The 72,089-nt window shown below is 35.6% G+C and overlaps 1 long non-coding RNA gene and 1 pseudogene across 3 annotated transcripts; one reads left to right on the forward strand and one right to left on the reverse strand.

Annotated features, from left to right (window-relative positions):
• The first annotated feature begins 4,247 nt into the window (after window positions 1–4,247).
• Window positions 4,248–25,157, forward strand: LOC144256282 (transport and Golgi organization protein 1 homolog; annotated as a pseudogene). Its single transcript, XR_013344054.1, has 24 exons — window positions 4,248–4,480; window positions 5,576–5,707; window positions 7,904–7,925; window positions 8,851–8,939; window positions 9,180–9,257; window positions 9,345–9,455; window positions 10,680–10,751; window positions 10,931–11,035; window positions 11,679–11,801; window positions 11,900–12,005; window positions 13,030–13,085; window positions 13,174–13,264; window positions 13,436–13,574; window positions 18,305–18,406; window positions 19,271–19,331; window positions 19,448–19,483; window positions 19,560–19,627; window positions 19,740–19,840; window positions 20,022–20,159; window positions 20,975–21,039; window positions 21,143–21,219; window positions 21,345–21,416; window positions 22,819–22,981; window positions 23,981–25,157. The product of XR_013344054.1 is annotated as a transport and Golgi organization protein 1 homolog (transcript).
• A 1,770-nt stretch (window positions 25,158–26,927) lies between these two features.
• Window positions 26,928–42,735, reverse strand: LOC144256284 (uncharacterized). 2 transcript variants are annotated; one of them, XR_013344059.1, is made up of 4 exons: window positions 42,647–42,735; window positions 30,916–30,985; window positions 28,815–28,932; window positions 26,928–28,680 (listed from the first exon to the last, which is right to left on the reverse strand). It is a non-coding gene; the product is annotated as an uncharacterized LOC144256284 (long non-coding RNA). The 2 variants fall into 2 exon arrangements; XR_013344058.1 differs by having other exon boundaries at window positions 26,928–28,932.
• Window positions 42,736–72,089: the final 29,354 nt, after the last annotated feature.

Genomic DNA, 72,089 nt, shown 5'->3' on the forward strand with positions numbered 1-72,089 from the left:
TTGCCTCACACATGATAGGCAAGTGCTCTACCACTGAATATCAACCCCAGTCCCTCAGCATTGATTATTGATGTAGAAAAACAACAACAAACTAGGAATAGAAGGGAGCTTAAAACATCCTCTGAAAAAATGCAGCTAACCTCATACTTAATGGTTGATAATTGAATACTTTTCCCCAAGATCAGAAACCAAACAGAGATGTCCACTCTCATTACATCTATTCAGCATTGTACTGGGGTACAGTAAGGAAATAACTAGTGTACTAAGGCAAGAAAAAGAAATAAAATGCACTCAGATTGGAAAGGAAGAAATAAAATTCTCTTTATTTTCAGATAACATGAATATATATATAGATACAATCTGGTATGATCTAGAAAAAAGCTATTGTAAGGTTGACAGATAAAATTTACATCTAAAAGCAATTATATTTTCTATACATTAACAATGAATAATTAGAAATTGAAATTTTAAAGATTTCCATGTACAATAGAATAAAAATATGAAGTATTTAAACATAAACGTGGCAAAAACTAAAACGTATATATTAAAAACTATAAAATATTGCTGATAGAAATTAAAGAGAACCTAAATGGAGAGATATACCTAATTTATGAGTCAGAAGACTAAGGTGTCCATTCATCCCAGTTTAATCACCAGAGTCAACATTATTCCAATCAAAATCCCTGCAGAGTTTTGTAGAAAATGACAAGCTGATTGCAACAGACCTAGAATACGTGGCTTCAAGACTTAATCTTAGGCCTGGGGATGTAGCTCAGTGGTAGAGCACTTGCCTAGCATATGCAAGGTCCTGTGTTCAATCCCTAGTACCATACGAAGAGGAAAAAAAGAAAAACAAATATTCTAAAGCTACAGTAATCAGGATTGCAGACAAAACATTGGAACAGAGCCAAGAATTCAGAGATAGATACACAATATATATGGCAACAGTCATTGACAAAGATGGAAAGACAAGTAGAGAATGGAAAGTTTTTTCAGCAAATGGTACTGAAATTACTGTATATTTATATGGAAAATATTGATCCATCCTTGCATTAGACACCTGAATTAACTCACAGACTTAAATATTAAACTCAAAACTACAAAACTTCTAGGAAAAAAATAAGAGAAAAATTTTTGTTGAACTTAGGTTCGGCAAAGATTTCTTAAAATTGACAACAAAAGCACTAAAAAGGATTTGATAATGTGGGATTCATCAAACTAAAACCTCTGTAATTCAAAATACACTTTGAAGTGAATGAAATAGAAAAAACACAAGCTGGGAGGAAATTAATGTAAAGCATTTATCAAGACTTGCATCAAGAATACATGAAGAACTCTTAGAACTCATTAGAAAAATATAGTCCTGTAAAATAACACTTCATCAAAGAAGATAAAAAGATAGTAAATACATTAAAAATGCTTGACATAATTATCAGGGAAATGAAATTTTGAAGCATAAGAGTTACCACTACACACTTATTAAATATCTAATATTAAAGACAATTGTGCTGAGTGGTTGGAGAAGAGATGGAGGAACTGGATGGGTACACAGCTGGTGGGGATATAAAGTGGTAGAATCACCTTCTTAAAAAGGTAAACATACACCAGTCATATCCAACCATTCTTTTCCAAAGAAAAGATAAGTTATATAGCAATAGGAGGAATTTTATATCAGTGTTCTTGGCTATTTTATTTGTAAAAGCCCCAAACTGGAAAAAAAATCCAAATGTCTATCAATAGATGATAGACAAATTGTGGTACCTACATATAATGAAATGCTATTCAGCAATAAAAATAGATGATAGATAAACTGATGTAGATGAATCTCAAATTATGCTGAATGAGAGAAGCCATAGAAAATACAATATATTATCCCATACACATAAAACTTGAGGAATACAAAGCAATCTATTAAGATAGACATTTTGCTGGAGGAATGGGAAAGTGGGGGACAAGAAGGAAGGGTGACAAAGGGCAGAATTACCTAGAGAATGAGAATATTTTTGGAATAAAGGATGTGTATATTATCTTGATTATAATGGTGATTTCATAATTTCATGTTAAAATTTATCAAATTGCACACTTTAAATACATGTAATTTATTGCATGTCAATTTTACCTCAAAGCTATAAGAAATAATATATTCATCTTTTTTTCACTTTCTAAGACACAAATAGTATTCTATAAATATTTTTCTCTACTTCATTTTTAAAAAATGTATTCTGGAAACCAGCTCTTAGCAGTATTTAAAATTATTTTCTTTCTTCTTTGGTTTATTCAACAACTTTCATTGATGAAGGTTGTTTCAGCCTTTTGTGACCATCTTGTATTATTATAGTTAATGCTTGAATAACATAGTTTTGTAAATACAAGTTTTAAACATTTGTTGTTGTATTCCCAGTATCTTTAGAAGTTAGGGCTGGGGGACTATAGCTCAGCAGTAGAGCACTTGCCCTAGATACCCTTCCCCAGCACTGAAAAAGTTTTTTAAAAAAGTGGGATTGTTGAGTTAATAGGTAAATATATAAGCAGTTTTGGGAGATGTTGCAAAATCTCATTCATAAGGGTTGTATCATTTTGTATACTTATCAGCAGTGTCTGAGAATTTGTATTCCCCCACAATCTCTCACCTACTGAGTATGTTGTCAAACGTTTGGATCTTGCCAATGCAAGTGAGAAATGGTATCTTGGTGTGGTTTAATTTGTATTTTGTTCATTATGAGCTAAGCAGAGCATGTTTCCATATGTTATAGCTATTTGCATTTCTTTTCCTGAGATCTGTTTATTTCTTCAGCCCATTTTTGTATAGGTTTGCTGGCCATTTTATTTATAATGTTCTCTATATTTCAGGAACATGATTCTTTAGACAATAATATGTTGCAAATATTTTTTCTCAGGTTGTCATTGTAAAACTGCGTGTGTGTGTGTGTAGCAGGTTTAGATACAGCCAGGAAAGATTTTTTCAATGAGGCAGGTTTTGCCCACTCATAATGTAAGGGTCCGGCGAAACGTCGGAGTAAGAGACCACAAGAGACTATCTTATGCAACAGCAGAAGGGTGGGTTTATTTGGAAACCAGCATGCTGGGGCCCGAGCTCTCTATAGCAAAGAGAGAGAGAGTCCTGAGAACAGCTTGAGCAGAGCTTATATACTTTCCCTAGAGAGGGCAGGGAGAGAAGTTACATTTTGTAGTTTGGAAGTTGGAGACAGCTCTTTCTGGGAACAAGATTAGCAGACAGTCCATAGTTGGGGACAGCACATTCTGGGAACAAGATTAGCAAACAGTTCTTAAGATTTCAACAGTGTTTTGTTAAGCATATAGAGAAATGGAGTGACAAGTACCTATTTTATTAACCTTTCAATAATACATAGAAAATTTCACCCAATATTTTCTATTACTTGTTTATTTTCTAGTTTTACATTCATGTTTCTTATCCATTTGTAGTTAAGTAGAGAAAAATCCAATTTTATAATTTTCCATGTGGTAACACTACTTATTAGAAAGTCTATTTTCCCCAAACTAACTTTTATTGTACCCCAAATGTCCAGTTGGTTCTGTTTCTGGATTCTCTATTCTGTCCCATAATCTCTATGTATTCCTGGGCTTGGATGAGGGTACATGAATTAATTATATAGTCTGCCCTCCCTGTACCCTTCATTGCTCTTCTCTTTCAGTGCTTTCCTGCTTATTCTTGTTCTTTTGAATTGACTATATTCAACTTGACGACAGATTTTTAAAGATCCACAGATGTTTATTCCCTCCCCAAGTTAAACGTCCCCAGTTTCTTCAATTTTCAGCATGTGCTTTTCGGGGGCTTTAGTCCTTTAGAAGGGAGCAGGAGAAGCTTCTCCTCTTCTGTCTGCACTTTTGGGGCAGGTACCCGGTGTCTCAACACGTTGACAAAAGGGTTTTGCTCTGGGAGGGGCTGGGAGGCCTGACTTTCTCCTTTTTCCCAGTCTCTGCCTATAATCCCCTTCTGCTAGTTCCCTGGCTTCCTCCAGGGAACTAAATCTAAATCGCCGGTCCTCTCCCAGTTCCGGAGACAGGTGAGCCTCTTTCCTTCTGGAGTCCTTTCATTTGGACTCTTCCGCTCAGCTCTCCTTGCGCTGTCCCCCGCAGGGCTTCGCAGTTGGTTCTTTCCGCTCACGGCCCGCCCCTAGGCATCCTCCATCTGCTCACTGCAGTCTGCCCAGGGGCTTCATCTGATGACCTGTTTTACCTGTGTTCAGCGGAAAGCGCCTGCGGTGTAGGAAGGCAAAGTTCACTCCCAGTACCCGCCCCCTGTGCTGGGTCCTACCAAAGTAGGAAATGGTGAAAGAGAGGGTCCTGTGCTGTTCTGCAGGGAAGCTTCGCTTCCGCTCAGCTGTCCCTACACCATGGGCTCAGTACCTGCCACTGTGCTTCCCCTGGGGACCCGGAGCTCCTGGGACCCCTGCCGGTGCTCTACGCAGCCCTCATAGCCAAGCTACTGGAGATGACGGTCCCATTCCCAGGGAGGGACCCCAGCTCTGGCAGGCGGGTGGCTGAGTTCTGGCAGAGTGGGTGCACTGACTGTTGCGGCGATGGAGAAATGGAGTGTGTCAGGCCCAAGGCAGGCAGGACGTGACTGTATTGTTAAGCGAGGCCGGTGAGAGTGGACTTGAGCTTTCCCCACTTGCACTTTTTTTTTTTTTAAATGGAATAGAGGTGACAACCTCGGGGTATGTTCCGAAATGCAGCCAACAATCCAAACAGCTAACGTTACTACAGGTCTTTTCCCTATGGAGACTGCTGGGGAATTGGGCCCAAATGACAGTTATCTCCTATTACGTGTAGAGGGCGGTGAAAACAGGGAAGAGTAGGCAGGTGTTTACTGCACTGCCTTTGAGCAACCATTTAAAATTAGGCTTTGATTTTTATAGAAGGATGTTAAAATCAGAGAAGTTTATCTAAGCCAGTTTTCAAGAGTTGTCTGAAATTACATGTCACTTATCTGTTTATGTAAGAGTGGAATGGAAGTAAGATTTAAAATCTTATACATATATCATCATTGTTTTTATTTGTTGCCATAAAATTAATTAGTTCTTTCATATATTTAAGTTTTTGTCTTAAATGAATTTTTTATATTATAAAAACCAGGTTATCTAAGAGAAAAGAATGATCCAGAGGGATTCTAGCCAGGTGTTAGACAATGTGATGATATAGGGCCTGTTACAAACTGGAAATGTATGCTCAATTTAAAGTATTTAGATTTGGTCTGGGGTTGTGGTTCAGTGGTAGAGCGCTTGCCTAGCATACATGAGGCACTGGGTTCAATCCTCAGCACCATATAAAAACAAAACAATGTGTCCACCCTAAAACTAAAGATACATAAATAAATATTTTTTAAAAAGTATTTAGATTCATTATACTTGAAAACACTGCAAGCAAACAAAAAATATGAGACTGCCAGTATCCTCTCTCTTGAAGAAGCTATTGGAAAATATTGAGGAGGTGGATTTCTGATGAGGAGGTTGGTTTAGAATTGCCATGATTCTTTGTGACTGTTTTGTTATAAATTTAAGGTTTCCCATTTCTTCTAATTTGTCTGTTTCAGCTGTTTACTACATTGCCTGATGATACTCAACCTGGAACTGATTTTTATGGACTACCATGGAAGCCTGTAGTTTTCACTGTTTTCTTTGGGATTGTATCCTTTGTCATTTTCTTTTGGAGAACTGCTCTTGCTGTGAGTAAATTAACTTACTTATACCTTAGCACATAAGCACAAGGATTATTTTATATAGTCACTGCCCCCCCCTTTTTTTCTTTTTCAGTTGCTAAAACACAAATTAGTGGTTTAAGTCAAACTAACCTTATAAAATAATTTAGTATGGGTGCAGTTGGTAGAACTGGTAATTCTTACAGCCATCCTGACCAGTAGTTTCATATGTATCAGAAGTCTTAAAAGTGGGATAAAAGATGGGATAGGTTAGATAAATATCCTTTTATGTAGCATATATGTCTAGTAATCTATCTTAAAGAAATAACTATGCTTTGAAGATTTTGGTAATGTTTTTCAATGGAACAGTGTATTAGATTGAAGACTTAGCACAACATAATTCATTTAGGGGTTATTGTATGTTCGATTAATGGAATAGTAGGCAGATTTATTTATTTCAAAGCTTTGAGGTACAGAAAATGCTCACAATTAAATGTGAAGTGGGAAAAAAAAAGCAGAAACTAAGATTTAAATGTTGATGAACTGTATGTTAATATAAACACATATAAACAGGGGGAAATGCTGCAAAGAAATACAGTAAAATGAAAAAAAGGAGATGAGATAATTTTTCCAGTCTTTTATATAAATTTTTCCCAGATTTTATGATTTGATCATATGTTCAGAAAATACCTTTTTATTTGGAAGTATAGATTATGTGTTGTCCAAAAATCCATTAAATGTTTTGTTCATTAAGTTTTTTTTTCCTGAGCAGAATTAGTCTATCTCTGTGTATGTGTGTACATATATGTATAAGAGCGCTTATACTGTACTGTAGGTCATTCTGTTTCATAGTTATTTAACATAATTGAAAGAAAATTATTTTAGGTAAATGGACTTTGCATATGAAAAGCCTAACAGTTAAAGAGGCCAAAAGCATTGGATACAAATCTTTTCAAATCTGAGTGTTCTTTTTCTGATTTCTTAATTATTTCAGACATATCATTGTTAAGATAAGTTTCCTCTCCTTGTACAATTGAGTGTAAAATCTCTTAAAAAGTATTCCCTAGAAGAATCGTTTGCCTGGATTCCTGTGAGGAATTTTCTAATCTCATTGAACTTTTTCTCAGCTAAAAGGAAAAAGGAAATAGAAGGATAAAGAGAAGGGAAAAACATGAAAACGTTTTATATTTCTCTCTCTTGTTTCTTTCATTTCAAGAACCCCGGTACTTGTTTCTCTTTTCACTAGGTTATGTGGGATCTGGTTCCTAGCTTGTTGCTCCTCAGTTTCAGCATTTGACTTTGGAACTTTAGTCCCTACCTTAGATGACTGCTTTTATGCTACTTCCCATTTTCCTCTGTTGTCATTTTGAGTAAAAGGTTAGCAAGGCTATGACATTAAAGAAATGTTCATTTCTTTCTGTGTTGGAGTTTTCTGAATGCAATTTCCTATTATGAAGATCCCATGGATGATCCATGGATACATCTGAGTATCCCATCACCATTTATAACATTTGAAAGTAGTATGCTAAGTTACAAAGAAATTTAGTGATGTTTAAAAAAAAATTCTGCTTAGGTTTTATTATCAGGCAGTTTATTGCTGTCTTTGGGAAATGATTGTTTTTGTCCTTTCCAGAATATGTTAATTGTCATTTCCCTTGTTGCTTGTGCATTTTCTTCTAGCAGTCTTCCCTTTCAGATTTCTTGCTATATATTTAGTGGTTTGCAGAAATAAGATGATGTAGCCTCTTAGTTTCTAAATTCAGCCAATAGCCAAATTTAAATTGGAGTTCTAAGATGTTTTCTGGTGAATGAAAGTGGCATATCTTAGTACAAAGATTATGCCTTTAATATTGTTTCCTCAGATTCCTTTTGAATAGTCATTGTTTCTAGACTTTATCCTGGTTATTTAGAATTGTCAAGTAAATGATTTTGAGTACACACACACACACACACACACACACACACATACACACACACATCTTTACTGTGAAATAAGGTACATATCTTAGTGTTTTTATGTCAGAGGCTATTTATGAAATATCACTACCAATTAAATTTAAAAGGCTTGTTAACCTTTACTTATTTTTAATCCTATAAATTATTATCCTGAACCAGAATGTTATTAAATTCTCACTTGGTTATGATTCTGACTGTTGTTTTAGGAATGCTGTTTCTATTGAGCAGATGTTTGACATCAAATTTAATCTTTTTTCTCTCTTCTAGGTAAAAGATAGAGTATATCAAGGTAAATTTTTAGGTTTCTTAAACTTGTAATAACCCTTTGTATTGGTGTTTGATGTGTGTTTTATGTATGTTAGAAGTAGATACAGTGACTTTTTAAATGTCTATTATCTTTTTTACCTCCTGAAAATTTTACTATTCCTAGGTTGCTAGCATGGATAATAGAGTAGATGATGATGGTTCCAACTCTGAGATAGGAGATAAAGAGGAGGAACAAATTGTGGATAGGGAGATGATGATAAGTTTTAATTTGGGGCAGATTAACTTTGAATATTGATGTAATGCAGATGTATTACATTTGAAGAGTATTTCTATGCTAATGATTTAATCATGCATTAAGTAATTGAGTAGATAATTTAAAGAATGGTAATGTGAATCAGTATGTTTTCATTTCTGTTTTTCTTTGCAAAGAATTAAATGATTCCATTTTCTGAAAAGAAAGTGTTTTGAGAAGGCAGGAATATCAAACTACAACACTTTACTGTATTTCCCATCTGTGAAATAAGCTTAAATTGAAATATCATTTTGGATGGGAGGGGTACCTGGAATTGAACTCTGGGGCACTCTACTGAGCCACATCCCCAAACCCCTATATTTAGAGACCAAGTCTCACTTAGTTGCTTAGTGTCTCGCTCTTGCTGAGTCTGGCTTTGAACTTGGGATCCTTCTAGCTCAGCCTCCTGAGCCACTGGGATTACAAGTGTGCACCACTGTGCCCAGCAAAATATCATTGTTCTTATATTTTTCTTAAATTTTAATAATTTTTATACTCTTATTGCTAATAAGCATAGATTGCTTTTTAAAAGCATAATAGTTATGCTAAGAAGTATTTCCTCATAGTACCATATAACATGTCTTTGCTTTTAGTAGATTGAGTAATTGAATTTCATTTAGTGATTGTAATAATCTTGTGTATTTCCCCCTTTTAGTCAATGAACAGCAAATTTCCAAAAAGGTGAACAATTTCATGAAAGAAAATGAAGAACTAATGCAGAAATTGTCAAATTATGAACAGAAGGTATAATTATTTTTTTGTTTCTTTCTCCCTTGGTTCTAGCTTGAATCATTTCTACCTGTTTTAATTTAAAAATCATATTTTAAAATTTTTGTTTCATTATTTCCTACAAATCATCCAAATTCTAAGCAGTCATATGTATTAAGTACTGCTTTCTTCTGGAAAGGGTCACTTGTCTGGAAGTAACTTGTATAGTAGCACTATAATTTGTGTATCTTAATTCTGAATGCTTTATTTACATAGATGAAGGAATCAAAGAAACAGGTCCAAGAGACCTTGAAACAAAATATGATTCTTTCTGATGAAGCAACTAAATATAAGGTAAAAATCCCTTCTTTGGGGGGAATTACATTCTAAACTCAAAAGTAAATGTAATGAGTGAGTAATCTTGACACCTTTTTTTTCCAGGATAAAATGAAGCTTCTTGAAAAAGCTAAAGAACTTCTGGATGAGAGAGCTAAAAGTCTTCATGTTATGTTAGAATCTGAGAGAGAACAGAAAGCGAAGAATCAGGACTTGGTAAGAGTTTTGCTGCTAAGTGTTACTGCAATTTGGCTTTTGAAATATTTTGTAAAATTGGTTAAGTTGAACTTAGTCCAGCTGTTAACTAAAGTAAGATTAGGAGTCAAGGAAGTTGAACCCACTTCTACCCATTTTGTGGAACTTTTAAGTACTGATACAACAAATTATTTTTATGGGCCTAGGAAATATTTTTATTCTCAACCTTGGATAATTTTCATATTGCTTTGCTCTGCCCTTGGAAACATGCAGAACAACTAAAAAACTATTGTCCAGTTGAACAGTATCTGTTTACTTTTTACTTGAAAGAGTAATGAATTAATCAATTTTCTGTACTTAAAAAAATTTTACTTACATATTTCATTTTCAATTTCTATAAGTTTCTGTAATTACGTAAAGTTGCAAAAGATAGTAGAGAGTGTGTTCTGAAATATCCTACCCCCAAGTAAGCTTGATCACCTAGCTGAGGTAGTATTTATCAGATTTCTCCACTGTAAAAATTCTTTCCAATCCTTTTCATATTGTGTTCTTTGGAAGTTACCATGCACAGCCCACAGTTAAAGTATGAAGAGTTACAAGCTCAGGATGCAGCTCATGGTAGAGCACTTGCCTAGCATGCATGAGGCCCAGGATTCAATCCCAGGCATTGCAAACAAAGATTGCAGAGTTATGTCCACTTCCTTAAGGAGCGAGTATCTTTATAAATTTTTTGGAATTCTTCTGTATGTGAGATTAGTCTATTCTTCCTTAAATTTTATCATTTTTTACTTCAGATAAGAAAATTTTAAAAATGATCTTGGGAACTTTTTTTCTCTATCACTAGAAAAAAAATTACTAATTTGAACTGGTTTACTTGAAACAGTAATTAATTAGTTAATTTTCTATGCCTTAAAACATTTTATTTACTTATTGCATTATGATTTTCTATACTTTGACCTTTTTTTCTGGTTATCTCATAAACAGTAAGGTTGTGGATGCCATGAAATATTTATGACTTCATTTTCCCTCATCTCTTTCAGTTCTTGATTTTTTGCTTAGTCCAAAGCTGGATCCCCTGCATTTACCTGAAATGTAATGGGATGGCTTGACAAAAATTTTGTTGTGTTTATCTTTTTTAGTATATATATGTGTGTGTGTGTGTGTGTACACACACACACATATATATATATCAGTATTTCTACTGAAATCCTAATGCATATTTTGTGTTCTGTTTTCACCTGGCAGATAATGGAAAATAAGAAATCTATAGAGAAGCTTAAAGATGTCATTTCAGTGAATACTTCTGAACTTTCAGAGGTAAAGCTGCCAACTCTTGCTAACAGATATTAATACTACATCTTAGTTTTGTGGCGGACCAAAAATTTGAGGTGTGCTAAAATGTGCAAAAAATGAGAACTATATGATGTCTGGTTTGGGAAAGTATAACTTTGTTTTTTCTTTGGAATTAATTCACTAACTGTAGTGTTTTGCATTAGCTTCAAATTGTCCTTAATGAAGCTAAGCTTCGTGAAGAGAAGGTGAAGTTGGAATGCTGTCAGCTTCAGAAAGAAAATACCATGCTTAAGAAGAAGAAAGAGCAGGTAAAGAAAATTTGATGTCATACGTAATGTAAACTAGAGAAGTGAATATCATTATCTTGAATCTTTCTTGGATCTGTTTCTGAGGTAAGGAATATTCATGTAGGACCTTTTCTAGATATGCAAAGTTTAAACAATGCTCCCCAAATTGAGTGCATATATATGGTCTCCATCTGTTTTGGATTTTTGGATTATTGCTTTTCTTATCAAATGTCAATCAGTTATTAACTTGCATAGCCTCAAAGAAACTTTTTAAACCAGAAAATTAAGTATTTTATGATCCTCTTTTGAGTAGTTACTGATTCACTGGCCAAGGGAAGATTACATGATAAGGAATCTAAATTTAGGAGACAGTCATATGTGCCCAGCCATTCCTGCTGGAGGTAAATTATTTGAATTGGCAGCAATTTTCTGGGGAATGCAATAAACAGGGTCAACTTCCTGATAGCTCTGATGTTCTTACTGCAGCTGTGAGAGTTGGGGCCACTCTGCCCTTTTCCTTAACCAAGGTCTCAACCCTCTCGATTGAGGCAGGCCACCGAGGAGTATGGCTCTCTATTTCTTTGTCTAAGCCTTGTAGTCCTGATATATCCAGTGCAGAAACCCCTCCCTAACCCATAGGAATTCATGTGTTTTGACTTCTCAGTTGCAGCAGGAAGTCAAAGACTGGAGCACATCACACGCTGAGCTCAGTGAACAAATGAAATCATTTGAGAAGTCCCAGAAAGATTTACAAATAGCTCTCAGTCACAAAGATGATACTATTAATGTAAGTTTATATTCCAAATACATGTTTCATCTCATGAATTCTCCTGAAATCTTCTGAATTAAAATCGAGAGTCTTCCAACCTTTTGCTTCTTTTCTAGGCTTTGACTAATTACATCACACAGTTGAATCGGTTACAATGTGAATCTGAATCTGAGGATCAAAGTAGAGATGGGTCAGATGAATTAACCAATGGAGAGGTAGCAGGTAAGATCAGTCTCAGGGAGGTTGAATCCTTTTTTGCTTTCCTGTCTTTAATTAAGTATACAGATGCCACTTTTCAGCTGGCTGAATTTCTTCTTAAGCTTCAGGGTTGTAGACACATATCACTGGATCTATAGATATGTCTGTTGCATTGGCAGAGGTGGGTTGCTGGGGTATAATGTAGCAATAGGCATGTGAAGAACACTGACTTTTTCTATCCCATTGAAAACTAGTAAGTACACTGCAGCTACAATAGTCACATCCTATACCTCTAAGTATTGAACATTGTACAGTAAGAGAAATTTATTTCTTATGCAGATGATACTTGATTTTGATACTCATCATCTCTATGGCTCTGTGGTTTTAAGGTCCACAGTCAGTCTTAAGAGTCCGGAGGTAGTTGGAACCATAAACTAAGGCTGTGAGAACAGAGGCTAGAGACTATCAGAAAGCTAGAGAGGGAGTGTAACAGTGTTTACTGATGAGGAAAATATTTCCAGATGTTTTCTCCCAAGTTGGATATTGCTTACATAGCAAGTATTTCAAACCACACCTGGTAGTAGATTCAGGGAGAAAATAGAGGATTGAATCTTTCTAAACAAGACACTTACTTGCCCAGGTGAAGATAGATCTGAGAGAGAAGAAAAGCTTTTATCTTACAAGAATAGCATAGATAACATTTTAGTTTTGCAAACTAGAAATTCACCTTTTTTTTTTTTTTTTAAGACAGACACAGTACTTTTATTTATTTTTATGCTGAGGATCAAACTCAGTGCCTCACACATGCTAGGTGAGCACTCTACCACTGAGCCACAACCCCAGTCTGAAATTCACCTCTCTCTCTTTTTTTTTTTTTTTAAATCTAAGCTTGCAATTCTCTTAAAAGTCATTAGTCTAATCAGTTTAATTATTTAATTGATTTTTTTTCTTCTGGTGTTTGAACACAATCATTCTTTAGTTTGGGGAAGTTAGGAGAATATAGAGTTAAAAGTAAGGAAAGAAAAAGCTAAAGTCTTTTGTTTTTTAGGTGATCGGAACGAGAAGATCAAAGATCAAATTAAGCAGATGATGGATGTCTCTCGGGTATAGTTCTTTGTAAGAGTCCCATAGTGCCTGTGAATTCTTCCTGTGCCTCACTTTTAAGAATACCTCTCTTTTCTGCAATTTTTAGACACAAACTACAATATCAGTAGTTGAAGAGGATCTAAAACTTTTACAACTTAAGCTAAGAGCCTCGATGTCCACAAAATGTAATCTAGAAGGTGGGTTCTTCTTGAGAAGAAATTGCCATGTTGGAAAGACTTAAAATTTTATTGGAAAGATAAAGAATGGCTTCTTGCTTTCATGCTTCTTACTTTTCTTGGCACTACTCCCTCAAACAAGTTCTTAAGTCCTTGTACACATATAGAGATAAGCTGTTTTATCCTTTACAGACCAAGTAAAGAAATTAGAAAGTGACTGCAATTCACTACGGTCTTCTAAAGTTGGACTGGAAGAGGAATGCAAAACTCTTAGGCAGAAAGTGGAAATTTTAAATGAACTCTACCAGCAAAATGAGATGGCATTACAAAAGTAAGATTTTCATTGTTTGTTATTGTTATCACTGTGTGAACTAACAGATAATTTTATCTTTTCTTAAGATTATTTACAATTTCTTCTAGTTGTAATAAGTAGAGATTTGTCTTTTTTCCTTGGTATTTTGTTTCCTATAAGTTGCATTTTTCTTTCCATCGTCAGTCTTAAGAGTCCTGAGGTAGTTGGAACCATAAACTAAGGCTGTGAGGACATCGTAATCAATTGTCAAATTCATATGAAGGCAGGAAGTGGTAAACTGGTATTAACAGTCACTGATGTGGAGATACCTCTCAAAGATCTAGACCCTTTCTATGATCCCACTATTTATTTTAATTACCTTTCATTGTGATCAGTTATGTAATTCTAATGTTTTGAACTTGTATCTCTAACTCTGGACCTTTAAAAATACTGAGTGATTTGGAATGACATGTTTTAGTAGAATAAAAACTTCAAAAAGGAATAATATTTACTTATTGATGGTACAAGTTTTGGACTTGAATATCTCAGATGTTCACACTAAAAATTGAACTGTGGCAAGGACCTTAGGAGTTATGATTACAGAAGTACTTGTTTGTAGTATATATTTATATATTAATCTTCTCAGTGTGGAGCTATTTTTTGAAAGTTCATTTGAAGTTTTTAATCCACAAAAATACTTGAATTCTCTAAAAATAGGTTTTTTGTGTCAGATTTTATTTGTTTGCACCTGATTTTACTCTTCGGCATATATATAATATATATATAAAATCTTGTTAAAGCAAAGACAGACCTTCTTACAGACCTAACTATTTTTAGGTATTTTGACTTCTGTTGCCTAATTAATGCATTAAATATTGAAACCTTTCCATTAACTTTTCTAAAATTCTGTGATCTCCAAGCGACCTTTTTAGAATCTCAAATTTTTGTTCAGGCCAGTTCTAAATGCTGGCCTGTTTCAAAGAAACATTTCTCATTTTATCACTTTTTTTTTTAAAAGAACACTTGTTTTCTCTGTCCCTACTAGTAATATGAATGACCTAAATGGCAATTAATTTTCTTTGTAATGCAGTTAAATTGTAGCACTATTTTCCTCAACTCCTCCAAAATTCATTCAGTCATCATCTGTGGTTTGTACTCTTTTTACTCATCCCCAGGTACTATGTTAGTTCATGCCTGTGTCATCTTTTCTGTTTCTAACCTAGGTCATCTGTCTTCATTCTCCATTATTTATATTTTTATATAATTTATTTCAAATTCTTAGTAATTTTCTCTATAGCCGCTTGAGTGGACTTTCTAAAATATAAGTCTGTCCATGTCAATATGTGCCTGTGGTTTATGAAGAATTTGCTTTCTATTTGATGACCTGTTCTTTTTTTCTTCCTTGTATCTTTTTAATAGTTTAAATATTTTTAATTAGTTTCCTCATCCCCTGTATAAGCTTGATGTAATCATAAATTATAATGGAATTATAATTATATAATTATAATTTTATTCATCCTCTCATAATTTAAAGGCCATGGTGTATATTCTGGATTTAATAAAAACCTGACATAGATTAATAGGTTTATTACTTTTTTTTATGGGCTTTAAGTAGCTCCTGAATCAGATAACTGTTGTGGCATCGTATGTTAGTACTTCATATACTGTGAACTCCACAAGACATTCATTCAATTTATACACATATTTAAAGTTTCTGTAGTTCTGCATTCTACACTGTTGGTTTCTTATTTGAAATTATTTTCATTCTATTTGAACATTGTCCTTTAATGATAGATTTGATTAGTGTATCAAAGTAGTACAAGGATAAACAGAGAATAGTATTTTATCCACTAAATATTGCTACCTTTATAATCTGTATTAGGTTGACATGAACTTCATGATTAGAGTTAAAACCAGTTTCCATTTTTAAAGGATCTTTCTTTTGGCTACTGAATTTTGACTGTTACTAAGTTTTAGCAATTTAAAAATATCCAATTAATTACCATCTGTTTTAATTTTTTTCTTTAAGGAGTCCATTATCATTGTTGTTTGGTCTTATCCCTCCCCTAGTTCCTGTAGTCATTTCTCTGTTTTTTTAACAGTTGTATTGGGAAGTGCCTACGTGTAGTTTTCCCCACCCCACCCACTTTTTCCTCTTGCAGTTATGTTGCTTGGGACCATTAAACATTTCTTGAATTGTCGAGTCTTTTTCTAAATGTTGATTTTACTTCATTCTCTCTTCTGATTATAATAATGCATATTAGAATTTGATTTCCCCTGCCTCCTACATTCTGGATTTACTTCTTCTGGATATTTTCTTCTGACCTGTCTTAAAAGTGGTAGGATTTATTTTACTTCCCAAATCTGTTGCTAAAATCATTCATTGAGTTTAGGATTTTAAAAAGTTCAGGGTTTAAAATATTATTTTAGTTGTAGATGGACATAATATTTTATTTTTTATAGGATTTTTTTAAGAGAGAGAAAGAGAGAATTTTAATATTTATTTTTCAGTTTTTGGCGGACACATCTTTGTTTGTATGTGGTGCTGAGGATTGAACCCGGGCTGCACGCATGCCAGACGAGCGCCTTACTGCTTGAGCCACATCCCCAGCCCGACACAATATTTTATTTATTTTATGCAGTGTTGAGGACTGATCCCAGTGCCCCACACATGTGGGGCACGTGCTTCACCACTGAGCCACAACCCCAGTCCTATTTCAGTACTACAGCTCAAACCCAGGACCTTGAGCCATGTGCTCTACTATTGAGCTACCTCCCCAGACTCCTTGCTCTTTCTCATAAGGGACTAGTGTCTTACTGCTTTCCAAGCTATCTTTAATCTCGTCATTCTGCCTCTGCCTCCTGAGTATCTTCGACTGTAGGTAGGTCACCACACCCAACTATTTCTTGGTTTTATAGTTTCTAATCCTTTGACAAAATTCATAATCTTTTTTTTTCCTCTTTTGTGGTGCTGGGGTTTGAACTCAGAGCCTTGTGCATGCAAGGCAGCACTCTACCAACTAAACTATATTCCCAGACCTGAAATTCATAATCTTGACTTTACTTTTTATAAAGCACAGTGATTTTAAAACATGTGCGGATAACCCCATTAGGTGATTTCCTTTTCTGTGGGATTTTTTCTCACAGAATTTTGTCTTATGGAGTGCCTGGTCAGTTTTGATTGGCTAACATTGTTGTGATAATTATAGGTGAAATTTGAGGACTAAGATGAAGTTATCTTCTTATAGAAAAGTGTTGAGGTTACTTGAGTAAGATTGTCACTTTAAACCTAGTCAGCAATTAAGATAATTCAAAAATGACTTGTCTTTTCAATGTTTCAGTATTGTTCCTTTTGGATTTTTTGCCTGTTCATCACTTAAGTGTGCAGTACTTTCTAATCTAAACTCAAAGGCTAGGGCTTTTATTAAGGGTCCCTTTATTTGTAGCCCCAAACACTTCTTTTTTCCTCTAAGCCCAGGAATTTCATGAAGGCTTAGTTCAGACGCATTATATCTTTGTGTTATCTTCAATATGTGGGTAAACCTAGGAGAAAAGTACCTTAAAGTGCCAGCCTTACTTGTAATTCTGAGGTTCCTTTTTCTAATGGATCTTGGCCACATACATATATCTTCACTGCCTTTTTAGCTTGGATCCTTTCAAACACAATTTTATATTCTTATAAAGATGTTTTGATTGTTCTTAGTGCTCTCAGACTAACTCTTTGGTAATTGGAAACAAAATTCTCTCTGCCCTTTAAGATTCACTTTTCTCCATATTCCTTCTTAAGCCAGTGGGGAAAATTATTATATTCCTTTAGGCGTCATTTATACCTGAAACAGTGAGCTCTTTTATTCTTTAGCATCTTAGAGGGTAACTAGTATATTATAGCCACTCATAAAATACTTGCTGAAGAATTAAATGAGAAGCCATATAAGAATATATAATCCCCTTTTTCTATTTGGTATCAATAATCCTTTTTTACTATAGTTCTTTTGATTTATGGAAAATTAAGTTTCAAGTTAATTATCATTTGAATTGGAACTATGGCTAAAGTAGTACAAGGATAGCAGAAAATAGTATTTTTTTAAATCATTAAATGTGGCTACCTTTGTCTCAGTAGATGAACATCTTGAGTTTCATGATCAGAGTTAAAACTTGTCAGTAGATAGTACTCTGATCATGAGTCAGTTTGGCTTCTTTTTCTGGTTGACAGACATTATCAAAACTCAGATTTGTCTTTTTGTTTAATTGCAATTCTTTTGAAATAGATATCTAAAGTGTGAAAATGTTCTGTGGTTAATTGCATAGCTAAAAAACATATTCTAGAAGATTTCTTCTTTGACTGACTATATCTTTATTATGGTACCAGTCTTGGATTGAGAAAAGAGTTCCTCCATGACAAAGATATACTTAGTGTCCTACCCATGGCAGAAACGAGAAAAGAATTATCCCCTGCTTTATCCTAATATATTTAATTATGTTAGGGTGATCAGTCCTGATCTTCCACATTGAAGTAAAGTGAGTTTTTATTATCTTACACACAGGATACTTCCCCTTGGGGCACATGTTGTTTTCACATTTATTTTATTTACTGGTAAGTGGAGAATTAAGAGGACAAGTTAGAAAATGTAAGTGATTTGCCAGAGTTTGATTTACGAAATTGCAGGTTTGAATTTCTATTTTATGTGCCTAAGCATTTTATAGAATTGTGGGAAGTGATAGATATTCACAGAGAGAAACTTTTGATTTGATAACTGGCTTTATTTTAGAAAACTGAGCCAAGAAGAATATGAGAGACTAGAAAAAGAGCAGCAGCTGTCAGCTACAGATGAAAAGGTGGTTTCCGCTGTACAGGAAGTTAAAAATTACAAGTGAGTTCAGTTTCTAAAGGAGGGTGTCAATGTCTAATGAACTAGTGTTAGCTTTCTTTTTTAATCTTTTTTTTACATTATGTAGATAGAAGAAAATAGCATGGAAGTATAAATAACGAGAGGATATGAATACATTCAATTCACACAGGAGAAAAAATAAATTTCAACTTTACAAATGAAAAATGTTAACAAAAATTTACATATACCCAATGGGCAAGACCATAGGGAACTTGGTCAATGCAAACAGTTCTGGGGGTTTTGTATGTTGTAGTAATTCTTTAAGAAATCAGTTTGCTGTGTGATGTATCAAGACCCACAAAAGTGTGGCATTTGATAGACCTTAGAAATTTTCTATGGATATAATTTGAAAAAAACAAAAAAGTTTTAAGGAGGAAGATATTTCTAGCAGAATTACTTGAGAACACACTCATGAACAGTTAAGGAAATTATAATTTATCATTCAGAATCTCTAGCAATTAAATGATAAAGAAGTTATTAGTATTAGGTATTTATTTATTTATTTATTTATTTTTGGTGCTTTACTACTAAGCTACATCCTTAGACCTTTTTTTTTTTTTTTTTTTTTTTTTACTTTGAGACAGGGTCTCAGTTGCATGGGTTCCCACTTAATTGCTGAGACTGACCTAGAACTTGTGATCCTCCTGTCTCAGCTTCCCAATCATTGGGATTACTGGCATGTGGCATTGCACCTGGCCTGTAGTATTAGTTTTGATCACACTGGATTCATATAACTATAGAAATGTCTTTTCTTATGTATGATAAAGTCTTTAAAAGTATAGCTGATGGAATAAAGGGAAAATGGTCAGAATGTTTCAAATGTTATTCAATTGTTGTAATTCTTAGGCGGAGAATTGTAGAGATGGAAGAAGAACTACAGAAAACCAAGCGCTCATTTAAAAACCAGGTAGTAATTAATACTGTCCTGTAGTTGCAGAATTCTTTGATATCTAATACAGACAATTATAGGCTATTATAATGAGTCCCTAAAAACATATTTTTTTAATGTGTTGTCTTTTTCAGATTGCTATGCATGAGAAGAAAGCTCATGATAATTGGGTAAGATTTTTTCCCCCTTTTCTTTATTTTGTGCATAGCCTACCGCAACTGAATTTGAATATTTTCTCTTTAATAGCTCAAAGCTCGTTCTGCAGAAAGAGCTATAGCTGAAGAGAAAAGGGAAGCTGCTAATTTGAGACAGAAGTATGTGATTTTGGTATCTTACTATATGTTTTATAGTGTTATGCTAGATAATTATCTATGAAGGAATAGATTGCTGTTTCATAATTCAGCCCATTCTTTCTCAATATTCAAGATTATTGGAAATGACCCAAAAGATGGCAGTGCGGCAAGATGAACCCATGATTGTAAAACCTATGCCGGGAAGACCAAATTTACAAAATCCTCCTCGGAGAGGTAGGGGGCACTTTGTAAAAGGAGCTATTTTATTTCTTGGTGCAGAATGTATGTTAATTACTTTTTATTTCTGTGTGTAATGGTTATGAAATAATCTGAATGATTTGCTAAAGTGGGAAGTGAGGGTTGGTGTCAGGGAGAAGGCTGCCTTAAAGTAGTAACACGGCATTGTTGTCTTTAGGTCCACTGAGCCATAATGGCTCTTTTGGTCCATCCCCCGTGAGTGGTGGAGAATGTTCCCCTCCACTGACAGCAGAGCCAGCTGGGAGACCTCCTTCTGCTACTCTTAATCAAAAAGATATGCCTAGAAACGGATTTGGTTAGCATTCACATGTTGCTTTATAGTAAACTGCTTCAAGGTTTTGTGTTTTTTTTCCCTTTTGAATATTTTAATGAAAACATAGAATTTGGGCCTGTACAATATATAGAAGATAATTTCTTACTTTATCTTAGTGAATGTTTTCTGTAAAATCTGTTCTAGAATAGAAAACCTTTTTTTTTTTTTTTTCCTGGAGGTCCCTGTATTGTTTTTTTCTTTTAAATTTTACACTGTGAAGTGTAAACCTTTATCTTTAAATTAAATCTCTATGGCGTTCCTTTCCCAAATATTATAAAAGTAGCCTTAAACTTTATGTAGCATACATGTTTCCAACATGAAAATACTGAGTCTTATTTCCAATTCTAAATAGGACTGTAGTCTTGGTAAGATTGGAAGTCAGGTTACACAGACTAAAGAAAAGCCAGCCTACACATACTTCAAGTTTACTTCATGCTTAAATTTTAGGACCAGTACTTATTAATCTGCTGTTCTATCAACCCAAGGCAGTTCTTTATTTTACTTAAGTCTCTTCATAAATTGTGATTTACGTATTAGGCAACCCATTTTTTTTTAAAAAAAAATTTTTAATTGTAGATGGACATGATATCTTTATCTATTTTTAAAATGTGTGCTGAGAATCAAACCCAGTGCCTCACACATGCTAGGCAAACACTCTACAACTGAGCTATGACCCCAACCCCTGGGCAACTCATTTTTCATGTTGCTTTCTAGTTATTGTTGAACCCTGACCTGTCCACCAGTGGTTTATTTCTTCTGAAAAATACATATAAGGGCTCTGATCTTTCTTTCCCAAGGGTCAATGGATGGACTTTTACCTCATACTGGTCTTCTGAGGCATCTGGGAAACCCGTTGCCTCTGGTAAAGGGACCAAGTAGTTTCAAAGAATCTGTAATTGTGGATGGAGGATTTTTATTCTTTTCATGTGAGAATAAGTCTGAATCCATTCTTTGATCTCTAACAGACCCAGGATGTGGTCCAGCTCACATGAACAGCAGTTCCAGAAGTTCTTCTCCAGCTAAGGTGACGAATGAGGGCAAGGTAAGTTCTGTAGTTACTGTGAATCATGTGGTCATGCAGGAACATGTAGCTTTGCTACAGTACTTGCTCTTTGCTTTATCCTTCTTTGTGTTCTATTTGTACTATCCCATTTGTTTTTTAAAAAGCAAACTGTTCCCCAAGAACCTGAGACCCCCTCAGTCTCCACCATTACTTCTTTGACTGAGCATCCAGTTGGAGTAAGTACTTAGAGGTTGAGAACTGAATTGGGTTTTATTCTGTGCATTTCTGGGAAGGATATTCAGAGCATAACACTGATCTTATGTGCTTTAAACTGCATGCAATATTGAGCTTACTTTTCTCCTTAACTTGGGAATGTTGCTTAAGTGTGCACAACTATAATGAACTACAGAATGTGAAAAGTTATCACTCTAACTTTATATGGTGTTTTGTGTTGAATGTTCTAAGGCAAAGTAAATTCATTATAAATTATATAATTCATCATTTTTATTTTTGTTTGGAAGAATGTTATTTAAGAATTCCTCTTTGTGCAAACCCTATTTTGAGTGATTTGAATTAGATTGGTATCAGATTTTCTGAAAGTGAAATACTGTTTCAGTGAAACAATGATCATCTGAAATGACCTCTTTAGTCAGTCCCAAGAAATGGTCTCATTTGTTCACATAAGTGTATTCTCTTGTAACTGTGTTGCTATTTTATCTGTTAGGTCTTCTGCAGCTCTATAATATAAATTTTTAATTGTTTAGTTTCAAACCTACTACTCATAGGAAATGATAAATCAATATCTCAAATGGTGTACAGTAAATGAAAGTAAATATTAAAGCCTTGTCTTCCTAATTTGTGTATATAGCACTGTGATGGAAAATACTTCTCAAGTTCTAGTGTATATATATTCCAGGAATATACATCTCTGGAGAAATCTAAGGACAGCTAAGATAAGACCCCAAACCCCTTTGTAGTAGAAGATTTAAAAGAGAGCAAAGACCCACTGTTAGAGAGGAGTAGAGGTGGGAAAAGCATGGCTTGGAGGCAAACCTGGGATTGAGTTCCTTTAATATGCAGTGTGGCCTTCAACAAATTATGATATTCCATTTGCTTTTGTTCCCTCTTTTTTAAAACAAGACAGTCTACTTAAAGATCTCAGAGGTTGAATAATATATGAAAGACTTACTGAAGATACTCTGAATAGTAGCTATTATTACATGGGTAGAGAATGGATTTTTCATTTTATTCTGTTCATTCTTAATATGGAAGTAATGAGCTATTGTGATGAAAGGGAAGTGATGGGGAGGGGGGACTCCCTTTGAAATAGATTGTAGTGAATACAGCATGACATACTGGTCAGAAATCACCTCTGTTAATAACCTCTGCCAGTCCTCTTGCCTTTCCCTTTCCTGTGCAGATATAATCAGTAACAAACTGCTCCGTCTTGTGGCATCCTTCCAACTTCTGTAAGCTGTCAGTGGGAATACACAGGAGGGGTGGGTAGAGTTTTGTTGCACTGATGGTGTTCTCTGAACAGGTGCTTGTTTTGGGTTTTAGCTTTTATCGGTGTTGGTACTTTGTCTTAATACATAGGAATTTTAAAACTTTTAACTGCTTTCAAATCTTAAATTGCAGGTTCATATGGCTATGAAAGGGCCCCCTCCTTTCTCAGGGATACCCTTCATGGGCCCCCCTATGGGACCCCCGATGGGATGGCCTCCACCACCTCCCATTTGGTATGGACCGCCACTTCAGCTCCGTGGGCCTTTTGGGCCTCGGCCAATTCCTCCACCATTTGGTATGATGATCTGAACAGTAGTGATTGACTTATAAATCACATTCATCTTTCATTTCTATTGCTTGCTAAAACAGTTGGTTGCTATCTCAGGTCTTAACAATGAAAGGATAAAGCTGAGTACATTTTAACTTTTCCTCCAGTTTTCTGGGACATATGGGACACTACATAATCTTATACTGAGATAGGCAATAGCTATCTCTCATAGACAAGGATAAGGGGCTATCTACAGAAAAGCCAGAAATATTACTTCTGCAGATGTTTGTTGAAAATCTGTTGATATGCACTGCAATAGATGGAAAGGTGGATGAGACACATGCCATAACTTAAAATTTTGTCACAGATATGAAAATCCTATAACATAAAGTTTGTAATCACCCATAATGGAAGCATAAGCAGTAGGTTATAGAATATAGAAAAGGAAAAGTCAAACCCTCCTTACCTTGAGAAAAGTCAGAGGGAAGTGTTAAAGAGGAGGATTTAACAGTGACCTAATAAATGTTGCTGATTTAATTAGGTGGCTGTGGAAGGCCTTTTCCAGGAGGGCATGCACCTTGATTCTGATGGCATGTGTAAAGTCCATGCTGAATTTTTAATGGATACAGTAATAAATAGTGGGATTTCCTTTTATCAAAATTTCTTTGATGTAGTATCATCTTGTCATGGTAATATAGTACTTCCAAATATAAATGGAGCTCTTGTGAGATAGAAATAATTCTGCAATTATATAGTAGGGAAAGAAAAAAGACAAGCCTGGAGCTAGGTAGAAGAGCCATTTTTAGAAGAGCCATTTTTAAATCCTTAATATGTTGCTTCATTGCTGGTTGGTCAAAGGCTATAACCTAAACTTGTTCCATCTCAGTTTGCCTCCTCTGGCAAGTCAGAATGTTCACCAGTTGATGTTCTAGGCTTGAGAGAAATTAAAGACTATATTAACATACTTGAAATCACCCTAGTTCAGAAATTTCTGGGTATTTACATAACGTCCTTTTTATTTTCCAGGTCCTGGTATGCGTCCACCAATAGGCTTCAGAGAATATGCACCAGGTGTTCCACCTGGAAAACGGGATTTGCCTTTTGACCCTCGTGATTTTTTTCCAGGACCAGCACCATTTAGACCTTTAGGCTCATTTGGCCCAAGAGAGTACTTCATTCCTGGTGCCCCATTACCACCTCCAACTCATGGTCCCCAAGACTATGGGCCACCACCAGCTGCAAAAGACTTAATGCCTTCGGGCTTTAAACATGAACCTCCACCTACACCTTATTCTCAGAGTAGTGAGGGCTGTTCACAGGCCTTAAAACAGGGCCCATAAAATTAACCTCTGACACTTAGTCAGAAAATGGACTATGAACTAGTCATCAAGTTAAAGGATTATTGGCTTCAAAATATAAAAGTTTATTTTAAATGGTTTATGTTTTTACAATGAAGCTGCCTTGGCGCAGTATACATTTTGAGCCAAAGTATTTTCCCCCTAAATATCCCCCACTTAAGCTAGAATATCCTTCCAATTTTAAAATATGCAATAAGGAATACCTTTGTTTTAGTTAATGTAGCATATACAATCGCTAAATGATTTAGAATGTCATAATTATGGACATTTCCTGTGGAAATGCTTTAAGAACATGTATTTCCATTATCCTATTTTTAGTGTATTCCAGTTGATAACAGAAAAATGGTGTTTTATAAGCTTGATTTTTTTCTCTTTCAATATCTGGTCGCAGAGACTGTTACACTAAAAGTGTTTACTCAAAGATCATAAACTTCATTTTCCTTCTTGCTGAAGTTCTTTGTTGTAGTAGTTCATAAAAAATTGTTTATTAATATTTTCCAAGTGTCTGTTGATTCATTGGATCGTCATGAGACTTTGTGCCATTGGGGAAGCATGTAAACTCACTCAGAACTGAAGATGGTGACTTAGCAGCATATTCCCTGTTGCTCACTGTTAAGGAGGCTGGACCTTGGTCAACTGTGGACTTCTACAGAGGATTTCTTTCACTTGTGAGAAGTCTTGTGGCTCTATTTTTGTAGCACATTCATGTACTTTTTTCTAACCACTGTCCATGTGAGAATGGTTTTCTGAGAATGAGTTTACATTAGTAGCAAGAGTTGTTTGACCTGAAGTTCTACTGCTTTTTGCCATTATTGCATTATAACAGTAAAATATAAGGTGGTACGTTGTGTCTATAAAAAATAAGGAAATTTCTTTTTAAAAATGTACACAACACACTCTTCTCTTTCCCATACCTTGCCACCTATTTTCAAGGAATATGATAAAAAAATTAGAAAAGTATAATCCTCTAAGAATGAATGAAACTCTAAGGCTTATAATGTCTTTAATCAGCAACTATGGGCTGAATTAAATTCTTTTTTTGATAGATACTCAAATATATTTTATTTAAAAATCAATTAAAGCAAGTCCTGAATCTGTAACTACTGTCTTTAAAACAATGTTTCTAAGAACTAGCTCTCCAGACTTGTAATTTTAATTACGGCAATTTTAACAGTACATTTTAAGAGGTTTAAGATTTAAATAAAATTATAAAAGCCTGGTACTTTTGTTTACTGCTAGATATTCTTTTAAATTCTAGAAAGTAATAGGATTGTTGAAACCTAGAACATAACATATCATTGTTCTTTTTATGCCCCCTAAGTATTCTCAAAATAGGGGCAAAAGCTTCAGTGTGAAACAAAATCTCTGTGAAACAAAATCTCTATAAACTACTGAAAGTAACTCAGAATCAAAAAGAATTTGAGTCCTTTAGGAAGAATTCAATCTACATAACCTCCATTTAATATTAGAAGCAGCAGCTGTGTGTAAGAGGAAAACCATATAATAGCTTATGCCATTTTTAACCATGTAAAATAAAATTTAAGTCACAAACACATTTTGAATGTATCTTTCAACCTCTACAGGACACAAGGCAATGCTGAAGTTACTATAACTTCTAATTTTAAAATAGCATTTAAATAAAGGTGATGTCAGCTAGGAAGATAGATTTTCAAGGAAAGGCAGATTTATTATTTTATTCAAAGCAACAGTAGTTTTCCCTCTAAAGCCTTTTTTGTATTTATTCTAATAGTAAGTTATTATGCGTTCTACATAGTTTATCTGAGCAGTTCTGAACCCACCCATAGTTGCCTCTCCTTACATCCATCTGATTGTACCACTTCTGTAGCAAAGCCCAAGCAAGGTAGCTGCCCATATACAGGTTGTGTAGAGAATACTGTCCCTTGATTCAATTATACTTTTGTATCTCAAAAGTTTTAGAAGTCCTCTCCAGCAAATTGTGTTTGAGTTTAGTTACTAAAATCATTTCATTTGTGAAGCAGTAGTGTTTCAACCTGAAAGTATTACTGCTATAGTTGTAATTATTGTCCAGTGACTCATCCCCTCCCACACTAGAAAGTAAATTTAAACAACTAATTTGTGAGATACAGATTGCTTTGTGTTAATTGCTTCAAGATAAAATCACCTTTTTTGGGGGGGGAGGTTTGGTCATTCAGGTCTGAATTAAAGCTAAGCTGATGACAATGTTCAATTTAAGTTTGTCTAATGCTGATGAAAGACATTCATACAAAGCATCCTCTTTTTTTTTTTTTTCATATAACCCCATTCTTTGGTGGCAGCTGGGGTTGTGGCTCAGTGGTAGAGTACTTGCCTAGCACAGGCAAGGCCCTGGGTTTAATCCTCAGCACCACATAAATAAATAGAGGTTAAAAAAAGCATTCTTATGTGAAGGATGCTAAATGTTTCTTCATATAAATTATCACTTTCAAGGGCTGGGGTTGCATGTGAGGCACTGGGTTTGATCCTCAGCACCACATATAAATATAAAGGTACTTTGTCCATCTACAACCAAAAAAAAAAGGTTTTGTTTTTTTTTTTTAAATTATCACTTTGATATACGTGTTTTATTTATTTTTATGAGAAAACAGAACAATGTATCAGTTTTGCTACATTTTAATAGTAGATTTTAAGGGAGCAACATCAAACATCAATAACATCAAACAAAAAGGTACTGAGTACTCCACAGGGTACAGAGTGCTGCCGAGCACCTTGGAAAGTTTACATGACATGGAGAAGATGAGGCCCTTCTCTTGAGAAGTTTAGTCTGGAAATTTTGACTACTCAGTTTCAGTTGAGTGAACATTTTATTAAGGCAAATTCTTCATTTCCTAGAACTACTGTAGACTGAACTATTTTTGCACTTGTGAAATTAACCCAATCCAGATGAAAGAAAAGACTAAATTTGGTTGATAATTCTTTCAGGCTCATATAGTTTTATTAACATTCATCTAGTAAACAAAACTGACCTAACAGACAACTGAAAAATTAAAGACTAGATCTCTTGAAGTGCAAAGGCTAAAATGACTGTTATTCATTTTAAAAAGCAAACAGATGGTATGATTAAGGTTTACACTAGTTTAAAAATAGGCCAAGTATTGCATTCCCTTTATGCATTGTTCATTTAAAATAGTGAATATTAAAATACATGGGTTCTACATGTAACCCACAAAAAAGCTCCTCACAAATCTTTATGTTCTGTGTATCAAATATCCACCCTTGTGTACTATGAAAGTTTTATTTATGTCTCATCAAGTTAAAATAATGAAATTATAATAGGCTAATGACCTGCATATTTTCATATGAATGTCAATATATCTAAATAGGAAATAAATGGCAGTCATATCTACCTATATTAAAAAAAATAGAATATCTTTCCAGATTTTGCATACTCATCACTTTATAAAGACAAGGTATTCAGGTTTTAAGGTTTCACAATCGGTTGTCAGAAAAACAGCAGTTGATTCCTGCAGTATCTCATTAGCATCTGACTCAATTATTTTTAGATGACATGATTTAGAAGACGTAAATCCACCCCAAAATTTGTAATTATTCTGAGAGAGATGGTTTTAATGTTAACCCTAGAAACAATAGCAATGTGATGTAGAACAACTAATCAACATGACTAAAAATGTGCTCACTTTCAGAAAAACAATCTGGTCATCTGGGAAAAAAATCACAGCTACAATCTAGGGAACACTCCCATATAAGATATTGATCTGATCAAGGCACACATCAGATGAGGGTGAATTTAGGCCAGCTCTAAGGAACAGCCTATAAGACAGACCATAACTGATCCAATATCCTTTCAAAGCAATCTGGTACTATCCTACCCACTTCAATTCACAAGTTTGAAGTTAATTCAAATCAAAAGACCATATTGGAGCAAAAGTGAACAAATGTGTAAACTCTAGCACATTCTTATTGCTGTATTAAGTTTGAAGATGAGCATACCTACCACAGCAGTATTGTTCCAGGAAGCAGGGTAGGAACAGTGGTAAATTAGGAAACAGGCTATTAATTGCACAATTAATAGAAAAGTAAAAACAAGTCTCAAAATCTACAATAAACCTGTATCCAAAGGAGTCATAACAATGAGGTGCTGGACATTAGTTCTGTGGTACAGCTTTGCAATGGACTCACTGGCCTATAGGTACGGCTCACTTCCTGCCTCCTGAAGGATGAATACACTACACAGAGCTATGATGGTTTCTACTGAGTGGTAAAATTCACAGAAATTAGACATTACTCATGTCAGAATCATTCCTTGTGCAAAGTTTGATGTAGATGAAGATAAAGTGGTTTCTTGGTCAATAACTGCAATTTCTTTTAAAGTCAGTGGGTTTCTTGTATCTGTAACCACAATAGATTTAAAATACTTTGATGATTGATCTACTCCAATGTTACATTCTCGATAAGAGGGACTAAGAAGAAACATGAACTAGTAACCATTAGAACAGTACGAATCCTATATGTATATCACTCACAGTTCTATTACAGTTGGCCCAGGTTTAATCTCATCCATCTCCATGAAAGCAAAACACTTGGTGCTGGTAAACCTTTTTTTAGGCTTGTAGTGTTTGAATTCAAAGAAGATAGCTGCACCTAAGGAATTAAAACAAACAACATAAGCCAGAGACCATACATTTCTTATGTGTCACCAGAAGCCTCTCCTCTAGGTCCTGCAGCCTCCTGGATCTTTTGGAGTACAAGATCTGGGGGTCTTTATAACCAAAGACAAGCTGAACAGCTATAAATTAAAGAATCAATAGCATTATCAACACCAACTCTAGTCTCAGAATACTAAAGAAAATCAAGAAAAAGTTAATTTTTTCCTCATCACTTAACAAGGTTCATTTTTTGATATTAACATGTTTGTTTTGTAATTTTAAAATGTTTTAGGAGGTCAAAAGACTTTAATCTCAGGCCATGTGGCTCACAGGTTCTACTCCTGAGCAACAAATGCTGGAGAAATCTAACTAATTGAAGGCAAACAGGTGACTAAAATATGGGATCATTAAAACTTTTTTACATTTTTTATTGTCTTCATATTCATAATGTACTTCATTAACTATTAATTTATGTACCTGAATATCTAAGATTCTATTCATCAAGATTTAGATATTTTAAGTCTTAATTCAATGATGCCAGCTGATCACTTCCTAATCAGTTCCTAGATAGATTTCACAAATCTTACAGAAGTGGTATAGTGTATAGTCTTTGTTCCTTTCCTTAAGCATATCAGCTATTTCCTTTGTGATAATTATTTTCCAGGACTAACATCCTAAGTCTCTTAAATCTATTGTGGATATTAGCACTTACTAAGGAAAAAAGAAAAACACCCTTTTAAATTGCAATAACATAATTTTTTTGAAGTAGATTTTAAATATTTTAAAAAATACAAATATATTTGGGCAAGAAATACGGCTAACCCTCTGGGGGCTTTTTCTCCCCAAACTCCTGTAACTAAGAATCAATAAACACAGGCCTATGGATTAAAAACTTGCTTAAGTTTAATTAAAAAGTTATGCAAAAAATTACTCCCATTTCCCCTTGTGCAAAAAAAGAAAAGTATTAATAAAACTGAATTAGGTCACCAGGGTTTTCACACTGCCTTTTCTTAAGAGATGAGGAAAAGGGGGATAGTAGAGGATAGGAAAGGTAGCAGAATACAACAGTTACTAATAGGGCATTATGTAAAATTGTGGATGTGTAACCAATGTGATTCTGCAATCTGTATTTGGGGTAAAAATGGGAGTTCATAACCCACTTGAATCTAATGTATGAAATATGATATGTCAAGAGCTTTGTAATGTTTTGAACAACCAATAAAAATAAATAAATAAATAAAAATAAAATTTATTAAAAAAAAAAGATGAAGAAAAGACTAACACATATTTTTCACTATCTACAAGATTAAAAATTGACTTAACACTACTTACTCTGAGCCAGGAGAAAATGGAAGTTGTTTCCTCCCATTTCTTCTCTTCTTTTAGAATAAAGTTACTTTAAAGTATCCCCTTTTACATAATCTCTATCAGGGAATCAACTTGACATACAAAAATTTTAATTCAAGGAAGAAAGAACAGTACTGAAACATTTTGCAATCTTATATGTTTATTTAGCTGACAGATCTGTATGCCAACTTCTTGACTTGACCTAATTTTTTTTCCATTTGTTTTTTGGTTTGAGGGGTTTTGTGTGTGTTTTCTGTTTTGCTTTGAGAGGTGATACATAAAGAGTTATGAAAATTCAGAGTTAAGCATTGAGGTGGAATGCACTTATTCCCAATCCTTCTGTTTTTCCAAGTGACTTGGAACAAACTCCAGTCTTTGAGTTACCCATGCTTTTCAACTAAAGTGTGGATGACTTCCGTTAGAGTTAAATAAGGCCTAAATAGTTAAGAAAAGAAATTCATTAAGTGATAAGTTATATATCTGTATAAATGTTCCTTAATGTTAGGCAAAGCATGATCAATCTGATTTTTTTTTACTTAAATATAACAGTTTTTGTTTATTTTTCTGCTTAATGGACTCAAGAGCAATTTCATTTGGAATTGAATATATCTAGATATTATTTGAATGGTACCTTTTGCTCTTCTGTGAATTCAGAATTGTTGTGTTGAGCTTGGGCCTCTTTTTGTAGATGTCTTGCTAATCTGTAAGAAAACATTTTTTTTTTAGAACTGAAAGCAAACTATCTCAACTGCAACAAAGTAAAACAAATTAAATCTCTTAAAAACAATAAAGTACATAATACTTCGTCATTTTCAAGGCAAATCTACATTACCCTGAGAATCAAACTTTTTACAAAAAGTTTGTACAAAATAATGATGCAATAAGATACTTTTCATACCATTTCACTGGGATAAATTTCGGAATCTTAGAGCTGCAAAGAATCTCAAAAAGCACATAATTCAACTTTCTTTACTATGCACTAATTTCTTCTATAAACAACCAATAAATAGTTGTCCAGATTCTACTTTAACACTTCCAGTGAGCACCAATAAGAGTATCAACCATAGATAAGTTATACGTTATCATTCTATCATAATTAATTTCCCAGTAAGATTTGCCCAAATCCAAATTACAGCCATGACAATAACTCCATTAAAATATGCTTTTGAAACACTTTCAATGGAAAAATAAAGAAAAGCCGTCCACCAATCAAAAACAGAAAATACTGCTTGCCCAGTTATCATCATATCTAAAAATGGCAGGTAGGCCTTGAGTGAGTTTTCCAGGATGAATTTATGATGCTAGTCCAAGCTCAACGGTGAAGATCCAAAGCTATTTCTGAGACAGTAAAAGGCAAAAATTTACTCTTATGAAGAAAGGGGGGGGGGAGACCAATTTTAGACACAGTATTTGATTAGACATGTTTCTAAACAAGATATAAAAATGGCCAATAAACACATGAAAAGATATTCAGTATCATTAGACATCAGGGAAATGCATATAAGAATCATAAAATAATTACTTAGCACCCATGCAGATGGATATAATTAAAAAAAAAAAGAGAGATGAAGAAAATAATAGGCGTAGGGAGAGTACAGAAAAAACTGGAACCCTCAAACATTGCTGATGGGAATGTAAATTGGTGCCAGCAGTTGTGGAAAAGTTTAATATAGTTAAATACAGAGGAGCTGTATGCTCCATCAACTCCTAGATGGATATATCTAAAAGAACTAAAAATAAATGTTCGCACAAAGCACATGTACACAAATGTTTACAGCAGCATTATTTGTAATAATCAAAAAGTCATACAACCAAAATGTCCATCAATTAATGGATGAACAAAACATGGTACATATATTCAGCAGAATATTATTCAGTCATAAAGAGGAATGAAACTCAGATAATATGCTAGCTACAGTATGAATGAACTTCAAAATGATTATGCTATATAAAAGAAGTCAGATGTAAATGGTCGTGTTATATGATTCCATTTACATGAAATGTCCAGGAAAGGTAAATTCATAGAGAAAGAAAGCAGATGAGTGGTTGCCAGGATATGGAGAAATTTAGAATGATTGACACCAGGTATGAAGTTTCTTCTGGGAGTGGGAGAAATTTTTAGGAATTACAATAGTGATGGTTATATCACACTGTGAATACATTAAAGACCACTTCACTGTACACGTTAAAATAGTGAGTTTTATGGTATATGCTAAAAAAATGCAAGAAAAAAGCTAGCAAAAGATTTAGAAAATAAGATTGTTATTTTGGTTGAGGTATGGGAGTAGGAATGGCAGCAAGTGCTAGCTAGAAAAAGGCAATTAAAGAAGAGAGTTCATCACAGTTCCAAAAAACAAGTACTAGATAGGAGTTCTACTCTATGCAATCACATCTTTAAAGATCAAGTAGTATTCTCAATGGTCTCTATCCTCTTTATGAAAAGTCTGCATCCTTTATCATTAAGAAATTCTTACAAGAAATCTTAACATTTGCTAAGATAGCTCCACCATGTTACTTAGTCAAATTTTCATCCATTTACTTACTTGCTTCCAAAGCTGGAAACCACACAATATATTTTCCTAAAATGTCATTCATTGACTCACAGTCTCACATTTTTATGAATTCTTATGCAGGAGAAGGTACAAATAAATATGGCCCATTGTCCTTTTTCTGGATTTGCTTTCTTTTTTTAAAACTCTTGCTGACCTATGTGGACTCTTACAGGAATTCATGGTCTATACACCCTTAGCAATGTCAACTATACATCCCTGAGTTCAGGGAAGTTATAGTGTAATAGTTTCTTTATTTGAATATTTCTACATATAATTTGCTAAGTGTGGCTATCAATTCTTTTTTTTCTTTAAATAGTTTTGTTTTGTTATTTTTTTTAGTTGTAGTTGGAACCAATACCTTTTATTTTATGTATTTATTTTATGTGGTGCTGAGGATGGAACCCAGTGCCTTGCACATGCTAGGCAAGCACTCTACCAATAAGCCTAAGCTCCAGCCCCAGCCCCTAAGCAGGATTCTTGTCAGGAAAAAAAAAGTATAGCTTTTAACTCCTGTTTAAATACTAATAATCAGGGCTGGGGTTGTGGCTCAGTGGTAGAGTGCTCGCCTAGCATGCACAAGGCACTGGGTTCGATCCTCAGCACCACATAAATGTAAGGAACACCTACAACTCAATAGGTAAGAGATAATTCAATTTAAAAAATAGGTAAAAGATTTGAACAGACATTTCACAAACAAGATTTACAGAGGGAAAACTAAGCATATGAAAAGACATTCAACATTATTAGACATTAGAAAAATGTAAATTAAACCTATAGTTAAGTATACTGATAATGGCTACAATAAAGAAAATAATAATAAATACTGCTATACAGAGAAACAGAAAACCCCTTCATACTGCTGGTAGAGATACAAAATGGTACACCCAATTTGGAAAATTTGACAGCTACTGTAAAAAGTTACAAACTTAACATATGACTCAGCAATTCTACTTATAGGTATTTATTCAAGAGAAATGAAGAATATGTCCACATAAAATATTGACATGAATGTTCAATGCAGTTTTATTGATAATAACCAAAATGCAAATGTCAACCAACTAATGAGTGAATTGGCACATAAAACATGAGACAGCCATACAATGTAATACTGTAAATTCACCAATAAAAAGGAATAAAATCATAATACATGCTAACCCTAACCCTACCCCTACCCCTACCCCTAAACCTAACCCTAACCCAACACTAACCCAAAACCCTAAACCCTAATCCTAACCCAACCCTAACCCTTAACCCCAACCCCTAACCCTAAACCCTACCCTCACCCTAATCCTAACCCCAAACCCTACACCCTAACCCCAACCCCAACTCTAAATCCTAAACCTAAACCCTAACCCCCTAACCCTAACCACGCCAACCCCAACTCTAACCCTAACCCTAACCCTAACAACCCTCACCCTCACAACCCTAACCCTAACAACCCTAACCCTAACCCAACCCCAACCCTAACCCTAAATGCCTATTCTGTCTCTAGAAGCAGGTTTCTGCTCTCAAGGTTCTTGAGATAAGATTTACTTATATAATTAACCAGAGAAGAAAATAAGGCTGTGTATAATGAAATGCTGAATTAGCTAACTGAACACAAATGAAGTAAATTCAGAGTTAGGACAGGATCCAGGCTTGAAAAAATTGGCTATCTGCAGAGATAGAATGTGGATAAATAGGTACCTTAAGATAAACAATAAAGCTGGATCTGGTGGTGTACACCTGTAATCCCAGTAGCTTGGGAGGCTGAGTCAGGAGGATCATGAGTTCAAAGTCAGCCTCAGCAAAAGCAAGGTGCTAAGCAACTCAGTGAGACCCTATCTCTAAATAAAATACAAAAAAGGATGGGGATGTGGCTTAGTGGTTGAGTGCCCCTGAGTTCAATCCCTGGTACCATCTCCCCCACAAAAAAAAAAAAAAAAAAAGATAAATAAGAAAATTTTCAAACCCTGCTCTACAGGAATCCTCAGGATCTTGTGAAGGGCAGGGCTACTATGTAAAAGTGCAGAAAGGACACTGCCCCTGCTCCTACCCTGGACTTCAATCAAAAAAGCTCTACTTTTTCTTGAAGTCTGATACTGGGGCTGGGGATGTAGTTCAGTGGCAGCAAGCAAGCCCTGGGTTCATCCCCTGCACCACCAAAAATAAAATAAACAAATAAATAAGTAGCGTGACAAGCTCCTTAATTTACAAATGCATTTTTTTAAATCCATAGAGTAATGTCCCAAAGATATGCAACTAATTAATGATACAGAACCCAGGTCTCTCAAATCCCAGTGCCCTTTTCACACCCAGCATTCCACAGGAAGGTGGATGGCGGTCAGTGCAAGTAAAGATTCTCAGAACATCCCAAACATTACAGCAGAGCCCCCAAACATTACAGCCAGGCCAAAACGTGGGTATACTGCCATGTCACAGGTCTCAAATTGGGACAAGCTTGGAGGAGCATAGGAAGAAGGACCCAAGAAAACCTCAAAATAATACACAGTCACCCTCCTGAAGCAGGTCTTGAAGTTTTAGGGAATCTTCTAAGAATAAAACCTGCTCAAAGAAATGCTGTATTTGAGGTGGGTCCGTGATGGGATTTCCTTAGCAGAATCATTGAGCTGTGTTCCATAAGGGAAGCAGTAAAAGGTTAAAAATGCAGGAAAAGCCTGAACTCAAGGATGAGTTTGCATTTGTTTCAAAGCAATGCTTACACTGCACAGTTTTCAGAAAAGCACTAAGAGGGTGCACCCCTTTCCCCAGGCTGCTGGCTGCAAGCAGAAATGTATAAGCTCCACCAGCCTCTAAGCTTCTACAGCAACACAAGTAATAAAACTGCTAATTTTACTCTTGTGCTCATGTAAGAAGAACTATTATAGTACATTAAAATGCTTCTACCATCAGTTGGCTACTCCCCACAGCATCCCTTCTACACTGGTATTGTGACCACCTTATTATTGGGGAAAATAACTGTAGAAGTCAATACCAGAGTCAAAATAAGATGTCTAGAACTTATTAAAATGCTCAGTCCACACAGCAGCAGCAGCATGAACACATATCTCCCTAGCTAGTACTCATATGCTTATCACATTTAATTTACTAAAAAATTTTCAATTTTCACAAGAACTTAAAACCTAGTAAGATCCATCCAATCATGTCTCAAGCAACACATTTAAAATGAAATTCCTACCTTGTTCCCCAAAAAGCACTCTTTCCCAACTTCCTTACAACTATCTGTTCACAGCACTATTCTTCTCTGGATAACCAAAGCTCAAAACTTAAATATTTTCTTTGTCTCTAACTAGCTGTTAAACACTTTAAAATAAGTGCTTTGGTCACAGCATTGTCCAGAACAAAAACAAAAGACTTCAACACTCCCTACTGCCTAGCAAATGAAAGCAAACTCTTCCACCAGGGCAGGGTACTCAGTGCTCTGTACAGAAATGCCCCAACCTGCCTTCCTCCACTCTCCAATATACAGCCCAGGTAACAGCTAGTCCAAAAGCCTGTACTTACTTCCCAATATACTTAGTGCTTATTACAGGATAAGATCTTGGGAAAGTCACTTAATCTGAACATTATTTTACTCCACTCTAAAATGGGCATAATAATGCTTGCCTGAAAAGTCTAACTGAGGTAATGTAAAATGAGTGCTGTCATAAATTTTAGGGCACTATAAAAATACAGACATTATTATTATGTCACAGTTATGGTAATTTTATGTCTTGCTCAGAAAAGAGGTAAGTTAGCCCCAATAAAACACAAAATAACAAGAGTTTAAAGATGGAAGCAATAAAAGAAATACAAAACAAATGTAAGATCATAAAATGGAACTGGGAATGAGTCTAAGAAAAATGCATATCACAACTGCATGTGGATTAGCTTCCTTTCAGGTGAAAAATTTGGTCTAAATACTGTATTTGACTTGAAAAAGAAACAAAGTCAATTAGACAATTCTATGTCTACAAGACTAAAAACAAACCCAGTGGTCAGAAATAAAACAGTTCCTATGACAAAATGCTGTTCTTCTAAGTCATGTAATTGGACAGTCTCCTCACAGCCCTTATAGAGTGTCAGTGATCCTGTCGCTGCTCCATGATGTCTGCATCCCTGGTAGCACTTGTAACCCACATGTGGCTCCCAGAGACCCCTCGTTAATCCTAACACACCACTTCTATCTCCCCAGGCTTTATTTCAGGACTCTCCAGCACCCCTGCAGGGACAGCACCTGCTGGCCTCTGAGCACAGTCTCTCTGCAGAAACCTTGCATTTTCCCACTCCTCTAAATTCATTTTGCTCAGCTCAAGTCTCACCTTCTACATAAGGCCACTCTGAGCAGCAGGAATGTAGGAAAGGGAGAGATGGAGGCTGGAGAGTCAGCAGGGGCCACCTGTGTGGCTCCATGGAGACACTAGGCTCTCCACACAAGAAAAAAAGAGAGGAGAGGGAGGGAGGTGGGAGCGAACCCAAAGTCCTGTGTTCTTATCTGTTAGAACAGTTCAGTAATGAAGGCAGGTCGGCAGGTCAGTTACCACACCAGGGTAAGAACACGGTGCTGGGTGAAGCAAAGCTTTACAACAGATTCTATCTACACTGCCTTCAGGCCATAACAGGCTACTATGGATGCTCTGGTTGATTCCAACTCGGACATGCCCCATTTCTTTTCTGATGTTCACTTCCACATGTTTTAATATGCAATATATGCATTGTTTTTAAATTTCCCTTGCTTAAATAAATAAACCAATCTCTTCACAGTCTTATATTTACTTGTTATCCCCAAAATGACAGACACAGGACCAGATATACATCAGGTCATTTTTTTAAGCTAAAAATTATTTAAGACACCTATTTTTAAAGATAACACCTTGTTGCAGTATAAATCAACAAAAAGAAGCAACTTTTTTTCATTAAGCAGACCATTAAAATAACTGCACTAAACATGAAGACACCCAAGTCACTTTTTCAGTGCATGCACACAGCCATCAGTACAACTCCAATACTTAGACCACATCACATGTTAAAGCAAATGCGTCTGAAAACATGTAACACATTTCCTTCCCAGCCATTCCAGTTTATATTTTCTATTGCACAGACAATGCTCACTAGGGGGAAAAATAAATCCTACCATAATTTGTTATTTCATTCATTTAATTTTATACACTATTTCTACAGTTCTAACCTAAGACACAATAAAGTAACAGAGAATTATGAATTATGTGACAAATTAAACTGTACTTGATATGATTTTCAGTACTGCAGGCTATATAAAGCTGACACAAACACTCATATTAAGCTTAGTTTTATACTTTTCACATTTTTTTTCAATTAATATAATGTATCCTCTCTAAATATCCAGTTTCCTGGACAGAACTTCAAAAGACAAGCAAAACTAGTTTGCTGATTCTTCTTCTGCTCAATTACTAGTCCTGTCAGCAAAATTTGGGCAAAACTGAAAACTTTTGTCTGCTTAAATAGGGGAAGGCCCCACAGAAAAGCTCTGTAAGATATCCTCTCACTCAATGAATTAACATCCTACAGTAAAACACACAAAACCTTGTCAACTACACACACTGCATATTAAGAGCTTCTTCAAACCACAACTTGTGAAACGAAAGAAAATTTTCATATTCCAACTTCTACACCGTGAATAGATCAGTAAGCCAGGCAATGGCTCCACACGCTATTTTTGTTGCCATTGCTATTACTGATCAAGAGTGTGTAAGAGCTCATTGTCAGTCTAGAACAGAAATACTTCAGCACAAAATAAAATCAATTTAAAACTTCAGTTACTCAGTCATCTTTATTCATAAAGATTATAACAACAATGTGCAAAAATATATAAGGAAACTACTCCTGTGCAGCTTGATTAGGTGAAATGTTTACAGATGTTTCCTATATTATAGGTTATATACATAAGTCAAATTTCCTATATAAAACTAAATTTGGGAGTTGGGGAGGAGACATTTGAATATTAATTTATTTTTAAAGATGCAGATAGGACTTTGTGCAATGTATTTTTGTAAATGTTTTTCAAAATATTTGTCTTTGTTAGTGTTTCTTTTGCTGCCACCAAATTGGTAAGATGCTATTGAGATGTTTAGAGAGTTTAAATTTTTAAAAGTGCACCTGATATCTCAGATGAATAATAAACAGTATATTTCTTTGCTCAAAAAAATATATAAGGAATCTACTATCCTTTGTGAACTTTAATTATCAACTCTTTTAACCACCCCCAAAGACATTTCTACTATTTAGGCAACATAATAAAGACAAAAATTAAGCAAAATTCTGGCCCAAAGGGTCTCCTGCCAAAAAGGGAAAGATCCATTCACAAAGGATACAAAAACTCAAAATAGATGTGTTACTGAATGAAATCCACAACTTTTAACATTAACCCTAAGATTAGATTTCCTCGAAGGAATAAATGCCTGCTCAAGCATTTGGCATTGAAGAAGATATGGAAAACAAGAACATGGTGACAAGGAAGGGGCAGGTTTTGTCCATGACCTGTTTTGTTCTGTAAACAATGATTATCTGAATAATTCTAAAAGCAGAATCTCCTTTAGGAGAAACACATCTTTATACTAATCAACAAAACCATGTCACTGAACCAGCACTGATGTGTAAACGCAAGTTAAGGCAGTTGCACACCATTATTTTTAGTAGTGCTTAAAAGAAGACTAAAATGCAAAACGTAGGGCTGTTGGTTTTCAATATAAAAACAAAACAAAAAAACGGTAAGGTGATCACCATATCACATCTATAGTCCTCCAACTATAAAAACAACTCTTCATGAAAGTGAGTGGTTAATTTTAAAACACACACAACTAGATTCAAAATCAAGCAATACAAATTCAAGAAACATTTCAACTACTTCTTTTCTTAACAACAAAAAACTTATTTAAAAATTTTTAAAAATCTAGTTTTATCATTTTAGAACTACCAACCTAAGATATTCAAGGTTCTCTTAAATATCTTTGGAGGCTTGATGAGAGTAATTTGACACTCTGAACCCTGAAATTATTCCAAAAGCCACTAACCAGATGAGTGACATATTAACAATTACTTCAACCTAGGCAGTAATGAGTACATTTTATTTCTTCTGCTCTTTGCTATACACTGATGCGGAGAATAACAAATTAAAACTGTGACTGAACGCAACATCATTTACACCTAAGTAACAGCCACAGTTTGTGTTTTCCCTGACTACTGGTGTTTTTGACTATGACAAAATGAAAGAAATTTAAAAAGTTATTTTGGGGAAAGAGGTTAAAAAGTACTTTTAGTAGCTTGGAAGCAGGACAGTCCTTTAGAAATTAACTACATTTGATCAGCTGTCATACAAATGCTCAAGATTTGCACCATTACAATTAACAAGGGGGGCAAGCTGACAAAGAATCACGAGTGGGCTTTCTGGTGAGACGCACTCTAGATGCCTGTAAAAGAAGCCAGGCAGCCATGCAGGAGCTCGGAAGGGTTCACCAGCAACCAAAATACCCTACCACACTTGGCCCACAAGCAGGGTGAGGAATAAAGCACAGCAATTTGATCAAATTCCCACAGCAGTTTTAGTCATTACCATAAGACACACTAGTTAAAAACATGATGAAAAATGCCTGAGAATCTACTAATACATAAAAATCATAAAGTGGAACCATTACCTTGCAATAGAACTATTTAAAAAATCATCAATCAAAACAAAAGGCCCAAATTTATCCAGACTAATTAAGAGAAATTCAAAAATAATTCTAATTACGTTTCTAAAAATTTTAAAGCACATACTTTCCTGTAGGTAGTCCACCTTATTTTAAACACTAACTTCAACCTAAAACAATATACTGCTCTCATTCTCTTGAATTCAGCTCAATGCATTCAAACAGGCTCTAAAATAAATGGCACCTCCATAAATCTGATTAAGAAACACAGCTTCTTATAAAAATTTGAGGAAGCACAACAAACCCATCTAAAACAAGCATGTATATGAAACACTTTTATAATTATCCTTATTTAAAATCCATGCTCTTCTCTTGAGAAGAAATGAATTTTTACTATAGCATGGAAAGCTAATCACAGTATAAGGCTAGTTAACAACACCCATCCTTTTTCTACATTAAAAATATCTTAACAATGAAACTTAATGTGTTACCTGAAATTTGTAAAATGCAGTGTGTATTTTATCATCCCGGATAAACTATCTACAGCCTCAGTAGCGGTTAAATTGCAGCTATAAAGGAAACTATCCCAAGATAAATGGTTTCCCTATGAGGAGGCTTCATTGCTACACTTCACCTCAGGACAATAAATCAAAGTAACTGCACCTTGTCCTCTGTCCAATGACATCATCAGTCTGACCACATGTTGGGAATGGGGTGCAAAACATATGCTATTTAAGGCATAAAACCATATTACTCTTTTTGTTCATCAGACTTCCTGCTTCAGGTCTCTAAGGCGGTCATTCACCTGAATATTCTCCAGAAAACTAGTTATTTCCTCCCTGATGCATTCAGGGCCTACCTACTGGAAGGGGGGCAGGATGGAGAGCACGAGTTATTTTAAGTTAGCTTGCTTTTAATCCTTTAGTCGATCAAATCTTAACATTTTGTTACAAGTTAAACTAAAGACTACTGTCCCACAAAGTATCTGGCTACCACCACTCTTCAGTGACCTACTGTGATGGAGGGTTTGACGTTAAATACCATTCCCTGAATACTCACTTTAAGAGCGCCCCCCCCTCTCTCTCACACACATACACACACATACACACACACACACACACACACACACACACGAAGAAAACGTGGATTGTCTGAACACTTTACCCGGGAAGGACCAACCATCACGACCCCCGTTTCCTGTAAACAGGAAAAGTGATCTGCCCTTCCCGGGCCAACTGTCCTCAATCACCTAAACCTGAGATTCTCTGACAACTCGACACCGCGGGGCAGGCGTGGGAGAGGAGGGTCGCTCAGGGCGGCAGATGCGCTCCCCACCGCCGCACTCCGGCTCTGTGCCCGCCGACCTGCGGGGGTAGAGCGCCGAGCGGGCGTAGGCCTCGCGGGCGCTGGGCTCCCCCGCTAGCAGGGGCCGGCGCTGGGTCCAGGCTCCCGGCCCGAGTCAGAGGCCGGGCGGGGCCCGTTCCCGCGGCCCCCGAGGGTGAGGCGCGGGCCGGCGGGAGAATATAAACAGGGCGTTGGGCTGTAAGTGGCTCTTATTAAAGGTCTGAATTACTAAACATGAGAGGCGGGGAAAGCCGGGCGGCCATATCAATAATTAGACATTATTCAAATGAGCATGGCTCGCCGGCGGAGGCGGAGGCCTCCGCACCGGGCCGGGCCCCACTCCGCGACCCGCACCGGCCCGCGCCTCCAGGCAGCGTGGGCGCCCCGACACCCGCGTCCACAGGCCGCGCGGCCTGGCGACGCTCCCGCCAAGGCCGGGCCGGAACCTGCACGCGGACCCCGACCCTGCCACCCCAGTCCGCCGCCCGCAGCATAGTGCCAGCCGGCGCTCCCTCCACGCCCCCGCCCGCGAACCCCGGGAGCGCCTGTCCGCATTGTCCTCCAGGCGGCCCCGCCCGCCTGGCGCGGGGAGTGGGGAGCGGCCGGCGGGCGGAGGGCGCAGGCCGCAGCCCCTGCCTGCCCGGTCCCGCCGCCGCGCCCCCCGCCGCCGCCGCGCCCGCCTGGGGGCTCGCGCTCCGGCCCCCCAGCTCCCCGCCGTTAATTATAATAATCCTGAGTACTAATAAATTATGCTAAGTCGCGGGGGGGCCGCGGGAGCCGGGCCGAGTATGAATATGAATATGTAAAATGCCATAATGATTACCTGCTGCTGCCGCTGCGGAACTCTCATCTTGACTCGCTGCTCCTCCGTCCGCCATTTTGAATATTATAACCAAAATAGCCCCGTCGATGAGCCCTCCCTCGCTCCGCACCCCTCCCCCGCCGCCTCGCCCCGCCCGCGCTCGCGCCAGGGGGCACGCGGCCGACACTACTCGCCGCTGGCCCCCTAAAACGCACTCAACCTGAGAGTCACCCTGGCGCTCCTTCTTTTGGCCATGGCTCTATGCATGCGTGACTCCCTCCACGCGCCTGAGAAGCAGTTCGCGCATGCGCTTCTTCCCTTGCCGCCCTCCTGAAGCCCGGCCCCAGCGAAAAGTGTAGTGTAGAGCGCTGGTGTCTTCTGACGGTTTTCCGGGCTGCTTTCCGCGCGGTTGACGCGCTAACAAAGCAGGGGCCGCGGCCAGCTAGGTGACTTCCGGCCCCGGGGCCTCGCCACACTTCCCCTTGGGCTCCCGGGTGGGTCGCCTGCCTCTTGGCACAACTGGACGGCCTGACCAGAGCCATGGACTTGGCCTCGCCATGCCTCGAGTAGTGGGCAGCCCAGTGGGCGGTCTCCGGCGTACCCCTTGCTTGGTGAGGAGTGGGGACTGCGAGGCCGGTAGCCCTGGGCTCGGGCTCCTGCCGATTGTCTAATGACTTCTCCTGTATAAACTCCCAGGGTTTTTCAAGTTCTCTCTCAAGATAATGAGAAAAGTAGTTGGTGGAAAGAAAAGGCCCGCCCTGAAGTGTCCTGCAGGGGTGAAGTGTCCTGCAGAGGTCACTAAGGTCTCCACCGCCACTGGCAGGGCCTGGGGGAGAGCAGTCGTCCTAACGGCCAGGCAGGCCACCGCCAGCGCGAGCCCGGTTGAGCTGCTGACGCTGGCGCCCAGGGCTCTGTCTCTGATGGCCACTCTGTGGGTTGAAACCGGTCCTGGTGGTTCAGCCCGTGGGGACTCGCAGGAGCGAGGAAGCCAAGCGGTGGGACCGCCGGCTGTTAAGAACCAGGCCAGAGGAGTCCTGAAACCAGACCAGGGGCCTGCTCAGGGTCAGCGGCTGTGTCCACACAAGTACAGAGCCCTTCCTCAGGGCCACGAACCTGAACTCCTCTCCGAGAACTCACATGCCCTTATTGAAATCTATAGCTTCTATTTAATCTTAGTTGCACACTTTGATTCAGAAAGTAAATTAGTGTGACATCAGAAAGGCATTGAAGCTAGTGAATGTGCTCTTCAGTCTTTACTATTTCATTTCCATAAAAGGAAATCTTCATGGAGTGAATTTTAAGGAAAATTTTCTGTGAGAAAAATGTTTAAAATAGTTATGTCGATGTTTCATGTTTATCTTAATGAAAAAATGTTTCAAACTGCCTAGAGAAACTCCTGGGCTGCTTAGGTGCTCACAAACGAAGACATAATAGTACTTAAACAGTTATATAAGGATTTTTAAAACTGCTGAAGTCTTGTAATCTACAAAAACTTTAGGAGCGTCTTATATTCTGCCATGAACTTTACTAGGTAGTAGGGATAGGAAAATGTTGAAACACTGCCTTGACCTCAGCAAGCATAGGGTTGTCAAGACTCTCTGGAAGACAGGAACTCTGCTCGACCCAGTTTTCCAGGAGGGGGGAATTGAGGGATAGAGATGTCAAGTAACAGTCTTCACAGGCTGAGGAGAAACTTGGGATTGGAACTGGTAGCCTCCTTGTACTGAACTGAACTCTTGGCGCTGCAACATGCATTTTAAAAAGACTACAGGAAATGTATTTCAATGATAATCATTGCCTCAGGTGATATGATTAAAAATTACCATTTTTATGTTAATGTTATATCACTATTAAATAACAGAGTGGAAATTTAAATATAGGCAAGGAACAGTACTCTTAACCATTGTACTCTGTTTGCTATGGATCAGGCAAAATCTGGAGGTGTATATAGTTCACAGTGGGGAGAAAATACACTAACGTCCTGTGTGTAAGCTCAAAATAAAAATGTATGCATGAATGAGAACTTAACATTCACACAAAAACATGCACACAAATAGCAACTCTTATAATTGCCAAAAATCAGAAATAATCCAAATGTCCTTCAAAGATGAATGAATAAAACTGGTACATTTGTATCATGGGATACTGTTCAACAACAAACAGGAATAACCTGTTTGTATATTCAACAAGCTAAATGAATCTCAAAGCCATTATATTGAGTGAAAGAAACCAGTCTCAAAAGGTTACATAATCTGATTCTATATATGATGTCAACAAAATAGCAAAACTATAATGAAGGAAAACAGACCAGTGGTTGCCAGTGGGTAGTGACAGGGAAAGGTGTAAATGTAAGGAATAGGCACAAGAGAGGTTTTGGCAGGTAGTGCAGTTCTGCATCTTGACTGTGATACACATAAAGTGAATACACAGAACACATGCAAAATGAAGAGGGGTGGTCAATTCTGCCTAGACATTCCTGTATCATTGTGAATAATTCACTCTGTCTTACCAATCAGCATCATGCAAGGCTCCCTTGCAGCTAGATATGCCCTTGTGTTAATTTTTGGCTATTATATTATTGGGTGGGTTTTCCAGGATATCTCCTAAAAGAAGCAAATTTGTTTCCTTTTTTTTCCCTCTTTCCTGCTGTGTAGAATGCAGATACAAAGATCAAAATTTGGGCATCATTTTTGTATGCAGTGCTGTCTTCAAGATGCCATCTTCATACCATGTTAGGGACAGCAAGCAGATGGGGTCTTCACAGGTTCAGGAGAAGCTTGGGATTGGAACTGGTAGCCTCCTTGTACTGAACTTCACTCACTGCTGCCACATGCTTTTGTTAGAGACTCCAGGAAATGTATTTCAATGATTGTCATTGCCTCAGGGGACAAAAACTACCATTTTTTTTTAATGAACATCCTCAACAGTTCACCTGTTCAGAAAAATTAACATTCTACTTTAACAATTTGTTTAGTGGCCTAGGGAAGCCACTAAATTTTGCAGCAAAGGCTTTCAAGCCATGTTCCATGAAGCATTCAGGGTTGGCTTACATGAAAAGCCTTCTGCCTCCTCTGCAGCCAGAAAGGCTTTGCTATTTACCATGTTTGGTATCACTGTTTTTAAAAGTGTGTGTGTGTGTGTGTGTGTTTGTGTGTGTATTTGAATGTGAGACTGAGAGAGAGGGAAAGGAAAATAAATTACTGTATGGGAAGATTCACCCAAGAAATTTCATTGCTTGAAGATGCTTATGCTATACATCATTAAAGAAAGTAAATTTTACAAGTTTTCAAAATAAAATGGTCATGACCATTTTTTTTAGATATGAAGTATTGGGACCTCAATCTCCTTTTTGTGAATGTAAAGTGAACCCAGAAATTTTTCCAAGGAAGATTTGGACATATCTCAGATATTTCCATTTTATTTGTTTGTTTTGGTACCAGGATGGAACTCCTGCACTCAATCACTGAGCCACATCCCCAGCCCTATTTTTTTTTTTTTTTGTATTTTCTTTAGAGATCAGGTCTCATTGAGTTATTTAGTGCCTCGCTCTTGCTGAGGTTGGCTTTGAACTCACAATCCTCCTGTCTCAGCTTCCTGAGCTGCTGAGATTACAGGCATGCGCCACTGCACCCAGCTTTCCATATTTCTTAAGCAGGTAGACAAGCTGTCTATTAATGAATGTGAACTGGTCGCATGTCTTAATGTTCATAAAAGGATGTCAAACTTACTTACTGTACCTAAGTGCTGCAATTTGTGTTGTATCCTTAATGGGCAATGTAAAATATTTCTACTTCTCAGAGAATGTACATGGGAATCTTTATAATTCAGTACTCCTCAGAAAGCTCAATAACATTTATGGAGAACTGTCTGAATAGGTACATAGCCATTTTCTCCTCTAGTTCAGGGTCAGCAAATGCATGACACTGCTCTTGCTACTATACCTTCAAAGCCCCTGGCCAACTTTAATCCATAACCCTTCCTTGGGCTGAGCCTAGAATCTTGCTCAAACATCACTCTTTCCAACCAGAGCTTCAGGCAGCCATTGGCACCTCATCAGCATTGGCATGCAGCATGAAATCCATTTGCTATTTCACCTCTAGATATTCTTAAAAGCCAAACTGTCATAAAGCCATGCACTAGAAATTTTGTTTCCTCCTAAGAGTCTTTCCTAGAATCAAGCTTTGGACTTATGTCATCAGCCTACATTAAAATCATAAGAATAACAACTCTTAGAAATGCACCATATTTACTATAGGAGTGTTTTTGGAATCTTCTTTCTGAGGGTTCTTCTCTAACATGTGAAGGGACAGAGCTAGGGATTGAGCCAGACTGCCTTTCCTCCCTGCTCCCTGTCTTGGTGCCTGCCCAACTGCCTCCCACCCTGCCTTCCTCCTGCACCTGCATGTTCAGTCCTTCACTTTGTCTCCAGGTGTTGAGGTGCCCCCTTTTTTTTCTCTGCATTTATTGATTCCATTTCTACTCTTCCTCTCCTTTCCTGCTGCTTCCTATCCTTCCTCATAAGCTTTTTCCAGATAAACTCTCCCTGCATTTATTCATCAACCCACGACAGTCTGACAACTGCTCCAATCATTTTCCTGAAATTACTTTACTGGAAGTCACTGATGACCTCCCAGCTGCCAGATCTGATGACATCTTCACTCTTCATCTTGGCCCATCTCAGCAATTTGACAATGCTGATGGTTCCTTCCTTCTTAAAGCCATCTCTGCCTCTGTTCTCAATGACAGATTGTTCTCCAGTCTCTCCTCTTATCTCTCTAACCACTTCTTGATTTTCCTCACTGGATCCTCTTCTTCCCATCTAACATAGTACTCTCCAGGGACCTGTTCTTGCCCCTCTGTTCATGGGGCAGACAAGCTTATTTGCTGTCAGCTTCTCTCTCTGAAGGTGACTCCTAAATCTGCAGTGTTAGTCTTATCTCTTCTCTGATTGTCAGATGATGCTACATTTCTCTCTCTTACTAGGGTATAAACCATGCAAGGACTGGGTTCTAATCTCATTATTTTAAAAAATGTCTATCTTTAATATTATAGTACAGAGCCTGGACATAGTCTATGCTTAGTATCTCTTAAAACAGACTTTCTTGCATTCTTCCATCTGTATTATAGTGACCATCCAATGCCATGTAAAAGTCTCCATTTATCCACAAGCATCAGTCACCTGTACCTGGCATTGCTCTAGGCACAACATTTTCTTTGGATTTTTCTAATATTCTAAAATCAATATACATTTAATTCAACCTTATAATCTTTCAAGCAGCATCTATAATCCTATATTTTATATACTCTAAGATGCACTTTTCTCATATTTTGATATCTGAAATAAACATGTATTGTACAAGAAGGTAATTGACATAGTCTATTTGGCAGTATTTTTAATAGTAAATAAAATAATGGAAGATCTTATAACCAATGATATTTTTGATTCTATGAAATATTGTATTTTATTCTGAGAAGATTTAGAAATATCCTTCTAACATTTTCTATCAACTGGGAAATGGTTAATAATTCTTAGTGTACTGGTGGGTTTTTTTGTGTTTTTTTAATGCAGGAAAAGACATATTTAAAGGCTTTTCAATATTTAGGTTAAAATGGTGATTTCCATTAGGACAAGTTCACACATCCATATAGTCTTCTGCTTCAAATACACAGCAATGATGGGTAAAATAGATAAAGAGAAAACTAAAAAGAAGTAGTCTGAAATAATAATTTCCACAAGCTAGGCAGAACACACCAATGCAAACCATGCACAGGTCTGTTGCTTTGGGGCTGCTACTCTGCAGCTCAGAGCAGGTGGTGTGCTACTAAGGAACACAAAGATGCCAGTCACTGCCCCATTTCTTTCTCTTTCACTTTCACACACACACTGCACCACACACATCTTTTGTAATTGGTAGGTTCTCTCTATAATTTCATTTATTTTAATAGATTCATTTTTTATTGTAGTGATGCTGGGGGTTGAACCTAGGGCCTTCTATATGCTAGGCAATCACTCTACCACTGAGCTACATCCCAGCCCCATAATAGATATATCTTACATAAAAATCAGAACTGCAACATTTTATGGTACAGAGAAGTTTCATGTTTCATGTTCCCCACTTCCTCTCCTCTTTGGGAAATTCGTTTTATTAGCTTGTTATGTATCCTTCCAACACCTCTCCTTGCAATTTTTTTTCTTGCAAAATAAGAAAAATACATGTACATCTACATATAGACTCTCCTTTTGCTCCCTTTCTTAAAAAGCTAGTGCACCTTACACACTGCTTTGTATCTTATGTTTTCACTTAACAGTACCTGCAAGAGATTCCTCCTCATCCAGACATGGAGATCTTTATCATTCTTTTTCTGTGGCTCTGTGTGATTCCCTGTGTCCAGCATGGTTTACTCAACCAGTTATCTCTTGGTGGACAGGCGTATTTATAAACATAGCCTGGTACACTGTGACAGTGACTGGTGTCACTGCATACTCCCAAGAGCCTTTGTAAACAGAGGCTGAGTAAAGCCTCTGCCTAAGTGCTGCAGCTTCACAGGAAGTTGAGAGGAGAACAAGCAGGAGGACAGAGACACAGCCTTGCAACAGCAAGTGTGTGAAACCACCTCCCCAAGCCCCTAACCTCCATCCTGAGATCTGGGAGGTAGAATGGAGGTGACCACAGAACTAGGAAACAGCAAATGAGAGAGAGTTCAAAACATATGTATGTGTGCAGGGATAACAATATATATTTCAAAGTAATGTGTGTAAATGTTACTATCACATAGTAAATATTTTATTAAAATTAAATACTAATAAATAGTAAATTATATTCAATTCATATTAAAGCAATTTATCCAATTTTAAAATTGGTTTCGTATCTAAAATCTAGACCAGGATTAGTTTCCAGTGGTTTAAAAATGAAAAATAAAAGTAAAACTTCTAGAAGAAAACATCAATGATTTCCTTTATAAGAAAGCTATTTCAGGAGCTGGGGTTGTGGTCTGTGGTAGAGCGCTTGTCTAGCATGTGTGAGGCCCTGGGTTTGATCCTCACCACCACATATAAATAAATAAAATAAAGGTATTGTGTCCACCTACAACTAAATATATATATATATATATATATATATAATTTTTTAAAAGAAAGCTAGTTCAGTAATATTGTCAGAAAAGAAACAATTAAAGGCAAAAGGAATAAAAATGCATTGTAACAAAAAACTGAAGCATCAAGAAATTATATGAAACTAACAACCTATCTAAAGAAATATAAAATAAAAATTGCCCATTATGAAGAGAGATCAGTAAAATCACAAGCATAGAAGTTTATAATACAAAAGAAATTATACCTACTGTTATTACTTCACCAAAGCTACAAACTAACCATGGTACCATCCCCTATCATTATAATCAAATCAGTGTGTCCAGATTGAGCCTGAACTGTGTGTACCACTAGTGTCCAGCCATGTCTGGACATATCTGGCAGGGAAAGAAATGGAAAGTGTGTGCTCTTGAAGACCAGAGGAATGTGCTGGGAGAAAAACTGCTCCAGGTGATCCTGGTGCTGCCAACTTGACCATGCCTCCGAGTCCATTTTGGTCTCTTAAAAAAATAGGTGACTAGGATTCGAGCTTCATGTCTGTCCTGAGGCTAAACTACCAGCTCAGAGTCCCATAAGCCTTCATCTGTGGAGTCCTATGGAGAAGTAGCTCTAGTTGCAGGGATGATATTAAAAATAGGTAGCACCTTGTGTGTCGTGACTCAAAACAGGCACCTCTGTTTTGTGGTACTTCGTCAGGACGTGCTAGATGGTTCCTGTACTGGGGCACACCTGATGGATTTCAACCTGTCCACAAGGTCTCCTTTGACACTTCCAGGAGGACAGGGGAGCTCTGATTCCCCTTTGACAGAGTTGAACACACAAAAGGGGGAACTCTGCCTATTCTGATAAATAGGATTGCAGTGCTTGTGGGAGAGGGACTAGCAGCACCAACCAAAAGTAGCAGCGGGCTAGTTATGGGCTTTTGTTCTTCTCTTTCCAGAGAGAAAAACTACAAGATCTCTCCCCAAGACCACTGTAGTCTATTGGTAGTCACCAGGATGGATGAAGTACACACTATGAACCAAGTACATGCTGTCAGGGGAGCTCAGAGCAGGTGCCTTTGACTCCTAACTTACACCAGTGCAGGTGAGGAGTAGATAAGAGCTAGTAAACAGAACCCTTGGACCACCACTAGCTTTCTGATTGGGTGGCTGACGGTCCTCTCATGAAGAAAATGCACAAGAAAAGTGTCATGGCTAGAAGAAGGACCAACAGGTGTTAGTAGAGGGAATATAGCGGGAGGAGATGGTAAATGTAACACTTTCACGTCACTTTTAGCCATCCTTGGGCCAGAAGGATCATTTCAGTGCATGGTGGTCTGAGGGACTGAAGTTCAGAGAATCGGTAACTTGCCTGAGTCGCTAGGACTGAAATCTCAACACAGTACCACTTGCATTAGCTCGCCTCCCACAGGCAGCTGCCCCAACCTAGGAAAGGGAAAGTCCAGTCCTTGTCATTGCCAGAGAGTTCTGATTGCTATTTACTTTCTCATCTATTTCACATTATGATAATGTTTTCCTGGAATTGGATGATATAATACTAGAAATTGAAGATGTTTATTCGAAACAAAGATTACATATGCAGGCTTCCTGTCATAGCCTAGGGAAATTGCTCACATCATTCATGATTTCCAGTCTTCTCTGAATATGATAATGTTTGTTTTAGGAAATCTGGTTTTGCTGCTGATCTTCCAAAGGAAGGCAGGCGGAGGGTGGTGGTGGTGATATACCCTTTGGGTATTTATTGAGCCTGGAGTCCTTCCCAAATTAGCTTGCTGGGAAGTATTGCATGTGATGAATGATACAGTATTTAAATGATGCTGTAGACATTTTCCTTTGTAATAAAGCAAATTATTCTAACAAAACTATTTTGTTTCATTTCTTCATACAAAATTCATGTTTGAATTCCATCTAGGCCCTAAAACTTTAAATTTTCATAACAAGTTTTATGCATTATTAAATTTTATACACCACTGCATTATGCTTTTGAGACTGATTATACAATCTAATTAATTCAGAGTATTAACTATAATTTCTGTAAAATGAATAGGCTAATGTTGATGGGAGTGATGTGTATAGATCCAACCATCTCTTCCCCTCTTCATAGCATCCCAATTATATGTATACCAAAAACTGTGTCTCTGAAGTCCCCCATCCTGTAGCTTCTATCTGAGGTACAACCAAGACCAAAAGTCAAGTTTTGTTGCTGTTATTGATGTTGTTTGTACTGGGGATTGAACCCAGGGGCACTTTACCCTGGGCTCTATCCCTGATCCTTTTTATTTTTTATTTTGAGATAAGGTCTTGCTAAGTTGCTATGGCTGACCTCAAACTTTCAAACCTCCTGCCTCAGACTCCTGAGTTGCTGGGATTATAGTTGTGTACCACTATGCCCAAAACTTGAGTTTAAATACTTCCAGGTAGATTAAAAAAAAAAACTTAAAAATTTGCACTTCACTCCTAGGCAAACCCTGCCAACTCTCTGCCAAAAGTTAAAACCCTGGCTGGGGATATAGCTCAGTTGCTAGAGTGTTTGCCTTACATGTACAAAGCCTTGGGTTCAATCCCCAGCACCACCCCCCAAAAAAAAATAAATTAAAAAGCTAAACCCCTGGATTTTTTTGTTTGCTTGTTATTTTTTTTAACTAGGATTTTCACAAGAGTCACATGATTACTAAATCCAAAGCAGATAAAATGTCCAATTAAAAGTGTGATGAGGGTAATGTAGACGCCAAGGAACCACCTCCCTAAGAGAAGTAAGAAGAATGTATTCACAACCATGGAAGAGAGTAAAAGGGTCAAGCCAGGGCGTGGCTCCAGGTGGTAGTCCAGGACCATCTGGTGGGGCTGCCTGGCTGGTCTCCCTGGAGACCCACCAGGAATGATCAAAATCATTTTTCCCCTTTACTAATGAAGTTAGTAAAACAGCACACAGTGTATTTTGGTAGACCCTCCATAAAAATTAAAAAATTAAATTAAAAAACCTAAGGAACAGACACCATTTTTAATTCTTTCCCCTCTCACCTCACTCCTCCATTAGAAAGATTACAACATCCCAAATCTAAAAGACCATTTTGGTTATCTAGAAAACAGACTGACTTACAGTATATCATTTCCTCATCATGTAAAACAAGGAAAGGTGTTCTCTATCATGGAAGGTAGAGAGAGCAGGCACTGCAGTGGGGTGCCAGACCTCCCAGGGCAGGAGCCACCCTCCCTAGGCCACTGCTCTTCCTGTCCCTGTCTGCCTCCCACTGGACCTCCTCCTATTTCTCATTGATTGTCTTTGTATTCAGATTATTTCCCATTATTTATTGTTTTTGTATTCAGATGTTGATGGTTATGTCAGTTTTATATTTCTTTATTTCTTTCTGAGAAAGGATTGGTCCAAATTATAATAGAAAACTCTGTTTATGCATACTCTTCTACTGTCTATCATCTCTCTTGGTTTGGGCCATGTAATAAAATTTGAATGGTAAATAGTTGGTGTGAAAATTTTTATTATTTTTCCTTCCTTACATTTTGGACTATTATCCTCAAATCTACCTGGTTTTCTATAATTCACAGGATCTGAAGGATCATCTCCAAAGAATGAAGCTTCAGTCTTCAGTCTAGACCCGGAAGAGAGCATGGAGTTAAGAAGAAAATCAAGAAATCTAATGGAGATAAACACACACACACACACACACACACACACACACACTTTTCATATTCTTTTAAATATGAAGCTTGGGTTTGTAGCTCAGTTGGTAGAGCTCTTGCATACCATATTTTAAAAAATAAAAAAGATTGTATCCCTCTACTATAAAAAGTTTCAAATAAAATAAATAAATATGTAGCACACCTTTTGCTGACAACATTTTTTAAAATTTTGTACTTTCCAACTGTGCATATTGTACACTTTTTGGAAATATGCTTAGTAATGCTATGTGTGATTTTTCTAGAGGTTGATATCTTTGCTTGCAGTAGATTCTCTGTAAAAGAATGGGCAATTATGTGCCTATTTCAAAAGTCTTCTCCTGTATCCCCCCCAAAAAAAGTTATATAGCTTTTATATGCTATATTAATTTTATTTGTATTCTTTGATGTTAACACATTTTGTATGATTGTATTGCTGTATTGAATCATATAGTATTAAATATTAGATATGATTTAATAATGTTAATAAGTTTAAACTCATCTTAGTTACTTTTTTCTCAAAAAATTACAGATTCTGATGTTCAGTTCAATTTCATTCCCTATTCAGATGCAGAAAGTGGGGCTCACTTGTAGAATGTGTTGTACCTTTTAACACCTCATATATACATCCCATGTAACAGAAAAGGCAAAAGTAAAATAGCAATCCTAAAAAAAAATAATATGGCAGGAAAAAATAGTGGAAAATAGAGAAACTGTACAGAAATAAAACATTAAAAAAACCAGACATAAATAAAATGTGCCAAGAGAATGTGAATTTTCATGGCGGAAAAGATCACTAAATGACCCACTCAAAGGTTGAAAATAGAATAAAGCCAAAGATAAATTTTCATTAACATTCTCTATTTGGGACTTAAATCTACTTTCTAAATATAGTAATATTGATACTTGGGTATATCCAAAGTAAAATTTTCACAGATCAAAAGTATGACTTGTAATTGACTACAGCTTGGTGTTTAGAGATACACATCATATTTTCAATATTCTCAGGAAAGAGTATCAAAAATACACTTTTATTCCAATTAAATTTTAATGAGCATACATAAGAATGACACTTCCCCCAAAGACAAAAGAAGAATAGATTGGAGTTGTGACCAAACTCATAATTTTTTATTCTTTTGAACTAAGATCAATTGCCTTTATTTCTATTCAAATGAATATTATCATAATTTGTCTTCTTCATTATCACAGAGAAAAAAAGAGAAACTCAGTATCATATCCTCCAACATTTCTTATATAATGCCTTCTTGAATCTTATGAATGTATTTATTGTGCTCAAAGCCAGTTACCTAATATTTTCTAAGTTGTTCAAGGCAGTAAGCCTGGAGTTTTCCATAAGCATATTCATTTTGACAGTTAATTAACTTTGAGATTATTAATCACTCTGTTTGCATAAAAACAAATGAGCTTTAACTCATTTGTATATACTTATTACAAACATTTTCAAAATTACAGAGCAATTACATGAATTACTAAAACAGTAAGACATTACTAATTTAGTTTAATATGACACAACTATGTCATTATTCATATATCACAAAATAGACATTAGTGTTTGTAATTATAATTAACTCCTAGTTGTAAAAATGCATGTAGTTCTAAATATATTTGATTATCTGAATTAATTCTATAATAATAATGATTTATCCTGCTTTACTCAAGTTACTTACTATTATCATTCCTGGAAATAGTAATGTTCAAAATTCTTTGGCAAGTAAATATTTAGAATACTCAACTTGTAAAATCAAATAAGTCATGAGAAGAGATATGTTGGGTTAATTCCATTCATTTCAAGTATTTCTCTCAAAGGGATATATAATAAAAAGCATTTGAGATTAAAAACTTTAGAAAAGATTAATTACTTTGCCTCTGTTGGGGCTTTTAGAAGAAATAATGTAATATATACTTTAAAAAGTCTCCACCTGTGGAGTTGCTGTTGTTGTGAACATATCTTTTTAAAATATTTTTAATTGTAAATGGACACAATCATATTTATTTTATGTGGTGCTGAGTATTAAACCCAGTACGTCACATGTGCGAGGCATTCTACCAAATAACTACAGTCCTAGCCCTTATTAATACATTTGTTAATATTGTTTCAAAAGTAATAGTTTTGACACTTTCTAAGTCTAATAACTCAAAATTGTCTGTATGCCTCAGCACCTCTGTAATTTTTTCCGTACTTTTTAGGGGGTCTTTTTTATGTCTCTATCACATTTCAATATTGCATTACTATCAATTAAAATTGTCATATCTGAAATTTGAGTGGGGCTTCATAGTTTACCAAACATATCAAATGTTTAGAATGATCATTCCATGAATCCTCAGAAAAGTATATTATACCTCATTCATTGCTAAGAAAATGAATCAGAAGGAGAAGACTTAAGAGGACACAGCAGAAGATTCAAGACTTCAATAACAGACCTGCTAATATTAATTTTAGTAAAACTTCTTTTACTATCCAAGGTAAATGATTTACCTAGCCTTTTACAAGACTTGTTCATTTCTTGTCTCATACATAATACAAGGCAAACTGAACACTTGGGACTTGGAAGTTTTAGATCTCCTTTTTCTTCTTCCAATACACTGGAGTAAACAAAACTTAATTTTACCCAAAACATTTCATCCTTAAACATGATCTCTCTCCTATTTTGCCATACATTAGAAAAGTTATTTTCTCTTAAAAGGTAACAAAACAGTTTTATTTTGCCATACATTAGAAAAGTTATTTTCTCTTAACAGGTATCAAAACAGTTTTTTTTTTCCTTCCCCAGGTCTGGTTTGAGTTTCTTCCTGTAATTATAAACCTACCATGACTAATTTTTCCTGGTATCTGGACCACTATGTGTGATTCTAAAACCTTTGATGTTATTTATTTAACAATAATAACTAGTTTTGTTTTGCTTTAGATTTAATATAATACAAAGTATTAGTCAAACTATAAAACAAGAGATAAATTTGTTGGAAAAAAATCAATTGCTCTAATCTCATTTAATCAAAGAGCTTCACAAAAGTAATAGTTACCCATCAAGTAGTAAATGTAGTTATATATGAATCACTACATTTTATAGTTCCGATAAGTAAGTATTGCTAAAGTAAATTTTTAGCTTGAAGAAGTAATTAATACTTGGTTACTCTGCAACAAATTGTATGTAAGTCTGCAAACACATAATTAAAATTTCAAAATGATGTTATTGTGTTTATTTTAAATTTAGGAAAGATTAGTGACTTACATGAGGAGATACATCTCAGTGGCATTAAATAGAAAAATATTCAAAAGAAAGTTCTTCTGAGTCAAAGCATCTGTAAAATAATCTTTCTTCTGTTTTTAGAAGTTATATGTGATTATTTTCAATTGTTTCAAATCTAATTCATAATTATTTATTTACACTAATCAGAACCAAATTTTTTATTTCATTTAACCCTTCAAACTATTTAATGTAGCATTTCAAAATGTTCATCATTAGTCGAACCAAAAAAAAAAAAAAAACACTACATAAATATTTGCAGTGGGGCTGGGGATGTGGCTCAAGCGGTAGCGCGCTCGCCTGGCATGCGTGCGGCCCGGGTTCGATCCTCAGCACCACATACCAACAAAGATGTTGTGTCCGCCGAACACTAAGAAATAAAATGTTAAAAATTCTCTCTCTCTCTCTCTCTCTCTCTCTCTCTCTCTCTCTCTCTCTCTCAAAAAAAAAATATTTGCAGTGAAATAGTTTTGGGGAAGGCTGTGGTAATATATGTGGATTTACATTTATCAAGAGAAATATGAATTTTAAGATTGAGGAAAAATTCCTTCAGCTTATTTCTTTTCAATACATTGACACAGTTTTTCTTGAATTTCAATACCTTCTAGAATATAAAATGATGTTGTATTAACATAGCAAGTTTAATTCCACATATTAAAAGAGCTTTGCCCTTAGATGATAATGCTCAATATAAATAACTAAAAATATTAAAATATAAGTTTAAAGCATGCATTTGTGCTATAACTAGTGGGATCAAACAAGTACTATCAGTCATAAAATATGGTTATCCATTCTCAATAATGTTCTCCTTTAAAACAATTTTTCTCCACAAGTGTTTAAAATAATTTTAGCTTTATCAATCATCTTTCACAAATTTTAAGCAAATTTTAGTAGATTGGTAATGATAAATAGTATGAATTTTCAGATATAATGAATTACCTCTGGAATTATCATGCACACTAAATTAATGCAGCATTGGTGGGCACTTATTATTAGAAATTAGAGTTATCATTCACCTATTTTCCTTTATGACTTAAGGAAATGTGATGCCAATTCCATCTGTCAAATGAGAAATGGAATGCTTTTTCACTGCTAGCGAAAACTGAAATCACTGTACTGGAAATTTGCAATTAAGGTAAAGTGTGGAAAGAAATAGCCTATTGAAACCCAGTTGCAAAAGAAGGAAAGTAGAGAGTTCATAGAACTTTTCTGTGCATTTGTGAAACATTTAGTTCAGCTAGTTCTATAAGAATAAAGCTCATGACAACTTGTCCATGTTGTTCCAGCACTCTCTCTTGAGCTGATTGTAAATGAGGCAGCCCTTGGTGCTCATTGTGCTGGAAGCCATCCAATTCCATCCAGAAAGCTCATATTAGTGTAAAGCTGGCCCCACTCATGTCAGTGTACAGAGAAACTGTGTCACTAGTGACCTTATTAAGCAACTGAATCTACCAAACTTTTAAAGACTTTGCCTATCACTGGTTATTCTACTTTATTGAACCAATAAATACTCTTAAATATGTATGTAATTTTTTCTTTAAGAGAAGCCAATCTGTTATACACATAAAATTGAGGACAAAACAACTGCAGGATTGAAGGAATTTAAAAAATATGAGTCATAGATGTTATCGAATCGCTCCCTGATTCCATACAGAAACCCACATATCAACCTTGGGAGCACACTCCATACCTACTGTATGGTAGTAAGGAAACAAGGAAGGCAAATTTTGGAAATTGTGCTTTCACAGCTTATTGCCTTTCCTAAGATCCCTGGTAGTGAATTATAAGCTAATACACTGTGTATTCAATTAAACCAAATCAAGTTTGAATTTCTGTTTGCCAGAAACTCCAAATATATTAAATAAAAATAAATAAATATGGCTGGAAATACAAACCATGTCTCAATAATGATCCTAAATGTTAATGGCTTAAATTCACCAATTAAAAGACATAGGCTAGCAGATTGGATTAAAAAACAAAGATTCAACAATATTCTCCCTACAGGAGTCTCATCTCATAAGAAAAGACATACACAGACTGAAGGTGAAAGGATAGAAAAAAATCATAATATGCACATCGACTGTGGAAGCAAGCAGGGGTTTCCTTCCTTGTATCAAATAAAGTAGACTTCAAACAAAAGTTAATCAAAAGGAATAAAGATGGACATTACATACTGCTCAAGGTAACCATATACCAATAAGACATAGCAATCATAAATGTATATTCTATTTCCCAAACAATGGTGCAGCTATGTTAATCAAACAAATTCTTCTCAAGTTCAAGAGTCAAATTGACCACAGCACAATAATCTTGGGTGATTTTAACAGACCTCTCTCACCACTGGACACATCTTCAAAACAAAAGTTGAATAAAAAAACTACAGAACTCAATAATAAAATCAATAACTTAGACGTAACTGACATGTATAGAATATTTCAACCTGCATCAAGCGGATACACTTTTTTTCCTCAGCTGCACATAGATCCTTCTCTAAAATAGATCATATAATATCATACAAAGCAACTCAAAATACAAAAAAATGTAGAGATACTACCATGCATTTTATCAGATCATAATGGAGTGAAATTGGAAATGAACTACAAAATAAAAAATAAAATTTTCACCATCCCTTGGAGACTAAACAATATGCTACTGAAAGAACAATGGGTTACAGAAGACGTCAAGAAGGAGATTAAAAAATTCTTAGGGGTAAATGAGAACATAGACAAAACATATCGAAATCTCTTGGACACTATGAAAGCAATACTAAGAGGAAAATTAATTGCATGAAGTTAATTCCTTAAAAATAAAGTCAACAAATAAATGACCTCACACTATATCTAAATCCCTAGGAAAAGAAGAACAAATCAGCAGCAAAAGCAGTAAAAGGCAAGAAATAATTAAAATTAGAGCTGAAATCAAAACAAAAGAAGCAACAGAAAAATTAACAAAAAGTTAGTTTTTTAAAAAATAAATAAAATTGAAAGTCCCTTAGCTATGCTAATAAAGAGAAGAGATAAAACTCAAATTACTAGCACACATGATGAAAAAGGTAATATCACAACAGACACTACAGAAATACAGAGGATAATTAGAAAACATTTTGAAAACTTACACTCCAATAAATAGAAGACACTGAAGGCATGGACAAATTTCTTCAGTCATACAATTTGCCAAGATTGAATCAGGAAGACATACACAACTTAAACAGACCAATATCAAGTGATAAAATAGAACACACCATCAGAAGCTTACCAGTCAAGAAAAGCCTAGGATCGGATGTATACTCAGCCAAGTTCTACAAGACCTTTAAAGAAGAACTCCTAAATACTATTTCAGGAAATAGAAAAAGAGGCCGCAACTTCCAAACTCACTCTATGAAGCCAATATGACCCTGATATCAAAACCAGGCAAAGACACATTAAAGAAAGAAAACCTCAGACCAATATCTCTAATGAACATAGATGCAAAAATTCTCAATAAAATTCTGGCAAATCAAATACAAAAACATATCAAAAAGATTGTGCACCATGATCAAATGGGATGCAGCCCATGGATGAAAGGTTGATTCAACATACAAAAGTCAATAAATATAATTCATCACATCAATAGACTCAAAGAAAAGAATCATATGATCACCTCAATAGATGCAGAAAAAGCATCTGGCAAAATACAGCACTTTACATGTTCAAAACACTAGGAAAACTAGGAATAACAGGAACATATCTGGACATCGTAAAAGCTATCTATGCTAAGCCTCAGGGCAACATCATTTTAAATAGAGAAAAATTAAAGACATTTTCTCTAAAAACTGGAATAAGACAGGGATGCCTTCTTTCAGTACTTCTATTCAACATAGTTCTTGAAACACTGGCCAGAGCAATTACACAGATGAAAGAATTAAAAGGATACACACAGGAAAAGCACAACTCAAACTGACACTATTTGTTCATGATATAATTCTATACATAGAAGACCCAAAAAGCTCCACCAGAAAACTTCTAGAAATACTAAATGAATTCAGCTAAGTAGCAGGATACAAAATCAACACTCATAGATCAAAGGCATTTCTGTATAACAGTGAAAAATCCTGTGAGAAAGAAATGAGGAAACTACCCCATTTACAATAACTTCAAAAAATAAGATACTTGGGAATCAACAACAAGAGATGAAAGATCTATACAATGCAAACTATAGGTCCCTAAAGAAAGAAATAAAAGAAGACCTTAGAAGATGGAAAGACCTACTTTGCTCTTGGATAAGAAGAATTAATATTATCAAATGACTATACTACCAAAAGCACTATACAGTTTCAATGCAATTCCAATCAAAATCCCAATGGCATTCCTCATAGAAACAGAAAAAGTAATTGTGAAGTTAATCTGGAAAAATAAGGGACCCAAAAAAGCTAAAGCAATCCTTATCAAGAAAAGTGAAACATCACTATTCCAGATATTAAACTATACTACAGAGCAATAGTAACAAAAACAGCATGGTATCAGCACCAAAACAGACTGGTAGACCAATGATACAGAATAGAGGACACAGAGATTAACCCCCCAAATTACAATTATCTTATATTAGACAAAGGTGCCAAAAACATGCACTGGAGAAAAGACAGCAACAAATGGTGCTAGGAAAACTGGAAATCCATATGCAACAAAATGAAATTAAATCCCACTCACCTTGCATAAAAGTCAACTCAAAGTGGATGAAGGACCTAGAAATTAAACCAGAGACTCTGTGTCTAATAGAAGAAAAAGAAGGCCTAATTTTCATCATGTGGTATTAAGCCCCAACTTCCTTAATAAGATTCCTATAGCGCAATAATTAAAATCAAGAATCAATAAATTGGATGGAATCAAACTAAAAAGTTTCTTCTCAGCAAAAGAAACAATCTGTGAGGTGAACAGAGAACCTGCATACTGAAAGCAAATTTTTACCCCCTCACACATCAGATAGAGCACTAATCTCTAGGGTATATAAAGAACTCAAAAAGCATTCAAAAAAAAAAAACCCAATCAACAAATTTGCCAAGGACTTGAAAAGACACTTATAAAAGAGAATATAGAGTCAATCAAGAAGTATTTGAAAAATTATCATCTCTAGCAATTAGAGAAATGCAAATCAAAACTACTCCTGGATGTCATCTCACTCCAGTCCGAACGGTAGCTATTATGAAGACAAACAACAACAGTGTTGGCGAGGATGTAGGGGAAAAAGGCACACTCATACATTACTGGTGGGACTACAAATTGGTGCAGCCAATATGGAAAGCAGTATGGAGATTCCTTGGAAATCTGGGAATGGAACCAGCATTTGACCCAGCTATCCCTCTTCTCGGTCTATACTCAAAGGACTTAAAAACAGCATCCTACAGGAACACAGCCACAACAATGTTTGTAGCAGCACAATTCACAATAGCTGAACTATGGAGCCAATCTAGATGCTCTTCAGTGGATGAATGGATAAAAGAAATGTGTCCTGTATACACAATGGAATTTTACTCATCAATAAAAGACAATAAAATCATGGCATTTGCAGGTAAATGGATGGCGTTGGGGAACATAATGCTAAGTTAGCAAATCCCAAAACAACAAATGCTGAATGTTCTCTCTGATATAAGGAGGCTAACTGATAGAGGGGTAGGGATGGGAAACATGGGAGGAATACATTAAATCTAGATAGGGAAGAGGGGTGGGAGGGAAAAGAAGGGTCAGGGGACTAGCAAGGATGTTGGAATGTGATAGACATCATTATTCAAAGTAAATATATGAAGACACGAATTGGTGTCAACATACCTTATATACAACCACAGATATGAAAATATGTGCTGTATATGTGTCATAAGAATTGTAATGCATTCTGCTGTCATTTATTTTTTTTTAAATCAATTTAAAAAAACACTGGCAAAAAAGAAAATGTAAAAAATAAAAATGAAAGAAAAAAAAAAGAAATGAGAGAGTATATGCTAAAAACCAAAACTAACAATAAAACCCCAGAATGCTTCCAGTGCATACTGTGGAATCATACTGTGGAAGTATTGCAATTTTATTCTTTGACTGATATGTATTATGGGACAAAAGAAATGAGCATTTATGAGACATGAAAATTAAATTATTCCCTCTATGCTTCCAAACCAGAGTTATCAATGTGGAAGAAACAGTATTCAAAAAAAATAAAGATGATAAATAGAAGCTCTACTCTCAATTAAGTATCAATATACACATGGAAGTATAAAGTTCATAAGCATGTATGTATATACACACATAAAATATATACACACATATAAAGACACAACAAATATGTAAAATATATACATATATACACATACAAAGATATAATAAGTAAATACTTATATATACACATATTAAAGTATATCCTCAAATCCTCCCATCCCCCTCCAGTCTCTCCCAAGTCCAGTGGAACTGAGGGGTTTTTAAGTGCTGACAGAAGGATGCAGTAGTCACTGTGGCCCAGCATGCCTGGTGCAGTCAGCCAATGACTGCACCTCCTAGCAACCCTGGTGAGTGGTGCTGGTAGGTGGGTGAGAGGCCATAGGTCAGATTAGCCACTCCCCCCCGCCCCCCCCCCGTAGACCCATGCTCCACTTCCAGTGGCTGAGAAAGTGAGTGTTGCATTTGTTAAAAATAATGTGTCTGTGGGCATTGGTCCCTAGATCCTCCCTCATATCATGGTAGGTGAACTGGTGCTTGTCTTGTATCTTCCTCTGATGTGGCTGGGACAAGAAGCTCCTTGCTTGCCTGCACAGGGTGAGTCAGAGTGCTGTCTGTCCACCCGTCTGTGACATGGGCAGATTTCTGGAGAATGACCAGGATGCAATATTTCTCTTTTGCTAAATACAATAAAATTAAATATGTGTATTTATATAATCTAATAGAGTATTTTAAAGCCACAATTAAATTTCAAACTTTTTTCACTAAAATATATTTCTTCTGATACACATCAAATTTTGTCTCTTGTTATTATTATCCCATAGATTTCTTGTGTGCTAGATAAGCATTATGAACTTTCGTAGATTATTTTCACTTATATATCTTTTGCTAGTATATGCAAACAATTCATGCTAAGGTTTTATTTACATTGAAGCTAATTATTAGTTTTCTTTGGGGATGCACTCAAGTAATTTTAAATGATACAGAAAATTAAACTCACACTGCCCTTAACATAACACTTTCTCTTCTGCTGTTTAGTAAAAATGGATCACAAAACTGTTAAATTTGTGCTGTTCTACTGACAGTGAAACTTAATGAATGCCCGTATGCTATCAAGTGCAAGTTAAAAGAGTAGAGCTAAAGAAATTTCTTTATTGTATGTGAAATGTGAGTTTTTTAGAAAGCGAATTGGCTAAAAGCAATTTAATGTGGTACCTTCTAAATTGAGGTGATAAGAGTAAAAAGAAGGCTTTGTAGTGCTGCAGTCCGGCTGGGCAAAATAACCGGGAGGTGAAAAGCAACTTGAAGGTTGAAGAGGGAACTGCTTTATTGAGGAGAAACTCAGTGGGAACTGAGCAGGAACTCAAGGTATCAGGTACCCAAGGTAGCAGGCACCACTTTATTGCGGAACAGCAAAGGTATATATACCTAAATGATTACACACAGCTTGACTCAATTAGCATTATCTAGATACAGCAGTCAGCCAATAAGGAATCCTTATCATCTTAATGGCTCCGTGGAGTTGCCTCACAAACCACTCCTCCTGGCAAACTGCCAGATGTCATCTTGACTTGATTTGTGGTCCCCAACATTGTAGAAGTTGTGAGAAGCAATTTAGATGTTCCTAATGATGTCTAAGAAGCCTGGGTGCCTAGTATCAATCTAAATCTGAAGCTACTTCAAGGATATTGAATAGGAACACTATGTCGTGTACCATTTTTGTATTTATCTTTGCTTGTTGATCTGCAATCACTCTTAAGACATTAATTACTTATTGTACTGTTCCATTTAAAGAGTCAGAGAATGAAGACATAAATCTCCAAAGACCAAAGTGATGTTCCTGAACAGGAAGTTTCTCTCTGTGTCCTGTATCCATGACTACTTTTTAATTTTTCATTATATTTCAACTATAATTGGAAAAACTCTCATATTACTTTCAGGTCTATATTCATGTAAGTTTTGACTTATCTCTTGAATGTCCCAACTTCAAGAGATAAGTCAAAACTAATAAAAATAATTTATTATTTACCAAAGACATATTTAGCCTAAACTTCCACAATAAATATGTCTTTGGTAAATAATAAATTAAAACACCTCATTAGGTATAAAGCCATAAATAACTTTCCGCATCATTTATTATTTACTACCAGCAAGACATCTGTTAACAGTTTACACACATTATCTAATTCAACACCTATGGTTCCTAATAGGCTCCATTTAAAGATGCTCAAAGATCACTGACTTTTCCAAGTTTTGAAATATTAATGGAGAAAATGGGTATTTTAACCCAGTTCTTCTCAAGCTGAAAATCAAATGAATTATTGTTGAAAATATTAAATACAAAATCATTACTGTGTGAAAAATTTAATGAGCCAATTTTTAATTTTACATTGAACTGGCTTTATATAGAAAAGGCTAATGTAAGAAAAGGTAATGAGAGATTTGACTGCAAAATTATTTTAAATGACTTCACAAAAAAAAGAATTCATAAATTGCAAATAAAATTAGTATTATATCTATCAAATAGTAAAAATTTACATGAAAAAGTGATATTATCAATTGAAAAAAAAATAATGCTTGTACAATTAGGAAGAGACAAGGCACATACCTTACTAAATAAGAAATACAGAGGCAGCATTAACATATAAGAAATGCTGAAATACATACTAACTAATATGTAAAAATTTTTAAGGTGAAAAATCATTTTAGAATTTAGAGATGGGCAATATATTTTTAAAAAATCTAAAAATATTTGTAAAAGAAAAAAAAATTGCTTTGAAAGAAAGAAAAGAGAATTCCAGGTTTTAAATATGTTGGAAGGAAGAGAGAAAAAAAAGAAAAAGGAAGAGGAAGAGTAATCAATATGAAAATTACTCAAATCAGTCAATGTAATGAAAAACAAAAAAATAAAAAATAATAAATAATAAAAAACACCAATGCGCAAAAGAATGATCAAATTTACTGGATTTTAAGTCCACTACTTATGGTGAAAAAAGATAAATTTATTACCACCATATATTACAAAGGTAATATAATATTACCTTAGACTAGAAAAATGAAGAATAGTGTTACTTTATTAGATAATTAATAACTTATGCAAATGCCTGGAATTTTATTGAGTTTGGAGCTGAGAATTAAACCAAGTGTCACAAAGATTTATAGATTATCTCTTAGTGATAACATTTTTTTAAATTTTTTGCCTACTAAGAGTTGTTTCAGAGTAATGACTTTATTGTTTCCACAATTTAATAACTGAAAACAACTGTGTTGTAAAAGATGGAGGACAATGGGAAAGTTTAAGCTGCATTTGTACTAATCAAAGAGAAAATTAATGTATTTTCTGATTTTAAAAAATACTAAAAAATATGAACACCTTTTAGCTCATGAATATTCTTCCAAAATATAACAAGTTTATATATATATATATATATATATATATATATATATATATATATATATATATATACACTACTTATATGTGAAGATTACTGTGACTTTGTTTATAGCATCTGAAAATTGAGTGTAGCTTCTACAAGTCTATATAAAGGAATGGATTTAATTTTAGCATATCCATTATGTGAAAAAAAAATTATTAACTTAAAATTATGATGCCAATTTATTTACTCTAATAATAGGTATAAAAAGGTAAAAAATTTGAAAAAAAAACATGTTTGATTCTGGTTTTGAAAAATGCTAATCCAGTAGTAATTTTTTATAAGATAATACAGAAAATATTAGCCATAATCAAGAGGATAATTCTTTTTTATTTTACATTGAACTTTATGAACATAAAAAATTGACATTCTATTCCTAAAATATTGTTAGATGTTTGACAATAGGTAGAAATAACTCAAAATTAGAGAATGAGTACTAATGCTAAAATTTAAGCTACAACTTTATTACCACCTATGTGAATAATGAAACATTATTTTTAAGTGTTCCTCATTCTTTGGTCATTTGAAACTGTAAGGCTGTATATGAATATACTTTGAACATGAAATAATATTTATAAAATTACTTTTTTTTCAGAATAAAGTCTTAGAACCCTAAATTTTCTTATGCTTCATAAAAGCACTATTGTGGTTCTTACCAGGCCAATAATAATAACACTAATAATAAAAATTTTTCAAGGCTGAGATTTCCCTTTCATGCTCAGAAGATAAACAGACAATTGGCACCAAATTATAGATTTGGAACAAACAAAGCCTTGATCTGTCAGTACAAGTAGAGAAAGTGAAGCTCAAATGCTGCAAAAGGATTTGATAGTACAACAGTTTGTTTGTTTGTTCTGGTACCAGTGATTGAACTCAGAGGCCCTGGACAACTGAGCCATGTCCCAGCCCTATTTTGCTTTTTTTTTTTAGATATCTTTTAGTTGTTGAAGGACCTTTATTCATTATTTATTTCTATGTGGTGCTGAGAATAAAACATAGTGCCTCACACATGCTAGGAAAACACTATATTATGAGCCACAACCCCAGCCCTCATATTTTCTATTTATTTAGAGATGGTCTCATTGAATTGCTTTGCACCTTGCTGTTGCTGAGGCTGGCTTTGAACTCCTGAGCCTCTAAGCCACTGGGATTACAGTTGTGCACCACCATGCCTGGCTGATAGCACAACAATAAAGCAGAAGCATCTTCTGTGAATTTATTGGACAGCTTCTGCTAACTCCCTCTCAAGTGCAATCATGGGCTTTCTTTCATTCTAACTGATGACTGATTCCTTTCTCTTCTTCTGTCCAAATAACTTTAAACTCCTTATCTTTATTGAATCTAACTTAGAAAACAAATGTGTTCTAACATCAAATATGAAACACATTTTTGTAATAGAACATTGTTGTCTTTGATTTTCCATATTATATCCCTAAAATCACAGATACTTCAAAAAGACATTGCATTGTGTTTTATGAACATTCCAAATAATAAGTAGCTAAGATAAATATTTTCTGAAGTCTGAATGTTAAAATCTGGTACTTCTTTATATTCTCATATTCTAAAATAGCTACTGGTACTTCTTTGTATTCTCATATTCTAAAATAGCTAATATGATGGGCAAACTGGAGAGATTGAGTAGAGCTTTGCACTAGGGGTTTGAAAATTGTTCGCCTTGGTTTCTTCTACTTTAATTATCATTTTTTAGTTGAGTTCTCCTTAATTTTATGTTGGAATACTATAATAATATCCTGACTCTCGTGTGTGTGTGTGTGTGTGTGTGTGTGTATTTTTCAATTTACTTTTTAAGCTCATATGTCTGATATCAGCACCTCCCTATATAAGCACCATAACTGTTCCCAATAAAAAGTAAAAGCAGACACACTTAAAATTTTTCATCTACAATTTACCCCTTTCCCTCAAATGTTACTTTCAATACATCATCATTTTATTGTTAACAAGTTAAATATTGCTCCAATTCTCCTTCTTCTTCTATCCTCTTTGTTATTACCACAAATCAGTGTTCTGGGGTGGGAGACTCCCCTGGGAACATCTGAAAATGCCTAAAGATATTGAGATGTTGTTATACTGGAGGTGAGGGAAATATTACTAACATCTGGTGAGTAGAAGCCTTGGTTACTGATAAACTACTACATTTTACAGCAAAACCCCCAACAGCACAGAATTCTGCAATGCAGAACAGTCATAATGCTGAGGTCCAGAAACTGCCTGAGATCAAGACATCATTAACTGGCAAGTAGATACCTGAAACAACAGGATGAATGAATGATCTCTCTCTTGCTCTGGCTCCCATCCAAGACAAATTTCCACACTACAGCAGAGCCAGTCTGTCCAAAATGTAAAAAAAAAAAAAAAGCCTGTATTTTATACTTAAAACTTTAATTACTTAGTACAAGGGATGGAAGGCATTATAAAATTCTTCATGAATTATTTCCTCATTAACTCTTTAGTTTCTTCTCACCTCCCTTTTTCTTTCTATACCAAACTTAAGCGCTACTGAAGAGTTTTCTATTATTTACATGTTCATCTTCTCTGTTGTCTGATTTCTGGCATTTTGATATGCTGAAGCTTCTGCCTGATTGCTATGACACTCAATTGATAGGGCTTGTTCCCTTTGGACATAGGTCTCCCTCTGAGGAAAAAATAGAATATAATCGGAAAAATGCAAATAACCACTGCATCACTGGAATTTCTGAGAGAGCTTATTAGACTATTTTGGAAAATTAATTTAGGACATTTTGTAATTGTGTTGCATTCTAAAAAACAAACACCCACCTCAGTTTGTTATTTTTGCCATTTTAACACACAATAAGATACTTCTAAGACAAGGTTTTTCTCCTGATTTGTTTTGGCACTGGAACCTGGAGTCATCCACCAGGACAGAGTGGCTAAGGAAGATGGACTCCCCTTCATTTTCAGATGCCCCAGTTGTGTGAGAATTAAATATTATTCCATCTACTTAATATCCAGGATGTCACAAAATAATTGAGGAAAAAATATCAGGTTTTGAGACAGTGAGGAATTCTTCCTGCTTATACTTTAAGAAAGGCAAATCAATATGAACAAAATTTCTAGTGATATTAATTGGCTTAGGTAAGGTAGGAGATAGCCATCTGAACAAGTCACTGACATATCAATGTTACCTTTTGGAATTTTAAGCAATTTGACAAAGGAAACTGACTTTGCCAATCTGAGAGATAGTGGAGACTTTTTCTCTTTAAATAAAATCATCCTACTGACTTCCACAGATAGATCTCGAAATTTCGTATCATGCTGCTTGATTTTGCAAATGCCATTGTCCAATTTCCCTTAGATTTTTTTAAAGTTCTCTGTGTAATATGTAGGAGTAGTTTCTTGGCCTGATGGGCACAATTTCCCCTTTGTGACACAGTGAAAATAAGGATACTGGTAATAGACATCAATAAGTTCCATTCCAATTTTTAAAGAATTAGCTTTTACATGTTTAGTTTTCAAAAAATAAAAATCAAACAAATGTTATTCCTCATAAAAGACTTGTGACACAGAATATTTAATTTTTAAATTTTGCTGTTTCCTTAACCTATCCACAATTACATATTCTTTTTTAGAGTGGAAGAGATAAAAGCTTTTGTGTTGATGACTTATTAAAGAAAGAAAGTGAAATGAGCTTAAGTTTGATTTTAAAAATGTGTTTTTCAGAGTATGAGTAAGTTCAATTTTTATAAGCATTAAAACCAAGCATTTCGAAGTGATCAGACTTAACTCTTCTTTTAAATTTATTCCATAGGTAATAGCAGGCAATTGAAAACTACTCCCCACATGCACAGAAACATTATTTTCCACTTGAGAAACTCAAGTACCTTTGTTTCATTATCTATTAGAGGATAGAGAAATACTAGGTCTGACAAAAATATATGTATGATATGTATAATATATAATATATATGCATAATAGACGGGCATATTTAAGTATGTAAATTGTATCTCTGCCTGTCTTAAAAATTGCTAATTAAAAAAGGGAATGCCATTCTAATTTTATTCTGTTTAAGAGGTAATTTATTCAAGAATATTCAGAAATCATCTATCTAATGGAAGGTTAGATTTTATTAGCATAATCCAAAAGTAGCATTTATTACTGGGGAAAGTAAGTGGTGTGGGGCTTTCATTTGGGCTTTAAAGTTTGTGTTCACTTGCACTATAGAATTATTGTAAGAAATTCCTTGTCACAAAATATAGAATTAATATTATAGCTCTGAATATTGGATATAATACACAGTAACTAGAAACTTTAGATATATTTTATATTTAGATTATTCTTTCATTCTTCCTTTTATATACTAGATGTTGATGATCTAAAGAATGATACAACATGATACCAATCTTGAAAGAATTTGCATCATAATGGATAAGATGTCTATTTGTAAAAACTGAGACAAAGCACACTTAATATTGTGATTAAAACTTTTGAAATTCCACTCAATTGCTTTTGTAATATGAAAATGTATTAGTACAAACTAATAAAATATATGCTATATAAAAAAGAAAAAAAAAACTTTTGAAAAAGTATATGGAAATTAGATTAATAAGCTCTCACTTCTATTAGGATGGGAAAGTAATGATGGTACAGCAGAAATTCTTTGGGACATGAAGAAAAGAATTCAAGGTGGAGCTTAAAGAGCTAGAGGCAATGGAGGCTATGTTGGCAAATGTTAAGCATAAATAGAGACAGAGAAGCAATAAAAATCAGAAGAGGTAGGAATTGTGTGAAGCAAAAGAATTATGTGTACAAGTATTAGTGGGGCTGAGTTTATTCCTACAGGGAATTTGGAAGACTATTTGTGATCATGCTTGGAAGAGCTGGGGGAATATATGAATAAATATTGAGTTTATTGCATAAATAATAGAATACTTTCTTACTTTTGTGGGTATGGCATGGTTAAATGTTTATTTTAGAAACTAATGCTTGTGAGAGGGGAGAATGGCACACTTGAGAGAGGCTCATGACAGGAAGAGCAACTAGGGGAAGGTCACTGTTCTCTAGGCTACAGATAAGAGAAAGGAGGGTTGTAAACACTGGCAATAGTGACAAAATGAGAACTTATTTAGAAAGCAGAATAAACAAATCATAATAGTAAGGATTTGATTTTTATAAGGTGTGTTGTACTAAAATCACAAAATTTAGAGATTTAAAATTGCCTATAGTTTTCTCAATTATGGTAAAAACTGCATTAAAATAATTGAATACTTGGTGTGTCGCAGCAACTCATGTGGTGGGAACAGCAGCAGAGGCCAGGCAGCACAGTTTCAGAAGGTTCCTGAGAGCTACTGCCTGCAGCACCTGTGTGAGCCTTGTGCTCTCAGCCAGGAAGCTCCAGAGGAAGGTCAGCTCTGAAGAATGTGAGGCTAAGAAGAAGCCCAAGAGGAGGTCTTCCAGGATGTCTGCTCAGACTGCTGCTGCCAAGGCAGATGCCAAAACTCTAAGGTTTTCTTTCATAGTCAGCAAATGGAAATAGGGATGTGAATGAATAGCTGTGATATGAGGTAATAAATGCAGTTTTGCAAATATTTCCAAAATAGAACTGACTGGAAGCAGCAAGTCATCAAGTTGACTGTATAAGGTGTATGTTCACAAAAGGGACATTTTATAAGGATCCCAAAGAGGAGTTGGATATTTCCAGATGGAGCAGAGTGAGACTGAGAGGTCTGTGAAAATAAAATAGGATTTCAGGAGGTGCATCATCATCTGCCTAACTAGAAATATATTAGACAGTTAAGGGAACTGAAAGACTTTAATTTGATTGAAATGCCCAATATATTTCTAT

The sequence above is a fragment of the Urocitellus parryii genome, chromosome 7, assembly GCF_045843805.1.
Source record: "Urocitellus parryii isolate mUroPar1 chromosome 7, mUroPar1.hap1, whole genome shotgun sequence".
NCBI lineage: Eukaryota > Metazoa > Chordata > Mammalia > Rodentia > Sciuridae > Urocitellus > Urocitellus parryii.